Source organism: Bombina bombina, chromosome 6 (assembly GCF_027579735.1).
Source record: "Bombina bombina isolate aBomBom1 chromosome 6, aBomBom1.pri, whole genome shotgun sequence".
NCBI classification, from domain to species: domain Eukaryota; kingdom Metazoa; phylum Chordata; class Amphibia; order Anura; family Bombinatoridae; genus Bombina; species Bombina bombina.
In genome coordinates this window covers 445908899-445980987 of record NC_069504.1, presented here as the reverse complement: position 1 = coordinate 445980987, position 72089 = coordinate 445908899, and the positions used below count along the sequence as shown (strand labels likewise).

The window sequence follows — 72089 nt, the reverse complement described above, 5'->3', positions numbered from 1 at the left end:
TGTGCTATTATGTCCTGAAAAAACCCTTAACGACCAGTGACATACAGGGTACATTGTGGTCATTAAGGGGTTAAAATTAAAAAAATTGGATTCAGTGTCCCTTTAAGCATGGATGGTTAGCAACAGTAAGAGAAATAAAATGTGATGCTTATGTATACAAGCAAGCTGTTCTAAACCCTATAATTAAACTAAAACATATCTGTTCTCCCCTGACAGGCTTATATATACCCTAACTCCTCCTCCTGCCATTATCTACTAAAAATCTGTTCTCTGTTGTCACTAGTGACAAGGAAATCAAATATGTAATTATGCCAAGCTGTAATGATTCATTTCTCCTGCAATACAATTATACAATGCATGTAAAATAAATGTATTTGTTCTACTTGTACATAGTTTGTCTAAACAACTTTAATTTGTCTTAAGGGATGAAAGTCCAATGAAGACTACTTTCCTCCAGAACATGATAGAGGACCGGACAGAATCAGCCTTATCATATTATGAGTTCCTTCTCCACCTCCAACAGCAAGTGAACAAATAAAGCATTGCACAGAGCAGACGGCGAGAAGATTCCTCGAGCAGTATCTCATTGCTAAGCTGGTTAATCTCCTCATCTGCATTGTGTAGTTTGTGGGCCTCATAAGCTGTGCATACACTGTGATTTCATTGAACGTAATCTAATTGGACACTTGGGGACTGAATTGTGCAAGCACACTTGTCATTTTAAATGGGATTTAACTAAGGAACCATCCAGGCACCTCTTTCTGCAGTTTAGTGAAATACTAACAAGTGAATTGTTAGCCTTCACTGCCAGCTGGGTTTATAATGTACTGTTCTGAAATCCTCATTTTTCACCAAAAGGTCCTCGCAACATTCAGGAGGAGAAAGACATTTACTACAACAAAGCCAGAGATTGTGTTTTGTTTTTTTTTGGTTGTTTTTTCAGAATTTTATTTTCCACGTTAGTTGGTTTGCTTTTCATTTACTAAAATAATTTGGCTACTAGTTTTTAATGTCATCAATACTAGACTATGTTCAAGCTTCTAAAATAATTCTATTCAATGTCGCCCAAAATCATTGTTAAAAAATCAGGGAAAGATTTATTATTATTTTAATCTAACTGCATAAATGTGCTCCATGCTAAGGACCAAAGTGATACAATGGCATGCCGATATCAAGAATTCACTATCGATGCATCAGAGTGTTGCATGTCATGGTAGTATCATGCACCCGGTGCTCCGATCAAGGATAATTTGAATACATCATGACTATGAAGGGTCTACAGGAACTCTAGTGTCTTAAAATGAAGCATTTTGCATGCAATCTTTTAATATTATTTGCAGCAGTGGATGGCTACTTTAATTCTCATTTTTATGTTTTTAAGCACCAGGTCTCCAGTTGCTGACTTACTCAGTTTAAAAAAGTTCAATTTACTGAAGTCCTTAATGGCTTACACTAGTAACTTTAATGTAATGAAATATTCTTTTTTTTTTTTCAAATGCCAACTATCCACAGCAATGAAAATGATTGTCGGATACCTTTCTAAAGAAACCATTTATTTTCTTTAAAATAATCACTTTGGTTCTAGATGAGATGCACTTTTTATTTGTGTGCTGTATTGATCAGCTTAGTAAAAAATCGATGGATTAGATTCCCTTAAAAATGCAGTGTTTCTGCCGTCCCAGTGCATGTTAAACAGCTGGCACAACCCTCTTTATGACTCTAATTTATTGTGAAGTGGACAGAAAATGTATGTAATAACCTAATAGATTTTTTTTTTTTTTTTAATAAAAGGCACCTTTTATTCTGGGATTTCATGTTAATAAAGTTTTTAAAGAGTAACTTTTTTCCTTTTTTTTTTTTTTTTAGTGAATCTTGCAAGCTGTCAGAACACATTTTTTGTTTTGAACATTTGCCATTATGTATTACAGGTTCCTCCAGCCTGGAATGTAGCAATATGTTTATAATTTTATAATATATGAAGAAAAGTCAAGTTTAGCAGTTTTGTTTTTCCAATTACTCAATATTTAGGCTATTAGGCGTTCTCTAAAGTGCAACAAATATGATTAGCGGAGTTTGCATTCAGATTTTGTCTGCACAAGTAATCGTGGGTAAAGAGAAGCCGTGAGTAAAATCAAATCTGATCAAAGCTTTAAAAGAGAATACTATAGCTTCAATTATTGATTAATCTGTACTGGTGCACTTTTTAAATAAATAATACAGAAACCATGCCCTTCTAATACTGTATGGCCATTTTATATTAAGCGTGGCTTATGTTTAAAAAAAAATCACAGATTGCGTTTAAGATGTATTGCACACAGTGAAAATAAGCTGCCTTTACTTTGATCCCACCTGTGGAACACACATCAAACTACTTAACTGTTTGATTATTACAGAAACATTAATCACGGACACTGTAAACTTGTATGTGGATTTGTAACCATGTTTTTGCTGCAGTTTGACTTAGAGACATTAAAGGCTTTTTTTATGGAAATTGTCATTTGTCCTAGAGAGGGCAAAAAGCAAACCATTTTTTTTCCAAATACTGCATATTGCCTAAACCAGTGACTTGATTTGCAGGTTACAGACTCTGCTTTCTGTCCTATGTAGGTAATATTGGATAAGCATATTTCCTACATAGTAAAGGGGTTTAATATCATTGTATACCTACTATATAAGGTAGATATATGTTATTAATGACCAGAGTTTAATGTCTGTGTCTCCATCACTACTAAACCAGCAAGCACACATGTATGCAGTTTTCCATGCTATTGGTAGATATTTGCAGAAATTACCATTTTAATCCATATGATCTAGTTGTGCATGTGTTTTTGGGTTGTTTTTTTTGTTGTTGTTTTTTTTTTAATATTCCCACTACTTGAAAATATTAAACCGAAAAAGTCTGGCACAGGCAAAATAATGACAACCTTTATTTAAGTTAAATGAGTTTAATCAGTATTAATACTTTTTGAGTTAAAGGGATATTCCAGCCACATGGGTGCATTTGGGTATGAAACAGAAGCAATTTTGTAATATTCATGCATTATCAAAAATGCTTCTAATAAAAGCTATAGCTGTTTCAAAAATGTGTTTAAAGGGACATTATACACTCATTTTTTCTTTGCATAAATGTTTTGTAGATGATCTATTTATATAGCCCATAGTTTTTTTTTTTTGTTTTTTTTAAATGTATAGTTTTGCTTATTTTTAAATAACATTGCTCTGATTTTCAGACTCCTAACCAAGCCCCAAAGTTTTATGAGAATACCGTCAGCTACCTTCTCCAGCTTGCTTCTGTTTGTGTAAAGGGTCTTTTCATATGCAAAAGAAGGGAGAGGGGGGGGAGTGTCTTATTTCTCACTTGCAGTGGGCTTTCCAACTACCTTTTCAACAGAGCTAAACTGAGAGCTTCTAAGTAAGTTTTTAAACAGTTTTATACTAGATTTTTATATCAGTATCTGTGCATCTTATTCGTTATAGTAGTGTCTATTACATGCAGTTATATGAAAATGAGTGTATAATGTCCCTTTAAGTATGCACCGTGCATCAGCATTTCGAACACAGCACTTGCTCAGAGAGCCTAAGGTGCTTGTACCATCTGGTAATGACTCAATTTGTTTATTGTTGACATGATACAAGCCCCATTGATTATTTGAGCAGCTGCATTATTTAAAATGTGGGTATAGTGACAATATCTAGCTTCACATGCACGTGCAGAGAAAAAATGTTAACACTAAAACAGTGATAACTTTTACTAGAAGCATTTTTGCCAATACATTCATATTGCAAATATGTTTCTATTAAAATATGTAATAAATCTGTGAATTTAAATTTTGACTGGAATGTCCCTTTAACATTTTTGTAATTTATAGTCATCACCATTTTGTGCCTTGCTTTATACCTTTTAACATCACATTCGCTACAGAAGTGCTTCTTTATAGGGATGTCACAGACTTCATCTGAGGGTGCTGCGCAGAATTACTGATTAGCAGAAAAGATCCCAGATTGCTCATGGTATTTTTATTTTAGCATAAAGTTAATCTAAACCTTTTTAGTGATACAGGTACAATATGCATTGTTTTTCATTCCTCATTGTATTACTTTAATAGAATTAATAGAACAGTTACTCTGCAGACTATAAATAGCATTAAAGGTATAGTAAACAAAATATTTACTTACAAGTAATAAAAAAATGTTGCAAAATATTTTCATTATTGTGTTATGCACATGCACACTGCAGACTTCTCAAGCCTTTGCTTGCCAAATATCTCCCTAAATGGCTTCAGAAGATATACCAAACTGCACAACAGTTGGTATTTTGCTAACATAATGACAGTGGCAAGCATTACCTACTCCAGAAACAAGTCCAGATTGGTTCCTCTAAATTTTAGATATTATTTGGTTATTGAAAACAATTGCATCAAACAACATTTTTAATATATTAAAAAAATCCAATTTCACTTATGTTTTAAAGTAATGAACTGCAGAGACAGCTTGTAATTACAGATTGTTACTGCTTCTTAAAGCCTAACTTACAAGCGTAGAACCATTTATCAAGAACGATGCTGCATCTCTGTGTTTAACCCCAGCAAAGGGATTAAACCCATAGTTAAAGTGCCGCTTGGAAAACACAGAACACTGTTCGGGACCAAGTAGTGATAAAATGACATTCCCTAATGATTTCGATCATGCGATTTTATTACTATAATGACCCTGTGCATCTTTTTTTTGGTGTAAATTAAAGTACTATTGTTTAATTCTAATTTTTTTTTCCATCTGGAAAAAAACCCATTTCCTAATAAACATTAGTTTTAGGAACATTCATTTGTTTAATTAAAAAAAAAATTGTCAAACATTTTTAACATATGCTATTGTTACTTTTTCACATGCTTGACCAGATTTCTTTTTTAAAGTTGTGGAGAATATAAGAATCTAGTCAACAATTTAACTTTTCGTTGCATGAGAATTAACAGATTTTCTTTTCTATAAATAGTTTTTTATAAATTTAGCTTTTTTTTTTTTTTTTTTTTTTTTACAATCTGAAAAAAAAGTTTGAGAATTGAGGGGACATTTAGGTCTAATAATACTTTTTAAATTTGTTAGAGCATTTTATTATGAAATGAATGCTGCTTTCAAACCGCAGTCAAGTTAAAAACAGTTAAGGTCATGTTCAGGAGCCACAATGCATTGCTGATACCGGACAGAACACTGGTCATGAATCCAATAAGAAGTAGCATATGCACAGAGCAGTCTCATTAGTTTTCTCATGCTCAGGGATTAATCACATTTGCAACCAGCAATTATGTCATTAGAAACTAGAGCATTTGATTATTAAGCTACTTAAAGGGAAAGGAAACCCCAACATTTTCTTTCATGATTTGGATAGAACACACAATTTTAAACAACTTTCCAATTTATTTATATTATCAATTTTTTTTCGTTCTTTTGTTATCCTTTGCTGTAAGAACAGCATTTCACTACTTGCAGCTAGTTGAACACATCTAGTTAGTCAATCACAAGAGGCAAATGTGTGCAGGCACCAATCAACAGCTAGCTTCCACTAGTGTAGGATATGTGCATATTCTTTTTCAATAAGTGATACCAAGAGAATAAATCACATTTGAAAATAGAAGTGAATTTAAGTGTCTTAAAATTGCATGCTCTATCTGAATCATGCAACTTTAATTTTGACTTTCCTATCCCTTTAAAATGCATTAAACAATAAAGAATCCAAAAACTATTTTCCGACCTAAATCAAGAAAATGCAAATGTCCATCCAGTTTTATTTAGTCCACATAGGATAAGTTCCATGAGTCCAACACTATGTCCATTTTTATTCATAGAATATCAGTTACTAACAGCTTCTTCAATTAAATCATCTGTTCTTTAAAGGGACACTGAGCCCAAATTTTTTCTTTTGTGATTCAGATAGAGCATGCAATTTTAAGCAACTTTCTAATTTACTCCTATTATCAATTTTTCTTCGTTCTCTTGCTTTCTTTATTTGAAAAAAGAAGACATCTAAGCTAAGGAACCAGCCAATTTGGGGTTCAGAACCATGGACATCACTTGTTTATTGGTGCTGTCCAATCAGCAAGGACAACCCAGGTTGTTGACCAAAAAAGGGCCGGCATCTAAACTTAAATTCTTGTTTTTCCAATAAAGATACCAAGAGAATAAAGAAAATTTGACAATAGGAGTAAATTAGAAATATGCTTAAAATTGCATGCTCTATCTGAATCATGAAAGAAAAAATTTGGGTACAGTGTCCCTTTAAGCGGTCTAATTTCCTGTACTTGTTTTTAATGATTTAATTTATTTTTGCAGGAAATGTTTCAATTATTAACAGATAAAAAAAAAAATTTCTTTCAAACTAAAGATAACTAATCTAATGTTTAACCTTTTCTGTGACTTTTTCAAAATCATAGTAAATGCCTTTCAACAGATCAATATTCCTAAATGTAACCAGTTTAACTTTTTCCACAAAATTGTGATTTACAAGTTAAGGAAACTAATATTTTCTTGATTTTATGTTTACCAGGTGTAAAATTCATAGTTTGAACTTAATGCAGGGTAAAGGGACGTAATAAAATGCATTTTATTATACATATTCATGCCTCTAATTGTGGAGATAAAACACATGGTTAATGGCAGGCAAGCAGCTAAACTGGTCTGACATAGAACACATAATTGATTGTTGCATTCAAACTTTGTTCCTGATTGGCCGACCATCAGTGTCCTGCGTGCATTGTTGCTCCTAAGTGGACTTTAAACGTGCTTAACTTCTTCATAGGGGTTAAAGGGACACTGAACCCAATTTTTTTTCTTTCATGATTCAGATAGAGCATGCAATTTTAAGCAACTTTCTAATTTATTCCTATGATCAATCTTTCTTCGTTCTCTTGCTATCTTTATTTGAAAAAGAAGGCATCTAAGCTTTTTATTAGGTCAGACTCTGGACAGCACTTTTTGATTGGTGGATGAATTTATTCACCTCTCGGCAAGAACAACCCAGGTTGTTTACCAAAAATGGGCCGGCATCTAAACTTGCATTCTTGCATTTCAAATAAAGATACCAAGAGAATGAAGAAAATTTAATAGGAGTAAATTAGAAAGTTGCTTAAAGGGACACTGAACCCAAATTTTTTCTTTTGTAATTCAGAAAGAGCATGCAATTTTAAGCAACTTTCTAATTTACTCCTATTATCAATTTTTCTTCGTTCTCTTGCCATCATTATTTGAAAAAGAAGGCATTTAAGCTTTTTTTTTGGTTTCAGTACTCTGGACAGCACTTTTTTATTGGTGGATGAATTTATCCACCAATCAGCAAGGACAACCCAGGTTGTTCACCAAAAATGGGCCAACATCTAAACTTACATTATTGCATTTAAAATAAAGATACCAAGAGAATGAAGAAAATTTGATAATAGGAGTAAATTAGAAAGTTGCTTAAAATGTCATGCTCAATCTGAATCACGAAAGAAAATTTTTGGGTACAGTGTCCCTTTAACATTTCATGCTTTGAATCACGAAAGAAAAAATTTGGGTTCAGTGTCCCTTTAAACACACAGGTGCAAGTATTAATGCATTAGATCATTTTATGATTACACTAAGTTTCATTATTTATTAGGGTATGATTTGCTTGTTTACAAAGTTTTAATACTGTGTTGTCCAATATCCTAATGGTATCGAATTAAAGCTTAATCATTAAAATTTCTGCTGTTTTCGTGAGCTCATGTTTAGATGTACTTCCCCTTTCCATGCAAGACAAATTAAATGCTCGTTTCTGTTTGATAAATCCTAATGATGCACATAGAATGTATGTATGTATAAATGTGTGTGTGTATATGTGTGTGTGTGTGTGTATGTGTTTATATATATATATATATATATATATATGTGTATATATATATATATATATATATATATATATATATATATACACACACACACACACACACACACACACACACACACACACACACACACACTAATACAGGTTTCTTAAATGAAATATATGATAAAGCACCTTAAAGTTGAGCCATCTACCACTGTTTGCATTTAGCAAGTTATATTGCAGTAGAGAGCTTGCTTTTAATGGATAAACCGCAAATGATTATCATTGCCTTTTTCTATACCAACGCTGAAAAGTTCCAGAAAAGATAAAAAGGGTTATACTAGGAATTAATGTGAGACAATGCTACATTTACAGACAATATTGTTTGCTGATAAGCAATTGTTTTTGGCCTCCCTAGCAGCAAATGTTGTCTTGGTCATTGTAAATTTCATTCATATCAAGTTTATTTTTCATGAAGGCAAAACAGCTGTTCCATAAACAATTAATGAATGCAGTTTCACATTTCTATGTATTCTTAACACTTGTTATCCATTTATAGTGAGTCTGAATTTTGTAAAGTAGTGTATAATATTTGTAACATTGAAATTATGGGTGTAGGAGGAAGAGACCGCCTACATGTTAATTGTTCATTGCAAATACCTTACACCCTTTCTGAAATCATTGGGACAAGATTCCTTCCTTTTTACAGTTTTGTACTGTAATTTTCTGTTATATTTCTGTAAAAAAAAAGAAAGTCATTTGAAACACATGCAAATGCTTATTTTGTCTGTGCTAATTTATCAGATTTGGCTACTTAATAAAGTTAATTAAAATATGTTGTGATCACTGACTTCTCTTGATACGTATGCATTTTTTTTTATTTTGCATATTTGATGTTTATGGATAGTGTGTTGGTATATTCTAATACCACAGAAAACCACGTCTTGGTGCTGATGAAATTGTTAATCTATGCTTTTATTTAGATATATTTTGCTTCAGAGTATATCTCAGATAATAATGGGGCCGTGGTATTACTGCTTTTCATTTATCAAGGATATGGAAGCCAAACTTAAACCTTCATTATAAAGAGAAGTGTGTACAAATTTTAATTTAAAAAAAACAAAATCTTCCCTATTTAGTAAAAGCTTCTCTACAGGTTGCTTGTATAAGATTGTTTCAGACACATAACATACACTGCTCAAGACAAACGTACTTTTGTAGGCCTATTCTCATTATGCTTTTCTGGAAAAGAGACTGGTTTCAATAAAGAATACCAAGAGAGAAATAAAGTTGATTAAACAAGTAAATTGGAAAGGTTTTAAGATTGTATGCTTACTTGGGTTCAGATCTGTGATATTTGCAAAGGCAAATGTTTTGCAGAAATGATGCAGTGATACATTCTAAGGAAATCCCCAGATATAGAGGGACTTTTTTTTAAATTGATGGTCTTCTACTTTACAGTACTGAGAACATTAGTCATTCTTCTACTGATCTAACCATAAAAACTACACCAGGTAGCCCTTGTAGGAAGGATTAACACAGGTCTAAATATTTAGTGTCCCTGGTTATGCTGTTGTCTTAGAAAATGCACATTTAGAGTCCCTCAGTTTCTGATAGGGATTTAGATTCTGTTGCCACTAATAAATATTTAGCTTCCTCAAACAAATATGATCTCACAAAAATAAATACAAAATATTATTTTCTCAGTTCAGAAAGTAATGTTTTAAAATGTTATTATTTTGATGCTTTTATCTCCTTTTACGATAATTATTTTGTTTATTTCTTTTGTTCTGGATGTTACAATGGCTACAGTCAAGACTGAGGGTTTGATTTATCAAGTGTCGAATGGACATGATTCTTTATAGCGAATGATGTCTGCTGGACATCACTAAATGCGTATAGCATATGCTGTCTGCATTTATCATTGGACAAGCATTTCAGCCAAAAAGCATAAAATGTCAACAGCACCAATTTCACATAGGTTTCATGTTGTAGGTAACTATAAGAACATAATTATTTATAATAAATAATATAATATGAAAACCCTTTATATTCTAAAAGGGTCTGCACCATATTATTGATATATGTTAAATATTATGGGTTTATTGTAGCCTCCACAAATAGAAGTTTGTAACTATAAGCACAGCTGTGTGTCTGTATAATTTAATATATCTGTATTGTTAATAAACTAAATACAGGATTTACATTGCACCTTCTCATACCCCTGATGAAAGTATGAGGTGCTGTCATTTCATTGCCGTCTGCACTTCAGATTTTGGTGCCTACAGGCACCTGAGCTTTAAATACGACCATAAGGATGAGAGGTTTTATTCCAACTCCCAAAAAGTAATGTCAGTGTTATTTAGCTCTGGATTACAAGCCTGTAATCCTTTTAGCAATGCTTCCTCATGAATGCTTAATGCTTTGGAACCAGGTCAGTTCATGACATCAAAACAATAAATGAAGAAGTCAAAGGTAACAATCATATGTTCCCTGAAATCCTCTAGGAGGCGCTATAAGTGGTAAACGGCAAGGTATAAATATAAATACAGAGGAAAAAATTCTAAGTGGGTTAAGTGTATGTGAAGAGAAACAATACACAATGCAATAGGGCAATAAGATATGTGAGAACAATAGTCTCAAAAAACAAATATGTGGGATATTACCACCAAAACCTACATGCAGGCAAAAGTCCAAATATTATCAGCTTGATGGAGATTCCCTAAGGCAAGAGGGATTTATACGTGATGGGAAGAAAAGTTCGGGAGGCAGCTCTCTAACAGCATACAGTGGAAGGCAATCTGTTAGAAAAAACACAATAGATAGAGGCGCCTCTAACAGTTCATGACATCCATAGACTTGAAGGGAAATTAAACCCAAAAAATGTCTTTCATGATTCAGAGAGTTTACTTCTATTATCTAATTTGCTTCATTTCCTTAGTATCATTTGTTGACAAAGCAGCAATACACTACAGGGAGCTAGTTACGCACTGTGTGAGCTAATAACATGAAGCCTATATGTGCAGCAACCTAGGTATTCTTTTCTATAAAGAATACCAAGAGAACAAAAACAAATTAGATAATCGAATGAAATTGCAAAGTTGTTTAAAATCGCAATCTCTATCTAAATCATGAAAGAAAATGTGGGTTTCATGTCTCTTTAAATTATGCATGTCTTTATATTCCCATCCATCTATAGTCCTGGCCAAAAGTTTTGAGAATGACACAAATATTTATTTTCACAAAGTCTGCTGCTTCAGTGTTTTTTAGATCTTTTTGTCAGATGTTACTATGGTATAATGAAGTATAATTACAAGCATTTCTTAAGTGTCAAAGGCTTTTATTGACAATTATATTAAGTTTATATAAAGAGTCAATATTTGCAGTGTTGACCCTTCTTTTTCAAGACCTCTGCAAGTCGTCCTGGCATGCTTTCAATCAACTTCTGGGCCACATCTTGACTGATGGCAGCCCATTCTTTCATAATCAATGCTTGGAGTTTGTCAGAATTATGCTCACCCGCCTCTTGAGGATTTACCACAAGTTCTCAATGGGATTAATATCTGGGGAGTTTCCTGGCCATGGACCCAAAATTTCATGTTTTGTTCCCCAAACCACTTAGTTATCACTTTTGCCTTATGGCAAGGTGCTCCATCATGCTGGAAAGGGCATTGTTCCTCACCAAACTGTTCTTGGATGGTTGGGAGAAGTTGCTCTTGGAGGATGTTTTTGTACCATTCTTTATTCATGGCTGTGTTCTTAGGGGAAATTGTGAGTGAGCCCACTCCCTTGGCTAAGAAGCAACCCAACACATGAATGGTCTCAGGATGCTTTATTGTAGGCATGACACAGGACTGATGGTAGCGCTTACCTTTTTTTCCTATGGCATGGAGAGTCAACGATTTAATTCAAATTACCAGTGGGATATTCAACTCCTGGCCAGCAGGAGGAGGCATAGAGCACCCCAGCAGAGCTGTTAAAAGGACAGTCTACACCAGAGCTGTTATTGTTTAAAAAGATAGATAATCCCTTTATTACCCATTCCCCAGTTTTGCATAACCAACACGTTTATATTAATATACGTTTCTTTCATGTAAGTGGCAAGAGTCCATGAGCTAGTGACATATGGGATATACATTCCTACCAGGATGGGGGCAAAGTTTTCCAAACCTCAAAATGCCTATAATGACACCTCCCACCTCACTCATACCTCAGTTTTACAAACTTTGCCTCATGTGGAGGTGGTGTAGCAAGATGTGCTTGATTTTCTTCTGTGAAAGGCGCTTCTAGGCATTTTGAAGCCCAAATTCCTCTCAAAGTACAGTGTTTGTCTGAGGAATGTGAAGGGAGTATTGCCTGATGACACCATGTTTTCGCCTATAAAAAATCTATTCTAAGGCTCTCTGTAAATCGGTCGCAGGGATTCATCTGCTGCCTCCCTTTACAGATCGACATTATACTCCTCTACCATTACCTCTGCAAATATGTTTCAGTACTGATTTGGCTGTCTGCTATATGTGAATGGGTGTCTTCTGGTAAGTATTTATCATTTTTTAAGACACTCTCAGCTATGTTTGACACTTTATATTATAAAGTTTTTAATGTATATTGCACATATTTGCCATGAGTCAGGTCTGTGCAGTCTAACAGTTTCAGCATGGAAATTATGTTTATGGGAGATTTTAGGTATTTTTTTCTTACCTGGGGTTCCAGTTAGTTGCAACTTGGAGTCTGTTTTTCAAAATTTTCGTTGGCTAACTAGGCTCGCGATGACGCAAAATGCTACTTTTTATTGCGTCTTTATTGACGCAAATTTTTGTTATGCCGCAAATTGTGTCATTTAATTTTGTTAGCTTTGGCGCCAAAAGTTTTTTCCTCTGCATTTGCGTCATCTTTGTCTCATTCTTGGTGCTAAAATTTGTTAAGTCTCTCCCTCTTTTGCTCACTGCTCTCATTTGTTTAAAGAGGGCTATGATGTTTGCTTTTGATTTTACTTTTGTATAAAAAATTTATCATAAGCATTTTTTCCCATTCCTGAAACTGCTATTTTGAGGAAATTGGATATTTTGTTTAACCCCTTAAGGACCAAGGACGTATACAGTACATCCTCCAAAAAATGTCTGTTAGTGACCAAGGACGTACCCTGTACGTCCTCAGTGGTTTCAAGCGGTGGAAGCAATATTAATTGCTTCCAACTGCTTTCAAGGTGTAACATTGATGCCTCGGTATTGAGGCATCACTGTAATACCTTATTTTTGACACTGATGCAGAGAGAGCCACTATGTAGTCCTCTCTGCATCGGGCATTGATGGCACCAATCGTTGGTGGGAGCAGCAGCTGGGAGGCGGGTGGGCGGCCCATCAATGCAACAACTTCCTGATCCATTATTCCGAAGTTGCGCCGCAGTCGGTGGAAGCAGCCGGGGGGATGGGGGGTGCGCGTGCATGCGTTTGCACAAGCGCCAAATCTCGTTTTTTTTAGTTCCAAAAAATATCTGCTTACAACTACGGTGGGGATTTCAGGGCCATTGTGCAATAGATCTGGGAGGGAGGTAGGATTTGGAGGGGGGCAGCTACACTACAGAAAATGTTATTGGGAAAAAAAATTACACATTTCTTTCATGTAATTGGCAAAAGTCCATGAGCTAGTGACGTATGGGATATACAATCCTACCAGGAGAGGCAAAGTTTCCCAAACCTCAAAATGCCTATAAATACACCCCTCACCACACCCACAATTCAGTTTTACAAACGATGCCTCCCTATGGAGGTGGTGAAGTAAGTTTGTGGTTGATTTTCTTCTGTGATATGCGCTTCTCAGCATTTTGATGCCCGATTCCTCTCAGAGTACAGTGTTTGTCAGAGGGATGTGAAGAGAGTATTACATATTGATTCTATGGTTTTCCTCACGGGAAATCTTCTCAAAGGTTTTCTGTTATCAGTTGTAGAGATTCATCTACTACCTCCCTTTTCAGATCGACGATATACTCTCATATTCCATTATCTCTACTGATACTTTTTCAGTACTGGTTTGGCTATCTGCTATATGTGGATGGATGTCTTTCGGTAAGTATGTTTTCATTACTTAAGACACTCTCAGCTATGGTTTGGCACTTAATGTATTAATATAAAGTTTTAAATATATGTATTGTACTTATATTTGCCATGAGTCAGGTTTATGTATATTTCCTTTTGCAGACTATCAGTTTTAAAATTGGGAAACATATTTAGGAAGTAATTTTTTATTACCTGGGGTATAGTCTTTTCTTCAAATTGACTGCTTTTTCATTAATTTTCGCGGGCAAAATTAGGCTTGCGAGGTCGCAAAATGCTGATATTTATTGTCATTCTTGGCGCAAGAAATTTTTTGGCGCGAAGGTACGTTTGGTGATGCAAGTTTGTCATTTCCGGCGTCTTGGTTGACGCAAGGTTTCCTTGCACAACGTTGCGTCTGCCATGATGCAAGTTGCGTCATTTCTGGATGTGGTTAGCACCAAAAAATTTCATTTTGCGTTGTGCGTCATACTTGGTGCCAAATAAATGAATTATTTAAACCCCACTTCCTATATGCCTCTTGCCTTTTTTATGCTCAGAGAGCTATGCTGTTTGCATTTTCTTTCATGTAATTGGCAAGAGTCCATGAGCTAGTGACGTATGGGATATACATTCCTACCAGGAGGGGCAAAGTTTCCCAAACGTCAAAATGCCTATAAATACACCCCCCCCCCACCACACCCACAATTCAGTTTTACAAACTTTGCCTCCTATGGAGGTGGTGAAGTAAGTTTGTGCTAGATTTCTACGTTGATATGCGCTTCTCAGCATGCTGAAGCCCGGTTCCTCTCAGAGTGCGGTGAATGACAGAGGTATGTGAAGGGAGTATTACCTATTGAATACAATGGTCATCCTAACAGGGATCTATTTCATAGGTTCTCTGTTATCGGTTGTAGAGATTCATCTCCTACCTCCCTTTTCAGATCGACGATATACTCTTATATACCATTACCTCTACTGATTCTCGTTTCAGTACTGATTTGGCTATCTACTTTATGTAGATGAGTATCTTTTGGTAAGTATGTTTTCTTTTATTTATGACACTCTCAGCTATGGTTTGGCACTTTATATGTAAAGTTATAAATATATGTTTTATACTTATATATGCCATGATTCAGGTTAATCAGTATATTTCCTTCTTACAGACTGTCATTTTCATTTTGGGAAATGCATATGAAGAAAAAATAAATAAATTATTTCTTACCTGAAAATTTTTCAAATTGAATTTCTTTTCTAAATTGCGGGCTGTTAGGCTCGCGGGAGCGCAAAATGCTATAATTTCTTGCGCCATTTTTGGTGCGATACTTTTTTGCCGCGAGAATTACGTTTGTTGACGTAATGTCATTTCCGGCGTCTTAGTTGGCGCCGAGAGTTTTCACGTAGTTGCATCATCTATGACGCTCGTGTTTGTTGCAGACTATCTTGGACTATCTTGGCGCCACAAAATATTTTGTCAGTTGTGGGCATCATACTTGGTGCCAGATTTTTGACATTATTTAAGTCCTTATTTCATTTTGCTTCTGGTTTCCAGAGGCTTATTCTGTTTGCATTTTTTCCCATTCCTGAAACTGTCATATAAGGAAATTGATAATTTTGCTTTATATGTTCTTTTTTCTATTACATATTGCAAGATGTCTCAATCTGACCCTGTCTCAGAATCTACTTCTGGAATGCTGCTGCCTGATGTCGGTTCTACCAAAGCTAAGTGCATTTGTTGTAAACTTGTGGTAACTGTTCCTCCGGCTGTAGTTTGTGTTAGTTCTCATGATAAACTTTCAAACGCAGACAATATTTCCATTAGTAGTAATCCATTACCTGTTGTTGTTCCTTCAACATCTAATGTTCAGGATATTCCTGTTAATGTGAGAGAATTTGTTTCTAATGCTATTCAGAAGGCCCTGTCTGTTATACCACCTTCTAATAAACATAAAAGGTCTTTTAAAACTTCTCATAAATTCGATGAATTTTTAAATGACCGACAGCATTCTGATTAATCTATATCTGATGAGGATCTATCTGGTACAGAAGTTTCTACCTCAGATATTGACACTGATAAATCTTCATATTTATTTAAAATGGAGTATATTCGTTCTTTATTAAAAGAGGTGTTGATTGCATTAGATATGGAGGAGACTAGTCCTCTTGATATTAAAACCAGTAAACGCTTAAATTCGTTTTTTAAACCTCATGTAGTTATTCCAGAGGTTTTTCCAGTTCCTGATGCTATTTCAGATGTAATTTCTAGGGAATGGAAAAGTCTGGGTACTTCATTTACTTCTTCAAGGTTTAAGAAACTGTACCCTTTGCCGACTGATAGATTGGAGTTTTGGGAAAAGATCCCCAAAGTTGATGGGGCTAACTCTACTCTTGCAAAGCGTACTACTATTCCTACGGCAGATAGTACTTCTTTTAAAGATCCTTTAGATAGGAAGCTTGAATCTTATCTAAGGAAGGCTTATTTATGTTCAGGTCATCTTCTTAGGCCTGCTATTTCTTTGGCTGATGTTTCTGCGGCTTCAACTTTTTGGTTGGAAACTTTAGCGCAATAAGTACCAGATCCTAATGTGTATAGCATTAAGCTAATTCAACATGCTCATAATTTCATTTGTGATGCCATTTTTTATATCATTAGAATTGATGTCAGGTATATGTCTTTAGCTAGAAGAGCTTTATGGCTTAAATCTTGGAATGCGGATATGACTTCTAAGTCAACGTTGCTATCTCTTTCTTTCCAAGGTAATAAATTATTTTGTTCTCAGTTGGATTCTATTATTTCAACTGCCACTGGGGGGAAGGGAGCCTTTTTGCCTCAGGATAAAAAATCTAAGGGTAAATTTAGGGCTGCTAACCGTTTTCGTTCCTTTCGTCAGAATAAGGAACAGAAACCTGACCCTTCCCCTAAAGGAACAATTTCCAGTCTGGAATAAATCCAAGCCTTTTAGAAAATCAAAATCAGTCCCCAAGTCCGCATGATGGTGCGGCCCTCATTCCAGCGCAGCTGGTAGGGGGCAGACTAAGATTTTACAAAGATGTTTGAATCAATTCAATCCAAAATCATTGGATCCAGAACATTGTTTCTCAAGGGTACAGAATAGGTTTCAAGTTAAGACCGCCTGTGAGAAGTTTCTTTCTCTCTCGCATTCCAGTGAACCCAGAAAAGGCTCAGGCTTTCCTGAAGTGTGTTTAAGACCTGGAGTTATCCGGGGTAATTGTGCTAGTTCCCTTTCCGGAACAGGGTCTGGGGTTTTATTCAAATCTGTTCATTGTTCCACAGAAAGAGAATTCTTTCAGACCAGTTCTGGATCTAAAAAAATTTGAATCGTTATGTAAGAATACCAACATTCAAGATGGTGACTATAAGGACTATTCTGCCTTTTGTTCAGCAAGGGCATTATATGTCCACAATAGACTTACAGGATGCATATCTTCATATTCCGATTCATCCAGATCACTATCAGTTTCTGAGATTCTCTTTTCTAGACAAGCATAACCAATTTGTTGCTCTTCCTTTTGGCCTAGCAACAGCTCCAAGGATCTTTTCAAAGGTTCTCGGTGCCCTACTCTCTGTAATCAGAGAGCAGGGTATTGCGGTGTTTCCTTATTTGCACGATATCTTGGTACTTGCTCAGTCTTTACATTCTGCAGAATCTCACATGAATCAACTAGTGTTGTTTCTTCAAAGACATGGTTGGAGGATCAATTTACCAAAAAGTTCCTTGATTCCTCAGACAAGGGTAACCTTTTTAGGATTCCAAATAGATTCAGTATCCAAGACTTTGTCTCTGACAAAAGACATCTGAAATTGGTTTCAGCTTGTCGGAACCTTCAGTCTCAGTCATTCCCTTCAGTAGCTATGTGCATGGAGGTTTTAGGTCTCATGCAGCATCGGACACGATCGACTGTGCTCGTTTTCACATGAGACCTCTTCAGCTTTGTATGCTGAGCCAATGGTGCAGGGATTATACAAAGATATCACAATTAATATCCTTAAATCCCAATATTCGACTATCTCTGACTTGGTGGTTAGATCACCATCTTTTAGTTCAGGGGGCCTCTTTTGTTTGTCCAACCTGGACTGTGATTACAACAGATGCAAGTCTTTCAGGTTGGGGAGCTGTCTGGGGATCTCTGACAGCGCAGGGGGTTTGGAAATCTCAAGAGGCGAGATTACCAATCAATATTTTGGAACTCTGTGCGATTCTCAGAGCTCTTCAGTTTTGGCCTCTTCTGAAGAGAGAACCGTTTATTTATTTTCAGACAGACAATGTCACAACAGTGGCGTATGTCAATCATCAAGGTGGGACTCACAGTCCTCAAGCTATGAAAGAAGTATCTTGGATACTTGCATGAGCGGAATCCAGCTCCTGTCTAATCTCTGCAGTCCATATCCCAGGTATAGACAATTGGGAAGCGGATTATCTTAGTCGCCAGACTTTACATCCGGTTGAATGGTCTCTTAACCCAGATGTGTTTCTTCAGATTGTTCAGATGTAGGGGCTTCCAAAAATAGATCTGATGGTTTCTCATGTAAACAGGACATTTCCCAGGTATCTGTCCAGGTCCAGGGATCCTCAGGCAGAATTAGTGGATGCGTTGTCACTTCCTTGGAATTATCAACCTGCTTATGTCTTTCCGCCTCTAGTTCTTCTTCCAAGAGTGATTTCCAAAATCATAATGGAGCTTTCATTTGTACTGCTGGTGGCTCCAGCATGGCCACACAGGTTTTGGTATGCGGATCTTGTTCGGATGTCCAGTTGCCAACCTTGGCCACTTCCGTTAAGGCCAGACCTTCTATCTCAAGGCCCATTTTTCCATCAGGATCTCAGGAGATTGAACGCCTAGTGCTTAGTCATTGAGGTTTCTCTGACTCGGTGATTAATACTATGTTGCAGGCTCGCAAATCTGTGTCTAGAAAGATTTATTACCGAGTTTGAAAGACTTACATTTCATGGTGTTCTTCTCATAAATTCTCTTGGCATTCTTTTAGAATTCCTAGAATTTTACAGCTTCTTCAGGATGGTTTGGATAAGGGTTTGTCTGCAAGTTCCTTGAAAGGACAAATCTCTGATCTTTCTGTGCTGTTTCACAGAAAAATTGCTAATCTTCCTGATATTCATTGTTTTGTACAGGCTTTGGTTCGTATAAAGCCTGTCATTAAGCCAATCTCTCCTCCTTGGAGTCTTAATTTAGTTTTGAGGGCTTTACAGGCTCCTCCGTTTGAGCCTATGCATTCTCTGGACATTAAATTACTTTCTTGGAAAGTATTGTTCCTTTTGGCCATCTCTTCTGCTAGAAGAGTTTCTGAATTATCTGCTCTTTCTTGGGAGTCTCCTTTTCTGATTTTTCATCAGGATAAGGCGGTTTTGCGGACTTCATTTAAATTTTTACCTAAAGTTGTGAATTCCAACAACATTAGTAGAGAAATTGTTGTCCCTTCGTTGTGTCCTAATCCTAAGAATTCTTTGGAGAGATCTTTACATTCTTTGGATGTGGTAAGAGCTTTGAAATATTATGTTGAAGCTACTAAAGATTTCAGAAAGACTTCTAGTCTATTTGTTATCTTTTCCGGTTATAGGAAAGGTCAGAAGGCTTCTGCCATTTCTTTGGCATCTTGGTTAAAGCTTTTGATTCATTATGCTTATTTGGAGTCGGGTAAATCCCCGCCTCAGAGGATTACGGCTCATTCTACTAGGTCAGTTTCTACTTCCTGGGCTTTTAAGAATGAAGCTTCTGTTGATCAGATTTGCAAAGCAGCAACTTGGTCTTCTTTGCATACTTTTACTAAATTCTACCATTTTGATGTTTTCTCTTCTTCAGAAGCAGTTTTTGGTAGAAAACTACTTCAGGCAGCTGTTTCAGTTTGATTCTTCTGCTTATAATTTCAGTTTTTTCATTATAAAGATTAAAACGTTTGATTTGGGTTGTGGATTATTTTTTCAGTGGAATTGTCTGTCTTTATTTTTATCCCTTCCTCTCTAGTGACTCTTGCAGGGAGTTCCACATCTTGGGTATTTGCTATCCCATATGTCACTAGCTCATGGACTCTTGCCAATTACATGAAAGGTAAATTCTTACATAAATTATATTTCTTTCATATTGGCAAGAGTCCATGAGGCCCACCCTTTTTATGGTGGTTATGATTTTTTTGTATAAAGCACAATTATTCCAATTCCTTGTTGATGCTTTCGCTCCTTTCTTATCACCCCACTTCTTGGCTATTCGTTAAACTGAATTGTGGGTGTGGTGGGGGCTGTATTTATAGGCATTTTGAGGTTTGGGAAACTTTGCCCCTCCTGGTAGGAATGTATATCCCATACACTAGCTCATGGACTCTTGCCAATATGAAAGAAATTAATTTATCAGGTAAATTCTTACATAAATTATGTTTTTTTCCCATTCCTGAAACTGCCATATAAGGAAATTGATCATTTTGCTTTATATGTTTTTTTTTCCCTCTTACGTTTGCAAGATGTCTCAATCTGATCCCGTCTCAGAAACCACTGTTGGAACCCTGCTGCATGATAACAGTTCTACCAAAGCTAAGTGTATCTGTTGTAAGTTAGCGGAGATTATATCTCCAGCTGTAGTATGTAACAGTTGTCTTGATAAGCTTTTACATGCAGAGAATAAATCTATCAGTACTAGTACAATGCCTGTTGTTCCTTCAACATCTAATGTGCATGATATCCCTGTGAATATAAAAGATTTTATTGCTAATGCGATTCAGAAGGCGTTGTCTGCTATTCCTCCTTCTAATAAACGAAAAGAGACAAAGAAAATAGAAAGCAGCGCTTCACATAAAACAAATATAACAGATAACAATATTACCACTGGTCTTATATACAGACTTATCCTCTATGGAACAAAGAGGGATACAGGTGTTTCCACCAACAGGTAATGTTCTTTGCAACTCGATCTTAGTGCAGCCGCTCTCGTCCTGTGTCTCTCTCCCCACACCGGATGATGACGTAATGCAAAGAAGCTGTGAAATAAGAACAGCGCAGAAGGACCGAGATTCAAGGTAGTAGTTTTATTGGCACATAAAAAAGACACTGTACAATTCCTACTTACAAACGGTAGGTTTTAAAAGGGCCTTTCACAATCTATGATGTGAACAATTCTTTAATCCAAGAGCAACGAAGACCACAGCTGACTCGTATGACCCACTTTTCATCTGAGCATATACACACAGCTTCGGTCACAACGGGCGGCTTTCTCCAAACCCTTCTTAAAACATGTAGGTAGCTCGACGCGTTTCCCCCGGTGTACGCCCGGGCTTTATCAAGAGCAAGATAGTATGCTGTGTAAAGTGTTCATATTTAAGGCCGGTGCTTCCACCTGATTGGATGCTGATACACACCAATCCGGATAGGTTCTGTATACACACCCTTATGAACAGTGGATTAACTATTTCTAACATAGAGGCAATTATTACATGTTGAATATTAAATCACAGGATAACAATTACTTCTTCTCAGCGATACAATTGAACGCAAACTACATATATTTACAGAGGCCATTAGGGTACAAAATTGATATTGAAACACACCATTAAAAATATATACATACTAAAAGATTACATAAAACGGTTGCATAGAAAACAAAAATATATGATAGTAGTTTAAAAACAATCCAAAATATTCCAAAATATTATTAAATACAAAAAAATGATGTACAAACATAAAAAAATAGTAATACTAATAATACATCAACATTTGAATACATCACAAATAAATTTGAATTTAAATTTAAAAATATTCACAGTATACTGAATATTGATGTGAATCCTGTAACGATAAAAAATGCACATAAGTAAATTCATGTTATACAAACAGTATTGCACATTTATTAAAACTTAAAAACCCCAATTATTCAGATAAAGGCCTGTACATCTAAATCAATGTTAAGACCTAAAGGATTCAAACTCTTTAACTTATAAATCCATTCAGTTTCACGTTGTCTTAGGGTTCTCAATCTATTGGGATAACTGGGTGGTATCCAGTCTATTATTTGTACTTCCAGACCTCTCGGGTTACTGCCATGGACCAATAGAAAATGGTTAGGTACACTGTGTTTTTCAAACCCATTTTTAATCTTGTAAAGATGTTCATTGAACCTTGTTCTAGTCTTTCTTTTGGTACGTCCAATGTAAATCAAATCACAACTGCATCTTAACAGATAGACAGTGTATGTTGATTCACAATTGCATCTGTGTTTGATTTCAAATTGTTCTGTACCATCAGAATTACTGAACTTATTACCTTTTCTGACAAAGGAGCACATGTTACACTTGCTCTTATTACATTTGTAAGTACCAGCTGGAATAGATAACCAGTTACTGAGGGTATTTTTATTTTCATTAGTTATTGGACCACTATTTTCCCCTTTTCTCAATTTACTGGGAGCTAGATGATTTTTCAGGTTTCGATTTTTTCTAAAGGTAATGCAAGGTTTATCTGTTATAATTTGACTTAAGATTGGATCCGACTTAAGTATTCCCCAATGTTTATTCATTACCTTCTTTATTATATTCGCACCCTCATTAAAGGTGGTTATAAACCTTGTTTGGTTATTCATCTCCTCATTATTGGTTTTATTTTTATTATTATTAGTATTATTGAGGAGTCTGTTCCTATCTAAATTCCTAGCCCTTGACTTCGCTGATTTTAATAGCTCATTTTCATAGCCCTTCTCTAAGAATTTTTTATCTAATATTTCAGCTTCACTGTCAAAATCTGTTATTTTCGAGCAGTTTCTTCTCACTCGAGTATATTGACTAAAAGGGATGTTGTTCTTCCAATTTTTAAGATGTCCACACCTGGCATCAACAAAACTATTCCTATCTACTGTCTTTTTATGATTTTTCACTATGACTTTATTATCTGTAGGGTCCTTCATAAGATTAATATCTAAAAATATAATATTATCCTTAGAACTTGTACCACAAAATTCTAAATCAAAAGAATTATCATTTATATATTTAGAAAATTCTGTCAGAGAAAGTGGTTATTCTTCCAAATATACTCTCTCTCAAAATCATCCATGAAAATATTCGCATAAGATGGGGCAAATGTTGTCCCCATCGCTGTTCCTTTGAGCTGCAAATAAAAAGAATCCTCAAATTCAAAATAATTATGAGAGAGAATAAATGAAATGGAATCCAAAATAAATTGCAGATGGACATCCGGAATATCATAATATAAAAAAGCTCTTTCAATAGCTCTAATACCTTTTTCATGTTTTATATTAGTATATAATGAGGTCACATCATAAGTGGCCCACCAAAAGTCTTCTTCCCATTCTATTCCCTCGAAAATTTTGATGACCTCAGTAGTGTCCTTTAAAAAGGCCCTAGTATTCCTGACTATAGGTTGAAGGTAGTAGTCTACGTATTTCGAGAGATTATGGCACAAGGAATCAATCCCAGAAATTATGGGCCTTCCAGGGGGTTTGGATAGACACTTATGTACCTTGGGAAGGTGATAAAATAAAGGTATTTTAGGATTTTGTTGAATAATGAAGTTAACCTCATCTCGTGACAGGATATAATCCTCTTTTGCTTTCGAAACTAGAATATTTAAATCTTTTTGAAAAGTGGTAGTAGGATTATACTCCAATGTTTTATATACCACTGTGTCACCCAATAGTCTGTTAGCTTCAGCTAGATAGTCAATTCTGTTTTGGACTACCAGTCCCCCTCCCTTATCGGCCGCTCTTAGAACAATATCCTTGTTATTCTTCAATAGCTCCAATGCATGCCTTTCATTAGGGCTTAAGTTATCATTATGTTTATTTATTGTACATTTGGATAATTTTTTATTTAGTTCTTCACAGACTAACTTATTAAATACAGGCAATTGATCTCCTTGCATATTTACAGGGTAGAAGAGAGATTTGCCTTTTAGATTGGAGTGGCGAATTGGTCTCACTTCTCCATATTCTGAAAGCTCTGAAAGATTTAGATCAGAGGGGTCTGTTGATTCAGTCTCTCTAACCAAATCTATATCTAAAGAATACGAGTTAGCTTCTAAATCTTTTAAGATTTTCAAAGTCTCTAGATCTGTGCTTTCTAGATATGTTTTATTGCATAGCTCTCTATTAGTCTGATCCTTTAAAAAGTAACGTTTCAACGTCAGCTTCCGTATAAATTTTTGTACGTCCATGTAAACCTCAAATTTATTTGGTTTACTTTTAGGAGCAAAATTCAACCCCTTGCCAAGGAGTCTGACATCATCATCACTTAATTCAGCATCAGACAAGTTAATTATTTCTTTCTTTAGACATCTAATTCTAACCACCATAATAAACCTACTGGTGGATGGAAAAACGAGCATTAGAAGTAGAAGAGGGACAAGGGGAGGACATAGAATACAGTCAATCAAACAGAAAAAGGACGAATTAACACGTCTAAAGAAAGAAATAATTAACTTGTCTGATGCTGAATTAAGTGATGATGACGTCAGACTCCTTGGCAAGGGGTTGAATTTTGCTCCTAAAAGTAAACCAAATAAATTTGAGGTTTACATGGACGTACAAAAATTTATACGGAAGCTGACGTTGAAACGTTACTTTTTAAAGGATCAGACTAATAGAGAGCTATGCAATAAAACATATCTAGAAAGCACAGATCTAGAGACTTTGAAAATCTTAAAAGATTTAGAAGCTAACTCGTATTCTTTAGATATAGATTTGGTTAGAGAGACTGAATCAACAGACCCCTCTGATCTAAATCTTTCAGAGCTTTCAGAATATGGAGAAGTGAGACCAATTCGCCACTCCAATCTAAAAGGCAAATCTCTCTTCTACCCTGTAAATATGCAAGGAGATCAATTGCCTGTATTTAAAAAGTTAGTCTGTGAAGAACTAAATAAAAAATTATCCAAATGTACAATAAATAAACATAATGATAACTTAAGCCCTAATGAAAGGCATGCATTGGAGCTATTGAAGAATAACAAGGATATTGTTCTAAGAGCGGCCGATAAGGGAGGGGGACTGGTAGTCCAAAACAGAATTGACTATCTAGCTGAAGCTAACAGACTATTGGGTGACACAGTGGTATATAAAAAATTGGAGTATAATCCTACTACCACTTTTCAAAAAGATTTAAATATTCTAGTTTCGAAAGCAAAAGAGGATGATATCCTGTCACGAGATGAGGTTAACTTCATTATTCAACAAAATCCTAAAATACCTTTATTTTATCACCTTCCCAAGGTACATAAGTGTCTATCCAAACCCCCTGGAAGGTCCATAATTTCTGGGATTGATTCCTTGTGCCATAATCTCTCGAAATACGTAGACTATTACCTTCAACCTATAGTCAGGAATACTAGGGCCTTTTTAAAGGACACTACTGAGGTCATCAAAATTTTCGAGGGAATAGAATGGGAAGAAGACTTTTGGTGGGCCACTTATGATGTGACCTCATTATATACTAATATAAAACATGAAAAAGGTATTAGAGCTATTGAAAGAGCTTTTTTATATTATGATATTCCGGATGTCCATCTGCAATTTATTTTGGATTCCATTTCATTTATTCTCTCTCATAATTATTTTGAATTTGAGGATTCTTTTTATTTGCAGCTCAAAGGAACAGCGATGGGGACAACATTTGCCCCATCTTATGCGAATATTTTCATGGATGATTTTGAGATAGAGTATATTTGGAAGAATAACCCCTTTGAAGGTAATATTGTGAAGTACGCTAGATATATTGACGACGTGATTATACTATGGAGAGGGTCGTCACTTTCTCTGACAGAATTTTCTAAATATATAAATGATAATTCTTTTGATTTAGAATTTTGTGGTACAAGTTCTAAGGATAATATTATATTTTTAGATATTAATCTTATGAAGGACCCTACAGATAATAAAGTCATAGTGAAAAATCATAAAAAGACAGTAGATAGGAATAGTTTTGTTGATGCCAGGAGTGGACATCTTAAAAATTGGAAGAACAACATCCCTTTTAGTCAATATACTCGAGTGAGAAGAAACTGCTCGAAAATAACAGATTTTGACAGTGAAGCTGAAATATTAGATAAAAAATTCTTAGAGAAGGGCTATGAAAATGAGCTATTAAAATCAGCGAAGTCAAGGGATAGGAATTTAGACAGGAAGTACAAATAATAGGAATTTAGTCTGGAAGTACAAATAATAGACTGGATACCACCCAGTTATCCCAATAGATTGAGAACCCTAAGACAACGTGAAACTGAATGGATTTATAAGTTAAAGAGTTTGAATCCTTCAGGTCTTAACATTGATTTAGATGTACAGGCCTTTATCTGAATAATTGGGGTTTTTAAGTTTTAATAAATGTGCAATATTGTTTGTATAACATGAATTTACTTATGTGCATTTTTTATCGTTACAGGATTCACATCAATATTCAGTATACTGTGAATATTTTTAAATTTAAATTCAAATTTATTTGTGATGTATTCAAATGTTGATGTATTATTAGTATTACTATTTTTTTATGTTTGTACATCATTTTTTTGTATTTAATAATATTTTGGAATATTTTGGATTGTTTTTAAACTACTATCATATATTTTTGTTTTCTATGCAACCGTTTTATGTAATCTTTTAGCATGTATATATTTTTAATGGTGTGTTTCAATATCAATTTTGTACCCTAATGGCCTCTGTAAATATATGTAGTTTGCGTTCAATTGTATCGCTGAGTAGAAGTAATTGTTATCCTGTGATTTAATATTCAACATGTAATAATTGCCTCTATGTTAGAAATAATTAATCCGCTGTTCATAAGGGTGTGTATACAGAACCTATCCGGATTGGTGTGTATCAGCATCCAATCAGGTGGAAGCACCGGCCTTAAATATGAACACTTTACACAGCATACTATCTTGCTCTTGATAAAGCCCGGGCGTACACTGGGGGAAACGCGTCAAGCTACCTACATGTTTTAAGAAGGGTTTGGAGAAAGCCGCCCGTTGTGACCGAAGCTGTGTGTATATGCTCAGATGAAAAGTGGGTCATACGAGTCAGCTGTGGTCTTCGTTGCTCTTGGATTAAAGAATTGTTCACATCATAGATTTTGAAAGGCCCTTTTAAAACCTACCGTTTGTAAGTAGGAATTGTACAGTGTCTTTTTTATGTGCCAATAAAACTACTACCTTGAATCTCGGTCCTTCTGCGCTGTTCTTATTTCACAGCTTCTTTGTAATAAACGAAAAGGTCTTTTAAAACTTCTCATAAAGTTGATGACATTTTAAATGACCGACATACTGAATTATCCTCCTCTGATGAGGATCTATCTGGTTCAGAAGATTCTACCTCAGATATTGACACTGACAAATCTACTTATTTCTTTAAGATGGAGTATATTCGTTCCTTGTTAAAAGAGGTGTTGATTACTTTGGATATTGAGGAAACTAGTCCTCTTGATACTAAAACTAGTAAACGTTTAAATTCTGTTTATAAACCTCCTATGGTTACTCCAGAGGTTTTTCCAGTTCCTGATGCTATTTCTGATATGATTTCAAAGGAATGAAATAGACCTGGTACTTCTTTTATTCCTTCTTCTAGGTTTAAAAAGTTGTATCCTTTGCCAGCAGCTGGAGTTTTGGGAAAAAATCCCCAAAGTTTATGGGACTATTTCTACTCTTGCCAAATGTACTACTATTCCTATGGAGGATAGTACTTCTTTTAAGGATCCTTTAGATAGGAAGCTTGAATCTTATCTAAGGAAAGCGTATTTATTTTCTGGCTATATTATTAGGCCTGCTATATCTATGGCTGATGTTGCAGCTGCATCAACTTTTTGGTTGGAAAGCTTAGCGCAACAGGAAACAGATTCTGATTTGTCTAGCATTGTTCACTTGCTTCAACATGCTAATCATTTTATCTGTGATGCTATATTTGATATAATCAATATTGATGTTAAATCTATGTCTTTAGCTATTTTAGCTAGAAGAGCTTTGTGGCTTAAATATTGGAATGCTGACATGGTATCCAAGTCTAGATTACTATCTCTGTCTTTCCAAGGTAACAATTTATTTGGTTCTCAGTTGGATTCAATTATTTCAACTGTCACTGGGGGGGGGGGGAGGGAGTTTTTTTTTACCTCGGGATAAAAGATCGCCAATCCTTCCCCCAAAGAATCTGGTTCCAATTGGAAACCTTTAAGTTGGAATAAATCCAAGCCTTTTAAGAAACCAAAGCTAGCCCCCAAGTCCGCATGAAGGTGCAGCCCTCATTCCAGCTCAGCTGGTGGGGGGCAAATTAAAATCTTTCCAAAATATTTGGGCAGATTCTGTCCAAAATCAATGGATTCAGAGTATTATCTCTCAAGGGTATCAAATAGGATTCAGAGTAAGACATCCTGTGAGAAGATTTTTTCTCGTTCCAGCAAATCCAGTGAAGGCTCAGGCTTTTCTGAAGTATGTTTCAGATCTAGAGCTTTCAGGGGTAATCATACCAGTTCCGTTTCAGGAACAGGGTCTGGGGTTTTATTCAAATCTATTCATTGTCCCAAAGAAAGAAAATTCATTCAGGCCAGTTCTGGATCTGAAAATTTTGAATCGTTTTGTAAGAGTGCCAACTTTCAAAATGGTGACTATAAGGACTATTCTGCCTTTTGTTCAGCAAGGTCATTATATGTCCACGATAGACTTACAGGATGCATATCTTCATATTCCGATTCATCCAGATCACTATCGGTTTCTGAGATTCTCTTTTCTAGACAAGCATTACCAATTTGTCGCTTTTCCTTTTGGCCTAGTGACAGCTCCAAGAATTTTTTAAAAGGTTCTCGGTGCCCTACTCTCTGTAATCAAAGAATAGGGTATTGTGGTGTTTCCTTTTTTGGACGATATCTTGGTACTAGCTCAGTCTTTACATTCTGCCAAATCTCACACAAATCAACTGTTGTTGTTTCTTCAAAGACATGGTTGGAGGATCAATTTACAAAAAAGTTTCTTGATTCCTCAGACAAGGGTCACCTTTTTAGGTTACAGATAGATTCAGTGTCCATGACTCTTTATCTGACAGACAAGAGATGAATGAAGTTGGTTTTAGCTTGTCTAAACCTTTAGTCTCTATCATTCCCTTCAGTGACTATGTGCATGGATGTTTAATGTCTCATGACTGCAGCATCGGACGCAATCCGCTTTGCTCATTTTCATGAGGCCTCTACAGCTTTGCATGTTGCACCAATGGTGCAGGGATTATACTCCGATGTCACAACTGATATACTTAAATCCCAACACTCAACTCTCTCTGACTTGGTGGTTAGACCATCACCTTATTGTTAAAGGGGCCTCCTTTGTTCGTCCTACTCAACAGATGCAAGTCTTACAGGTTGGGGAGCTGTCTGGGGGTCTCTGATAGCACAAGGGGTTTGGAGTCCTCAAGAGGCGAGGTTACCAATCAATATTTTAGAACTCTGTGCTATTTTCAAAGCTCTTCAGGCATGGCCTCTATTGAAGATAGAACTTTGCATTAGTTTTCAGGCAGACAATATCACAACAGTGGCATATATCAATCATCAAGGAGGGACTCGCAGTCCTTCAGAAATAAAAGAAGTATCTCGGATATTTTATTGGGCGAAATCCAACTATTGTCAATTTCTGCAATTCATATCCCAGGTGTAGATGATTGGGAAGCGGATTATCTCAGTTGTCAGACTTTACATCCGGGGGAGTGGTCCAGATGTGTTTGTTTTTTAGTGATGTCGCGAACATAAAATTTTCGGTTCACGAACGGCGAACGCGAACTTCCGCAAATGTTAGCGAACGGGCGAACCGCCATAGACTTAAATTGGCAGGCAAATTTTAAAACCCACAGGGACTCTTTCTGGCCACAATAGTGATGGAAAAGTTGTTTCAAGGGGACTAACACCTGGACTGTGGCATGCCGGAGGGGGATCCATGGCAAAACTCCCATGGAAAATTACATAGTTGATGCAGAGTCTGGTTTTAATCCATAAAGGGCATAAATCACCGAACATTCCTAAATTGTTTGGAATAACGTGCTTTAAAACTTCAGGTATGATGTTGTATCGATCAGTTAGTGTAAGGGTTACACCCGCTTCACAGTGACAGACCAAACTCCTGCAGTGGGTACAACATCTAAATAGTTTCTAAATTTTGTCCTGAGTTTAGAAATACCCAATGTTAACATGTTATTTGCTTTTTTTGCAAGTTATAGGGAAATAAATACAAGAAGCACTTTGCTATTTCAAAACCACTTTTTTTTCAAAATGAGCGCTAGTTACATTGGAACCCTGATATCTGTCAGGAATACCTGAATATCCCTTGACATGTATATATTTTTTTTTAGAAGACATCCCAAAGTATTGATCTAGGCCCATTTTGGTATATTTCATGCCACCATTTCACCGCCAAATGCGATCAAATAAAAAAAAAATTGTTCACTTTTTCACAAACTTTAGGTTTCTTATAGAAATTATTTACAAACAACTTATGCAATTACGGCATAAATGGTTGTAAATGCTTCTCTGGGATCCCCTTTGTTCAGAAATAGCAGACTTATATGGCTTTGGCGTTGCTTTTTGGTAATTAGAAGGCTGCTAAATGCCACTGCGCACCACACGTGTATTATGGCTAGCAGTGAAGGGGTTAATTAGGTAGTTTGTAGGGAGCTTGCAGGGTTAATTTTAGCTTTAGTGTAGAGATCAGCCTCCCACCTGACACATCAGACCCCCTGATCCCTCCCAAACAGCTCCCTTCCCTCCCCCACCCCACAATTGTCCCCGCCATCTTAAGTACTGGCAGAAAGTCTGCCAGTACTAAAATAAAAGGTTTTTAAATTATTAATTTTTTTAGCATATTTACATATGCTGTGGTGTAGCATCCCCCCTTAGCCCCCAACCTCCCTGATCCCCCCCAAAACAGCTCTCTAACCCTCCTCATCTGCCTTATTGGCGGCCATCTTGGGTGCTGGAGCTGTCTGCCAGTACCCGGTTTGCAAAAAAAGTAGTTTTTCGGGGGGGGGGGTTTCTCTGTAGTGTAGCTTCCCCCCCCCCCACAGACCAACCCCCACCACCTGCCACACCAGATATTAGTGGTGGCACTGGGCAAGTGGGCATAGTATACGCTGTGAGCTTGACACACACGCTGGCAGGCAGGCAGGCAGGCAGGCAACTGCAATTAGATTACACAGGGAAAAAAAATAAAAGCAGACTGATTTTCTAGCCCTAAAAAGGGCTTTTTGGGGTGCTGTCCTTACAGCAGAGATCAGATGAGTCCTTCAGGACTGTAGTGGACACTGAATACACTAGCCTAGCTATCGATTTCCCTATTAAATCAGCAGCAGCTACACTGTCCCTCCTCTCACTAAGAATGCAGCTTCTGAATTAATCTAAAATGGATGCTGTCCAGGAGGTGGGAGGGTCTTGGAGGGAGGGTCTGCTGCTGATTGGCTGGAATGTGTCTGCTGACTGTGAGGTACAGGGTCAAAGTTTACTCAATGATGACGAATAGGGGCGGATCGAACATCGCATATGTTCGCCCGCCGCGGCGAACGCGAACAAGCTATGTTCACCGGGAACTATTGGCCAGCAAACTATTCGCGACATAACTATTGTTTTTTCATCTTGTAATGATGTGGAGTCTTCCAGAAACAGATCTGATGGCCTCTCTTCTAAACAAGATGCTTCCCAGATACCTTTCCAGTTCCAAGGATCCTCAGGCAGAGATGGTGGATGCTTTAGCAGTTCCTTGGTTTTACCAACTTTCTTACATTTTCAGCCTCTGGTTCTTCTTCCAAGGGTGATCTCCAAGATCATAATGGAACAATCTTATGTGTTTCTGATAGCTCCAGCATTGTCTCACAGGTTTTGATATGCGGATCTTGTCCAGATGTCCAGTTGCCAGCCTTGGCCACTTCCTTTAATGCCAGACCTTCTGTCTCAAGGGCCGTTTTTCCATCAGGATCTCAAATCTCTAAATTTAAAGACATGAAAATTTAACGCTTAGTGCTTAGTCATAGAGGTTTCTCTGACTCAGTGATAAGCACTATGATACAGGCTCGTAAGTCTGTTTCAAGGAAGATTAATCATCGGGTTTGTAAAACCTATATTTCATGGTGTTCCACTCATGATTATTCCTGGCATTCTTTCAGAATTCCTAGGATTTTACAGATTCTTCAAAATGGTTTGGATAAAGGGTTGTCTGCAAATACTTTGAAAGGACACATTTCTGCTCTTTCTATCTTATTTCATAGGAAGATTGCTAAGCTTCCTGATATTCACTGTTTTGTTCAGGCTTTGACTCGTATCAAACCTGTTATTAAATCTATTTCTCCTCATTGGAGTCTCAATTTGGTATTGGAGATTTTACAAGCTTCTCCTTTTGAGCCTATGCATTCTTTGGATATTAAATTACTTTCTTGGAAAGTGTTATTTTTTTGGCTATTTGTTCTTCTAGAAGAGATTCTGAATTGTCTGCTCTCTCTTGTGAGTCTCCTCTGACTTTCCATCAAGATAAAGCTTTTTTGTGGACTTCGTTTAAATTTTTGCCTAAAGTTGTGAATTCTAACAACATTAATAGGGAAATTTTTGTTCCTTCCTTGTGTCCTAATCCTAAGAATACTCTTGAAAGGTCTTTACATTCTTTGGATGTGGTAAGAGCTTTGAAATATTATGTTGAGGCTACTAAAGATTTCAGAAAGACTTCTAGTCTATGTGTTATTTTTTTCTGGTTCCAGGAAAGGTCAGAAAGCCTTTGCCATTTCTCTGGCATCTTGGTTGAAACTTTTGATTCACAAAGCTTATTTGGAGGCGGGGCAGTCTCCCTATCAGAGAATTACAGCTCATTCTACTAGATCAGTTGCCACTTATTCAAGAATGAAGCTTCAGTTGATCAAAATTGCAAACTGCGTATAGGACCTATTCTCCCTGGGAGTGATTGTTCTAGTTCCATTAGAGGAACAGGGTCAAGGATTCTACTCTCTCTCTGTAGTTCCCAAAAGAGAGGGAACTTTACGTCCCATCTTAGATTTAAAATGCCTCAGCAAATTCCTCAAGGTTCCGTCCTTCAGATGGAAACTATTCGGTCCATTCTACCCTTGGTACAGGAGGGTCAGTTCATGACGACCATAGATCTGAAGGACACGTATCTCCATGTCCCCATTCACAGGGAACATATCCAAATTCCTGTGGTTGGCCTTTATGGACAATCATTTCAGTTTGTTGCCCTTCCCTTTAACTTGGCTATGGCTCCTCAAATCTTTACAAGGTTCTAGGGGTAGTGATGTCGCGAACAGTTCGCCGGAGAACAGTTCCCGGCGATCTTAGCTTGTTCGCGTTCGCCACGGCGGGCGAACATATGCGATGTTCGATCTGCCCCCTATTCGTCATCATTGAGGAAACTTTGACCCTGTATCTCACAGTCTGCACACACATTTGAGCCAATCAGTAGCAGACACTCCCTCCCAGCTCCTGGGCAGCAGCCATTTTAGAGTCATTACGATCCTGCATTCTTAGTGAGAGGAGGGTTAGTGCTGCTGCTGGTGATTTTATAAGGAAAATTGATAGCTAGGCTAGTGTATTCAGTGTCCACTACAGTCCTGAAGGACTCATCTGATCTCTGCTAGAACTTCAGCCCAAAAAGCCCTTTTTAGGGCTAGAACTTCATTCTTTTTTTTAAATCTAATTGCATTTGCCTGCCTGTCAGCCTGTGTGTGAGGCTCACAGCATATACTGTGATTAATTGCTCTGTGCCACCACTCATATCTGGTGTAACATTAGTGTAAATTTAAAAAAAAAATTTTTTTACATCAGTTAGCTAATGTAATCTAATTTCATTTTCTTTCATGTAATTAGCAAGAGTCCATGAGCTAGTGACGTATGGGGATATACATTCCTACCAGGAGGGGCAAAGTTTCCCAAACCTTAAAATGCCTATAAATACACCCCTCACCACACCCACAATTCAGTTTTACAAACTTTGCCTCCCGTGGAGGTGGTGAAGTAAGTTTGTACTAGATTCTACTTTGATATGCGCTTCGCAGCAGGCTGGAGCCCGGTTTTCCTCTCAGTGTGCAGTGAATGTCAGAGGGATGTGAAGAGAGTATTGCCTATTTGAATTCAATGGTCTCCTTCTACGGGATCTGTTACAGAAGCATTAGTTATTCTGTTGTGAAGAGCTTATTTCCCAGCAGCAATGCCTGAACCAGCAAGCCAGCGCCTAAGAAGGGCTCCAAGAAAACTGTAACAAGTTTCATTTCATAAAGAGTTAACTCTTTTTTTTCAGCTTTTAGAAACTATTGTCTAATCACCTCTGGAGCCAGACTGCTAATTGATAAGATGAACTTGTAAACTTGTTATCTTAAGTACTGTAATCCTATTGTGGCCTGTCAAAGGACAGTGCTCTCTATCTAAATGTGTGATGGGGGATTTTGTGCTTCCCCCCCTCTCCCCCTGGGAGTGCCCTGTGTGCATGTAACCTTAATAAAAAGCAGGCTGGGCATCCCAGTCCTGAGTTCTTGTTTGACCCTCAATCGCAGCGTTGACTCGTTTTTGTGGGCAGAAGGGTATCCTAGCTGTACTGCAGCTAAGGGAGATTATTCTATATTTGCGAGACTCATATAGAATACTATGGAAAGCAGCTTCTCCCCTCTTTAGCAATAGGGATCCAGGCTACTAAGCGGTCCATCTCTCAGCAAGACTAAGGGTAACCGTAACATTTGGCGGCAGCGGCGGGATTTTCCTGGATTTCCTAGGAGAGGTACAGAACGGATGGAGAGCGCTTACGAAAAATTGAAGCGTACAACCCTAAAGGATTTACTTGAAAGCAGAGGGGGGTACGCCAGCAACCGGCCGAGGAGAGAGCTGATCGCAGAATTGACCGTACTGGATCAGAGCTTCACAATGGTGGAAACACCGACCACGATTAGTGACGAAAAAACCAGGATTGTTCGGGAAAGGCTCTCATTATACGGGCCGAACCCCTCCATGGAATTGGTACAGCAGTTGATGGCGGAGGCGGACGAGGATATACGAGAGACTCGAGCCCACGAACTCAACCTAGCGAACGCACACCGCAATGCTGAAGCCCCGCAGGTAATCATCCCTGTCGAAAATGCTGGGAGGCCCAAGATACCCTATGCGGCATTTCGACCCTTCCTAGAGAGCAAGACAGGGATTGATGAATATTTGGCGGACTTCGAAAGGCAATGTGCCCTGCACCAGATTCCCAACAGAGAGTGGCCCACGATATTGTCTGGGAAACTATCCGGGCGAGCCCTGGAAGCCTTTCGTACTCTGGGTGCTGAGGAAGTGACACAGTATGAGCTAGTTAAGGAGACACTGTTGCGACGGTACGCTGTAACTCCGGACACGTATCGCCGACAGTTTCGGGGCACGGAAAAGAAGCCTAACGATACCCATATGGAATGGGCGCACCGAATGCGGAGAGCGGCAAATCACTGGCTGAGCGGAAGTAAAGCGGTGACTGGGGAGGAAATTTTACAATTGTTTCTCTTAGAACATTTTTATAATGGCATGGAACAGCAAGGGAAGGAATGGCTGCGAGACAGGCGGCCTTCTACCTTAGAAGAAGCAGCCAAATTGGCCGATGAACATTATGACTCCCGTCTTCACGAACCCATGAACTACCGAGCTCCAGCACGGGTCGAACCCAGAGAGGTTTACCGTGCACCCCCTCGTGCTGAATTCCGAGCCCCGGTGCCCACAGGGCCCGTCCGACACTCAGGACCACCCAATAACAGCTCTGAGCGTCCCAGACCGACTTGCCACCGATGCAAGCAACCAGGGCATTTCATGGCTAGCTGCCCCCTTAATACGCACCAGACACCCAGGAATTACAATTACCCCTCTGGGTCCTATCGTCCGGCCCGGGCCCTCTGTGTTAACCAAGAGGCCCCTATGGAGGGATATGTGGGGCCGCTTCACGAGGCAGACCCTGTATATGCTGCCTCAGATAACCGCCAGCACCATCGGCAGAGGGTATGGCTCGAGGGGCGATCTACCGAGGGATTGCGAGACACAGGGGCTACTATCACGCTGGTACAGAGTCATTTGGTGCCAGAGCACAAGCGATCCGGACAGACTGTGGCCGTTAGAGTGGCGGGGGGGGATGTGTACAAAATTCCAACAGCTAAAGTGCATCTTGATTGGGGAGCGGGAAAGGGGGCTGTGAACGTGGGCCTAATGGATAATTTACCTGCCGAAGTACTACTGGGCAACGATTTGGGCCCCATGACTTCTGCCTATGCTCCAGTATGCAACAACGAGGCGGACCCAGTGACTACACGGGCCCAAGCCCGGACGGAGCGAGAGCTCTCACCAGTGCGGGAGACACATGCCTTCGAGGCAGAGTCTAAGACTGACCCGACCTTACAAAAGTACCGGGAACGAGCAGAGACCGGAGGGGGCGGGGCAGATAACGAAACATTCTTATGGGAAAAAGGGAAACTATACCGCTGGACAGAGAAAAGGGGACAGCGTAGGCGACAGCTGGTAGTGCCCCACAAATACCGTCAAGAAATCCTCAAAATAGGCCACGACATCCCCTTAGCAGGCCACCTAGCCGTTACCCGTACCCTACACCGCATTACTCACACGTTCTTTTGGCCAGGGGTGCACGCTGACGTTAGAACTTACTGTAACACCTGCGATGTGTGTCAACGAGTAGGAAGGCGAGGCGATCACCCTAAAGCCCAGCTAGTAAATATGCCCATTGTAGAGGAACCCTTCAGCCGGGTTGCTATTGACCTAGTGGGACCACTGGCTACCCCTAGTCCCTCCGGTAAGCGATACATTCTTACCGTAGTGGACTACGCTACCAGGTACCCAGAGGCTGTCGCCCTATCCAACATACAAGCGGATACGGTAGCGAATGCACTAGTACAGGTGTTCTCCCGGGTAGGATTTCCAAAAGAAATCCTATCCGACCGAGGCACCCAATTTACGGCTGAATTGACCCAACAACTCTGGCAGGTTTGCAAAATTAAGTCCCTCCTAAGCTCCCCATACCACCCCCAGACGAACGGGCTGTGTGAGAGGTTCAATGGGACCCTCAAGCAAATGCTCAAGACGTTCACTCAGGAATACCGAGACTGGGAACGCTTCCTGCCGCACCTCCTATTTGCTTATCGGGAGGTGCCCCAGGAAACGACAGGGTTCTCTCCCTTCGAGTTGCTCTACGGAAGAAAGGTACGGGGACCCCTAAACCTGATCCGGGAGCACTGGGAGGGAGAGATGGAGGCTGACGGTGTCCCAATTGTGCCATACGTGCTGGAACTCAGGGACCGAATGGAGCAATTAGCCAAATCCGTGCGGGCTAATCTCCAGTTGGCCCAGAGAAGACAGAAAGTATGGTACGATCGGGGGGCCCGAAAGAGAATCTTCACCATAGGACAAAAGGTGTTAGTACTTAAGCCGGTGAAGACAGACAAATTGCAGGCGTCCTGGCAGGGTCCCTACCAGATCGTAGAGAAAAGGGGAGACACCACTTATGTGATAGCTAGCTGCCACGACAACAATCTTAGAAAGACATTCCATGTAAACATGCTCAAGGAATATTTTGAGCGACCAGAGAACGTGACGGCCGTATGTTGTTCCCCTCAGGAAGACCCCGACAGTTTACCCATTCCAGACCTATTAGAAAAGAGCCTCCCCACAGGTATAGTGGCGCAGGTTCAGATAGGGGACCGACTTAGCCCCACTGAAAGGGAGCAGCTCAACCAACTCCTCCAGTCCAAACACCTCACCTTCTCCCCGAAGCCAGGGTACACTACTTTAACCACCCACCAGGTAGATACTCCGGGACAAGCTCCCTTGCGCCAGGCTCCGTACCGAATCCCCGAAGCAGTTAGGACAGGAATGAAGAAGGAGATCGATGAGATGCTCCAGCTCAGGGTAATTGAGCCCTCCGATAGTCCCTGGGCCTCCCCAGTTGTCTTGGTGCCCAAGAAAGATGGGACCACCCGGTTCTGCGTAGACTATCGGAGGCTCAATGAAAATACCGTGACGGACGCTTACCCTATGCCCAGGGTAGACGAGCTACTCGATCGTATAGCCAGGGGAAATTACCTGACCACTATTGACCTCTGCAAAGGTTACTGGCAGATTCCCCTGGCCCCGGAGGCTATCCCCAAGTCGGCATTCGTCACCCCATTCGGCTTATATCAGTTTAGGGTAATGCCGTTTGGGATGAAGAATGCCCCAGCTACATTCCAGCGCTTGGTGGATAGGCTCCTGGATGGCTTCCAGAGTTTTGCTTGCGCCTACCTGGACGACATAGCGATCCACAGTGAGTCCTGGGAGGACCACTTAGCTCATGTGGGAATGGTTCTGGATCAGATCCGGGCTGCTGGCCTGACTCTGAAGCCAGAAAAATGCCACTTTGGGATGGCCGAGGTACAGTACCTGGGTCACCGGGTGGGGTGTGGAAAGCAGCGACCAGAGCCGGCCAAAATAGAAGCTGTCGCCAATTGGCCCACCCCCATCACTAAGACTCAGGTCCTAGCCTTCCTGGGCACGGCAGGGTACTATAGACGGTTCGTACCAGACTACAGCACACTTGCCAAACCCCTGACTGACTTGACCAAGAAGAACTTACCTCGACAGGTCCTGTGGTCTCCCCACTGTGAAACGGCTTTCCAGGCTCTCAAAAATGCTCTAATTAACGCTCCTGTCTTGGCGGCCCCAGCCCTTAACAAACGTTTTATCGTCCATACAGATGCTTCCATGTTCGGGCTGGGAGCTGTCCTCAGCCAAGTAGGCGAAGATGGAGGGGAGCATCCAGTTGCCTACATCAGCCGGAAGCTCCTGCCCCGCGAAGTCAGCTATGCAGCGGTCGAAAAGGAGTGTTTGGCTTTGGTGTGGGCATTAAAGAAATTGACTCCCTATTTATATGGTCAGGAGTTCACTCTGGTCACCGACCATAACCCGTTGGTGTGGCTGAACCGGGTCTCTGGAGATAACGGCAGGCTATTACGTTGGAGCTTATCGTTGCAAACCTTCAATTTCACCATTACTTACAGACCTGGGAAACAGAATGGCAACGCCGACGGGTTGTCCAGACAAACCGACCTCAGCCCCGCATAACCAGCGGTCTGGACAGCCTTAGTCTGCCCCGAAAAGGGGTCAGACCGTGTCTGCCAGAGTGTTCCACAGAAAGGGAGCAATGTTACAGAAGCATTAGTTATTCTGTTGTGAAGAGCTTATTTCCCAGCAGCAATGCCTGAACCAGCAAGCCAGCGCCTAAGAAGGGCTCCAAGAAAACTGTAACAAGTTTCATTTCATAAAGAGTTAACTCTTTTTTTTCAGCTTTTAGAAACTATTGTCTAATCACCTCTGGAGCCAGACTGCTAATTGATAAGATGAACTTGTAAACTTGTTATCTTAAGTACTGTAATCCTATTGTGGCCTGTCAAAGGACAGTGCTCTCTATCTAAATGTGTGATGGGGGATTTTGTGCTTCCCCCCCTCTCCCCCTGGGAGTGCCCTGTGTGCATGTAACCTTAATAAAAAGCAGGCTGGGCATCCCAGTCCTGAGTTCTTGTTTGACCCTCAATCGCAGCGTTGACTCGTTTTTGTGGGCAGAAGGGTATCCTAGCTGTACTGCAGCTAAGGGAGATTATTCTATATTTGCGAGACTCATATAGAATACTATGGAAAGCAGCTTCTCCCCTCTTTAGCAATAGGGATCCAGGCTACTAAGCGGTCCATCTCTCAGCAAGACTAAGGGTAACCGTAACAGGATCTATTTCATAGGTTCTCTGTTATCGGTCGTAGAGATTCATCTCTTACCTCCCTTTTCAGATCGACGATATACTCTTATATATACCATTACCTCTACTAATTCTCGTTTCAGTACTGGTTTGGCTTTCTACTACATGTAGATGAGTGTCCTGGGGTAAGGAAGTCTTATTTTTTGTGACACTCTAAGCTATGGTTGGGCACTTTTATATAAAGTTCTAAATAGATGTGTTTAAACATTTATTTGCCTTGATTCAGGAAGATCAATATTCCTTATTTCAGACAGTCAGTTTCATTATTTGGGATAATGCATATGAATAATTAATTTTTTTCTTATCTTAAAAATTGACTTTTTTTCCTGTGGGCTGTTAGGCTCGCGGGGGCTGAAAATGCTTCATTTTATTGCGTCATTCTTGGCGCGGATTTTTTTGGCGCAAAACATTTTCTTTGTCATTTCCGGCGTCGTACTTGTCGCTGGAAGTTGTTTGTGATTGCGTAATTTTTTTGACGTTTTGCGCCAAAAATGTCGGCGTCGCCGGATGTGGCGTCATTCTTGGCACCAAAAGCATTTAGGCGCCTAATAATGTGGGCATCTTTTTTTGGCGCTAAAAAATACGGGCGTCATTATTGTCTCCACATTATTTAAGTCTCATTGTTTATTTGCTTCTGGTTGCTAGAAGCTTGTTCATTGGCATTTTTTCCCATTCCTGAAACTGTCATTTAAGGAATTTGATCGATTTTGCTTTATATGTTGTTTTTTCTATTACATATTGCAAGATGTCTCAGATTGACCCTGGATCAGAAGCTACTTCTGGAAAAACGCTTGATTGAGTTCAGTCCTACCAAAGCTAAGTTCATTTATTTTAAATGTTATGAATATTTATTTTTAGCTATGGTTTGTAATAGTTATCATGATAAACTTTTACATGCAGAATCCATTAGTATTTATGCTTTATATATTGCCATTCTTTTTACATCTTATGTACAAGAAATATTTAGAAGATTTTTAAGAAATATTTAGAAGATTCTATTTTAAAGGCTTTGTCTGACTTTGTGCCTTCTAATAAAATTTTTAGGTCTTTTTCAAACTTCTTTTTTAATTATTGAAGTTTCAAATGACCAACAACATACTGATTTATCCTTCTCTGATGATGTTTTTTCTCATTCAGAATTTTCTTCATCAGATATTGACACTAACAAATCTACTTTTTTATTAAAGTACATTTGTTCTTTGTTGAAAAGGTGTTGATTATTTTGGACATTAAGGTAACTAGTTCTTTTTCAAGACTAGCTAACATTATTTCTGCTTATTTATTCTTCTGTGTTTTCAGAGGTTTTTTTTCCAATTCCTTATACTAGGGAATGGAATAGGCTGAGAATTTTCTTTTATTCCTTCTTCAAAGGTTTTAAACTATACTCTTTGCCGGCAGTTTAATTCAATTTGGAGGCTTCTCCAATTTATTGGGGCTATCTCTTCTCCTACTAATTATGCTATTGTTTCTATAGCAAAATAGTATTTATTTTCCTTTTAGATGGTTGTATCTTATTTATGGAAAATTATTTAGTTTCATGTACTTTTCTTGGACCTGTGATTTATTTGGATGTTGCAATTGCTTCATTTTTTCTGTTTACTTTAAGATCAAGTATCAGATTATGATTTATTTTAGCATTGTTAAAGGGACAAAATTTACTAGACTAGGTGCTGTTGCATTTGTCTTGTTGTTTTGCATTTATTGGTTATGCAAGTCCACTGTATTGTCTGGTCCTTTAACTGGACTATCATGCTAATAATTTCATAAATGAGGTTTAATCTATGTTTTTAGCTGTTTGAGCTAGAAGAATTTTGTGATTTCTAAAAATCCATATTTATTTTGTTCTAAGATAATCAATTATTTGTTTTATAATTGGATTCAATTCTTAACTGTTACTCTGGGCTTCAAGATTGAGTTCTAAGACTAAAACGTTAAGCTTATACTAGTTTGGTTGTTCTTATTAAGGAATGAATTCCTGAATTCTTTCCCAAGTAACATGTTTTTAATTGGAAATTTTTTTCAGTTCGAAATCAGCTCCCTTAAATTGCGATATATGTGCCGTATTCCAGCTTGGCTGGCAAGGGGCAGGTTAAGACTTTTTTTAAATTTATTTGGTTCTATTCAATCCAAATTTCTTTGATTTTATTCCAGTAAGGCTAACACTTTCTTTAAGTGTGTTTCGGTCCTATTTATTTTGGGTACTGTTGAAGCATGGCTGGTCACCCGTGGGGTTCAAGCGCTGCTCAGACCTGGAATCTTCTGGGGTATTTCTTCCAGTTCCATTTTTAGGAACTGGTTTTCGGAGTTTTTATTCAAACTATTCTGCCTTTTTTTGGTCAGTGATAGCATTATTTGTTTTCATTAGATACAATAAATGCATATTTTTTCTGTATTCATTTAGATTATTTTCTGAGGATGCGGAATCTCATATGATTCACTTTGTTCTTCAGGACATAGTTGGAGGATCTTTTTTTCAAAAGCTCTTGATTCCTCTCACAAGGGTCACCTTTTTTAGGTTTCCAGATAGTTTGTGTCACTGTCTTTGTCTCTATCAGACAAGGGACAATTTTATTGGGTTCCGTCTGTCGGTACCTTTAGTCTCTATTATTTCCTTCAGTTGCTATATATGCATAGAAGTTTTAGGTCTTATGGCCACAGCATTGGATTCAATTCCCTTTGCTCATTTTCTATAGAAATAACCTTTCCAGTCTTTTATGCTGAATTATGGTGCAGGGATTCCAGGATTTCGCATTTTAAATCTTCAAATCCTAATATTTATCTCTCTTGATTTGGTGGTTAAGATCACCATCATTTAGTTCTACAGGTCTCTTCGTTTCTTTCAACCTGGACCATGATCTCTACAGATGTGAGTCTTTTTGGTTGGGAGGCTGTCTGAGGATCTCTGTCAGCACAAGGGGTTTGGAAATCTCAGGAGGCGAGATTACCATTTGATATTTTAGAACTCCGTGTTTTCTCAGAATTTTTCAGTTAGTTTCTTTTTGAGGAAGAGACGTTTATTGTTTTTCAGACAATATCACAACTATGGTGTATGTCAATCATCAGGGTAGGACCATCAGTCCTTAGGCTGTGACAGAAGTGTCTCGGATATTAGCTTAGGCTAAATCCAGCTCCTATCTAAATTCTGTGTTTTTTGCCCCCAGGTATAGATATTTGGGAAGCGGATTATCTCTGTTAATCAAGCTTTACATCCGGGAGAATGGTCTCTCATACCCAGATATGTTTTTCAATTTTTCAGATGTGAGCATTTCTAGAAATAGATCTGTTGTCATCTCATCTGAATAAAGAACTTCCCAGGGGCCTATTCAGGTCCGGGGATCCTCAGGCGGAAGTAGTGTATGCATTGACATTTCTTTGGAAATTATCTTTTTGCCTATTTCTTTCCGCCTCTAGTTCTTCTTCCAAAGTGATTTCCAAAATTCTTATGGAGTATTTGATTGTTATGCTGGTGGCTCCAGCATGGCCTCTCAGATTTTGGTATGCGGATTTCATTCGGATGGCCAGTTGCCAACCTTGGACACTTCCGTTTAAACCAGACCTTCTTTCTCAAAGCCCATTTTTTCCATCAAGATCTCAAATCATTAAATTTGAAGGGATGGAGATTGAACGCTTGGTTTCAGGCTCGTAAATCTGTCTCTAGAAAGATTTATTATTGAGTCTGGAAGACCTACTTTTCTTGGCATTCTTTTAAAATTCATAGAATTTTATTATTTTTTTCAGGTTGGTTTGGATAAGGATTTGTCTGCAGTTCTTGTTAGGACAAATCTCTACTCTTTCTGTTCTTTTTTCACAGAAAGATTGCTAATCATCCTGATATTCATTGTTTTGTTCAGGCTTTGGTCCGTATCAAGCCTGTCATTAATTCAATCTCTCCTCTTTGGAGTCTCAATTTGGTGCTGAGGGCTTTACAGGCTCCTCCGTTTGAAACTATGCATTTTCTGAACATTAAATTACTTTCTTGGAAAAGTATTGTTCCTTTTGGTTATTTCTTCTTCTAGAAGAATTTTTGAGTTATCTGCTCTTTTTTATGAATATCTTTTTCGGATTTTTCATCAGGATAAGGCAGTGTTACTTCCTGATATTCATCATTTTTTTCAGGTTTTGATTCGTATCAAACCTGTCATTAAGCCAATTTCTCCTCTTTGGAGTCTTATTTGGGTTCTGAAGGTTTTTCAGGCTCTTCTATTTGAGCATATGCTCGCTCTGGACATTAATTACTTTCATGGAAAGTATTGTTCTTTTTGGACATCTCTTCTGCTAGAACAGCTTTTGAATTATCTGTTCTTTCTTTTGAATCTCTTTTTCTGATTTTTTTCATCAGGAAAAGGTGGTTTTTGCTGTCCTCATTTCAATTCTTACCTAAAGTTGTAAATTCTAACAAACATTTGGGAGGAATTATTGTTTTCCTAAGACTTCTATGTTGAAGCTATTCAGATTTCAGATAGACTTCTAGTCTATTTTTTATCTTTTCTGGTTTTAGGAAGGTCAAAATGCTTCTGCCATTTATTTGGCATCTTGCTTAAACTTTTGATTCATCATGCTTATTTGGAGTCGGGTGGATTCCCGCCTCGGAGGATTACGGCTCATTCTACTAGGTAAGTTTCTGCTTCCTGGGTTTTTTAAAGAATGAAGCTTCTGTTGATCAGATTTGCAAAGCAATGACTTGGTCTTCTTTGCATACTTTTACTATGTTCTAACATTTTGAGGTTTTCTCTTCTATAGAAGCAGTTTTGGTAGAATGGTACTTCAGGCAGCTGTCTCAGTTTGATTCTTCTGCTTATAATTTCAGTTTTTTTCATTATAAAAATTGAAACTTTTTTGATTTGGGTAGTGGATTCATTTTTCAGCGGAATTGGCTGTCTTTATTTTATCCCTCCCTCTCTAGTGACTCTTTCGTGGAAGTTCCACATCTTGGGTATTTATTATCCCATACGTCACTAGCTCATGGACTCTTGCTAATTACATGAAAGAAAACATAATTTATGTAAGAACTTACCTGATAAATTAATTTCTTTCATATTAGCAAGAGTCCATGAGGCCCACCCTTTTTTGTGGTGGTTATAATTTTTTTGTATAAAGCACAATTATTCCAATTCCTTATTTTTTTTATGCTTTCGATCCTTTCTTATCACCCCACTTCTTGGCTATTCGTTAAACTGAATTGTGGGTGTGGTGAGGGGTGTATTTATAGGCATTTTAAGGTTTGGGAAACTTTGCCCCTCCTGGTAGGAATGTATATCCCCATACGTCACTAGCTCATGGACTCTTGCTAATATGAAAGAAATGAATTTATCAGGTAAGTTCTTACATAAATTATGTTTTCCATCAGGCCTGTGTGTCAGGCCCACAGCATATACTGTGATTAATTGCTCTGTGCCACCACTGATATCTGGTGTAACATTAGTGTAAATTTAAAAAAAAAAACTTTTACATCAGTTTGCTAGTGTAATCTAATTTCATTTTCCATCAGGTCTGTGTGTCAGGCTTACAGCATATACTGTGATTAATTGCTCTGTGCCACCACTCCTATCTGGTGTAACATTAGTGTAAATTTAAAAAAAACAAAACTTTTACATCAGTTTGCTAGTGTAATCTAATTTCATTTTCCATCAGGTCTGTGTGTCAGGCCCACAGCATATACTGTGATTAATTGCTCTGTGCCACCACTGATATCTGTTGTAACATTAGTGTAAATTTAAAAAAAAAAAAAAAACCTTTACATCAGTTTGCTAGTGTAATCTAATTTCATTTTCCATCAGGCCTGTGTGCTAGGCCCACAGCATATACTGTGATTAATTGCTCTGTGCCACCACTGATATCTGGTGTAACATTAGTGTAAATTTAAAAAAAAAAACTTTTACATCAGTTTGCTAGTGTAATCTAATTTCATTTTCCCTCAGGCCTGTGTGTCAGGCCCACAGCATATACTGTGATTAATTGCTCTGTGCCACCACTCCTATCTGGTGTAAGATTAGTGTAAATTAAAAAAAACAAAAAAACTTTTACATCAGTTTGCTAGTGTAATCTAATTTCATTTTCCATCAGGCCTGTGTATCAGGCCCACAGCATATACTGTGATTAATTGCTCTGTGCCACCACTCATATCTGGTGTAACATTAGTGTAAATTTAAAAAAAAAAAACTTTTACATCAGTTTTCTAGTGTAATCTAATTAATTTTCCATCAGGCCCACAGCATATACTGTGATTAATTGCTCTGTGCCACCACTGATATCTGGTGTAACATTAGTGTAAATTTAAAAAAAAAAAAACTTTTACATCAGTTTGCTATTGTAATCTAATTTCATTTTCCATCAGTCCTGTGTGCCAGGCCCACAGCATATACTGTGATTAATTGCTCTGTGCCACCACTCATATCTGGTGTAACATTAGTGTAACTTTTGTAAAAAAAAAACTTTTACATCAGTCTGCTAGTGTTATTTAATTTTAGTTGCCAGGCCAGCCTGCCACTAGTGCCAGCCTGTATGTCAGGCTCCCAGCATATACTGTGCCTACTTCCATCCTCAGTGCCACCACTCATATCTGGTGTAACATAAGTGTAAATTAAAAAAAAATTTTTTACATCAGTTAGCTAGTGTAATCTAATTTCATTTTCCATCAGGCCTGTGTGTCAGGCCCACAGCATATACTGTGATTAATTGCTCTGTGCCACCACTGATATCTGGTGTAACATTAGTGTAAATTTTAAAAAAAAACTTTTACATCAGTTTGCTAGTGTAATCTAATTTCATTTTCCATCCGGCCTGTGTGTCGGGCTCACAGCATATACTGTGATTAATTGCTCTGTGCCACCACTGATATCTGGTGTAACATTAGTGTAAATTTAAAAAAAAAAACTTTTACATCAGTTTGCTAGTGTAATCTAATTTAATTTTCCATCAGGTCTGTGTGTCAGGCTTACAGCATATACTGTGATTAATTGCTCTGTGCCACCACTCCTATCTGGTGTAACATTAGTGTAAATAAAAAAAACAAAAAACTTTTACATCAGTTTGCTAGTGTAATCTAATTTCATTTTCCATCAGGCCTGTGTGCTAGGCCCACAGCATATACTGTGATTAATTGCTCTGTGCCACCACTGATATCTGGTGTAACATTAGTGTAAATTTAAAAAAAAAAACTTTTACATCAGTTTGCTAGTGTAATCTAATTTCATTTTCCCTCAGGCCTGTGTGTCAGGCCCACAGCATATACTGTGATTAATTGCTCTGTGCCACCACTCCTATCTGGTGTAAGATTAGTGTAAATTAAAAAAAACAAAAAAACTTTTACATCAGTTTGCTAGTGTAATCTAATTTCATTTTCCATCAGGCCTGTGTGTCAGGCCCACAGCATATACTGTGATTAATTGCTCTGTGCCACCACTCATATCTGGTGTAACATTAGTGTAAATTTAAAAAAAAAAAAAACTTTTACATCAGTTTGCTAGTGTAATCTAATTAATTTTCCATCAGGCCCACAGCATATACTGTGATTAATTGCTCTGTGCCACCACTGATATCTGGTGTAACATTAGTGTAAATTTAAAAAAAAAAAACTTTTACATCAGTTTGCTATTGTAATCTAATTTCATTTTCCATCAGTCCTGTGTGCCAGGCCCACAGCATATACTGTGATTAATTGCTCTGTGCCACCACTCATATCTGGTGTAACATTAGTGTAACTTTTGTAAAAAAAAAACTTTTACATCAGTCTGCTAGTGTTATTTAATTTTAGTTGCCAGGCCAGCCTGCCACTAGTGCCAGCCTGTATGTCAGGCTCCCAGCATATACTGTGCCTACTTCCATCCTCAGTGCCACCACTCATATCTGGTGTAACATAAGTGTAAATTAAAAAAAAATTTTTTACATCAGTTAGCTAGTGTAATCTAATTTCATTTTCCATCAGGCCTGTGTGTCAGGCCCACAGCATATACTGTGATTAATTGCTCTGTGCCACCACTGATATCTGGTGTAACATTAGTGTAAATTTAAAAAAAAAAACTTTTACATCAGTTTGCTAGTGTAATCTAATTTCATTTTCCCTCAGGCCTGTGTGTCAGGCCCACAGCATATACTGTGATTAATTGCTCTGTGCCACCACTCCTATCTGGTGTAAGATTAGTGTAAATTAAAAAAAACAAAAAAACTTTTACATCAGTTTGCTAGTGTAATCTAATTTCATTTTCCATCAGGCCTGTGTGTCAGGCCCACAGCATATACTGTGATTAATTGCTCTGTGCCACCACTCATATCTGGTGTAACATTAGTGTAAATTTAAAAAAAAAAAAAACTTTTACATCAGTTTGCTAGTGTAATCTAATTAATTTTCCATCAGGCCCACAGCATATACTGTGATTAATTGCTCTGTGCCACCACTGATATCTGGTGTAACATTAGTGTAAATTTAAAAAAAAAAAACTTTTACATCAGTTTGCTATTGTAATCTAATTTCATTTTCCATCAGTCCTGTGTGCCAGGCCCACAGCATATACTGTGATTAATTGCTCTGTGCCACCACTCATATCTGGTGTAACATTAGTGTAACTTTTGTAAAAAAAAAACTTTTACATCAGTCTGCTAGTGTTATTTAATTTTAGTTGCCAGGCCAGCCTGCCACTAGTGCCAGCCTGTATGTCAGGCTCCCAGCATATACTGTGCCTACTTCCATCCTCAGTGCCACCACTCATATCTGGTGTAACATAAGTGTAAATTAAAAAAAAATTTTTTACATCAGTTAGCTAGTGTAATCTAATTTCATTTTCCATCAGGCCTGTGTGTCAGGCCCACAGCATATACTGTGATTAATTGCTCTGTGCCACCACTGATATCTGGTGTAACATTAGTGTAAATTTAAAAAAAAAACTTTTACATCAGTTTGCTAGTGTAATCTAATTTCATTTTCCATCCGGCCTGTGTGTCGGGCTCACAGCATATACTGTGATTAATTGCTCTGTGCCACCACTGATATCTGGTGTAACATTAGTGTAAATTTTAAAAAAAAACTTTTACATCAGTTTGCTAGTGTAATCTAATTTAATTTTCCATCAGGTCTGTGTGTCAGGCTTACAGCATATACTGTGATTAATTGCTCTGTGCCACCACTCCTATCTGGTGTAACATTAGTGTAAATAAAAAAAACAAAAAACTTTTACATCAGTTTGCTAGTGTAATCTAATTTCATTTTCCATCAGGCCTGTGTGTCAGGCCCACAGCATATACTGTGATTAATTGCTCTGTGCCACCACTGATATCTGGTGTAACATTAGTGTAAATTTAAAAAAAAAAACTTTTACATCAGTTTGCTAGTGTAATCTAATTTCATTTTCCCTCAGGCCTGTGTGTCAGGCCCACAGCATATACTGTGATTAATTGCTCTGTGCCACCACTCATATCTGGTGTAACATTAGTGTAAATTTTAAAAAAAAAAACTTTTACATCAGTTTGCTAGTGTAATCTAATTCATTTTCCATCAGGCCCACAGCATATACTGTGATTAATTGCTCTGTGCCACCACTGATATCTGGTGTAACATTAGTGTAAATTTAAAAAAAAAACCTTTTACATCAGTTTGCTATTGTAATCTAATTTCATTTTCCATCAGTCCTGTGTGCCAGGCCCACAGCATATACTGTGATTAATTGCTATGTGCCACCACTCATATCTGGTGTAACATTAGTGTAAATTTAAAAAAAAAAAACTTTTACATCAGTTTGCTAGTGTAATCTAATTTCATTTTCCATCAGGCCTGTGTGTCAGGCCCACAGCATATACTGTGCCTAATTGCCCTGTTTTCCACCACTGATATCTGGTGTAACATTAGTGTAATTTTTTTTATAAAAAACTTTTACATCAGTCTGCTAATGTAATCTAATTGCAGTTGCCAGGCCAGCCTGCCACTGCCAGCCTCAGTGCCACCACTCATATCTAGTGTAACATTAGTGTAAACATTTTTTTTTTTTTTTTTACATCAGTCTGCTAGTGTTATTTAATTGTAGTTGCCAGGCCAGTCTGCCACTAGTGCCAGCCTGTGTGTCAGGCTCCCAGCATATACTGTGCCTACTTCCATCCTCAGTGCCACCACTCATATCTGTTGTAACATTAGTGTAACTTTTGTAAAAAAAAACTTTTACATCAGTCTGCTAGTGTTATTTAATTTTAGTTGCCAGGCCAGCCTGCCACTAGTGCCAGCCTGTGTGTCAGGCTCCCAGCATATACTGTGCCTACTTCCATCCTCAGTGCCACCACTCATATCTGGTGTAACATTAGTGTAAATTTAATAAAAAAAAAACTTTTACATCAGTTAGCTAGTGTAATCTAATTTCATTTTCCATCAGGCCTGTGTGTCAGGCCCACAGCATATACTGTGATTAATTGCTTTGTGCCACCACTGATATCTGGTGTAACATTAGTGTAAATTTAAAAAAAAAAACTTTTACATCAGTTTGCTAGTGTAATCTAATTTCATTTTCCATCCGGCCTGTGTGTCAGGCTCACAGCATATACTGTGATTAATTGCTCTGTGCCACCACTCCTATCTGGTGTAACATTAGTGTTAATTAAAAAAAAAAAAAAACTTTTACATCAGTTTGCTAGTGTAATCTAATTTCATTTTCCATCAGGCCTGTGTGTCAGGCCCACAGCATATACTGTGATTAATTGCTCTGTGCCACCACTGATATCTGTTGTAACATTAGTGTAAATTTAAAAAAAAAAAAACCTTTACATCAGTTTGCTAGTGTAATCTAATTTCATTTTCCATTAGGCCTGTGTGCCAGGTCCATAGCATATACTGCGATTAATTGCTCTGTGCCACCACTGATATCTGGTGTAACATTAGTGTAAATTTAAAAAAAAAAACTTTTACATTAGTTTGCTAGTGTAATCTAATTTAATTTTCCATCAGTCCTGTGTGCCAGGCCCACAGCATATACTGTGATTAATTGCTCTGTGCCACCACTCATTTCTGGTGTAACATTAGTGTAAATTTAAAAAAAAAAAACTTTTACATCAGTTTGCTAGTGTAATCTAATTTCATTTTCCATCAGGACTGTGTGTCAGGCCCACAGCATATACTGTGCCTAATTGCCCTGTTTTCCACCACTCATATCTGGTGTAACATTAGTGTAAATGTTTTTATAAAAAACTTTTACATCAGTCTGCTAGTGTAATCTAATTGCAGTTGCCAGGCCAGCCTGCCACTGCCAGCCTCAGTGCCACCACTCATATCTGGTGTAACATTAGTGTAAAAATGTTTTAATTTTTTTTTACATCAGTCTGCTAGTGTTATTTAATTGTAGTTGCCAGGCCAGCCTGCCACTAGTGCCAGCCTGTGTGTCAGGCTCCCAGCATATACTGTGCCTACGTCCATCCTCAGTGCCACCACTCATTTCTGTTGTAACATTAGTGTAACTTTTGTAAAAAAAAACTTTTACATCAGTCTGCTAGTGTTATTTAATTTTAGTTGCCAGGCCAGCCTGCCACTAGTGCCAGCCTGTGTGTCAGGCTCCCAGCATATACTGTGCCTACTTCCATCCTCAGTGCCACCACTCGTATCTGTTGTAACATTAGTGTAAATTTTTTTTAAAAAAACTTTTACATCAGTCTGCTAGTGTTATTTAATTTTATTTGCCAGGCCAGCGTGCCACTAGTGCCAGTTTGTGTGTCAGGCTCCCAGCATATACTGTGCCTACTTCCATCCTCAGTGCCACCACTCCTATCTGTTGTAACATTAGTGTAAATTTTGTAAAAAAAAAACGTTTACATCAGTCTGCTAGTGTTATTTAATTTTAGTTGCCAGGCCAGCCTGCCACTAGTGCCAGCCTGTGTGTCAGACTCCCAGCATATACTGTGCCTACTTCCATCCTCAGTACCACCACTCCTATCTGTTGTAACATTAGTGTAAATTTTTTTAATTTTTTTTTTACTTCAGTCTGCTAGTGTTATTTAATTGCAGTTGTCTGCCTGCCAGCGTGTGTGCCAGGCCCACTTTCCAACTAGTGCCACCAATCATATTTGTTATAACAGTAGTGTAAATATTTGAAAAAAAAACTTTTTGACTGTGAAACATCAGTCTGTTAGTGTAATGTAATTGTAGTTGCCTGCCTGCCAGCGTGTGTGCCAGGCCCACTTGCCAACTAGTGCCACCACTCATATTTGTTATAACAGTAGTGTAAATATTTAAAAAAAAAAAAACTTGAGCTGACGTGTGTGTGTGTGTGTGAACTAAGGATATCACATCTGTGTTGGTTGCAGAGATGTCGGCAGACTGGGAAGAGATTCGGCAGCTGGCTGCAGACTTTCAGCGAGCCCAGCTCAGCGATGCAGTGCAAAGGTTGTCCGAGCGTAACTGCATAGAAATTGTTGCTAAGTTGATTGCTGAAAAACAGCTTGATGTAGTGCATACTCTTGATGGGAAGGAATATATTACACCTTCACAGATAACAAAGGAGATAAAGGATGAGCTTCAGTATCGAGGAGGTTGAGTAAATATAGTTGACCTTCAACAGGTGGTAAATGTTGATCTTACCCACATTGAAAGCAGAGCCAATAATTTGGCCAAGTTAGATAAGGGGATTCATCTGGTGCTTGGACAGCTTATGGATGAAACCTATCTGGATCTTATTGCAGAAGAAGTTAATTACAAGCTTCAGGAAGCTGGCCAAGTGACGATATCAGAACTCTGCAAGGCATATGACCTCCCAGGAGACTTTATAACAGAGTCTTTGGCACTTCGGATCGATACGATCATTCAAGGAAAAATTGATCAAAGCGACAGAGGTGTAATTTACACAGAAGCATTTGTGGCACGTCATAGGGCTCGTATCCGTGGGCTTTTCACAGCCATTACAAAACCAATACCCATAAGTACTCTGATTTCTCATCATGGCTTTCAGGAGCATCTTCTTTACTCACTGTTAGAAGAACTTTTCAACTGTGGACGTTTAAAGGGCACTGTGGTTGGTGGGAGACAGGATAAGGCTGTGTTTATCCCTGACATCTATGCAAGAACACAAAACAATTGGATAGATGCATTTTTCAAACAAAATGGTTACCTAGAATTTGATTCATTGTCCAGACTCGGCATCCCAGACCCAGTTAGTTACATAAAAAAAAGATATAAATCTGCACAGTTACTATATTTAAAATCAGTGAGTGTTGGCACTGGAATTGTGGACCAGGTGGAGGCTTCAGTAGAAGAAGCGATAAACTCAGGATCATGGATAGATATAATGTCCTTAATGCTAAGTTGTTTGTCTATGGAAGATGCTAGGATGCTGCTTCAGCAGGTGATGAGAACTTTGAACAAACCCTCTACTCGGGTCTTTGGAGACACTATTGTTGTGAGCGAGAAATTTGTAAATGAATGCTTTGAGTTGTTTGGCCCTCTCATGCACTGCAAGGCTGAAAAGGAAATGAAAAATGGTCCTGTGTTCCTGGTAACAGAAGAAGACCTTAAGCAAACATCCATTCTAGAAAGTGCTATGGGCAAAAAAGACAAAAAGGAAGATAGACGGAAAAAAACAAAAGAGGGCAGTGGAAGCACTAGAGGAGGTGGTTTGGGAAACGCTAGAGAAATAAAAATAAAGAAGACAAAAAAGAAATCAAGAAAGGACGAAGACAGTGATGATGAGTCTCAGGCAACCATCTCAAATAAACAAAAAGACAGTGAGATCCCGTTTATGTCTCTGGAATAAATTCAGGATGTTTTAAGGAAACATGACCAAGACTGCCCAGAGGACCTCATCTTTGAGCTTTCTGAAAGCCTAATAAGGCCTTTAACTAGAAGTTACCAGGATGTGGTTAGATCAGTTTTCATGGCCTCCGCTTCATCAGCTTCAGGCACCAGCAGAAAACAGACCATGAAGGATTTTCAAGAAGAGGTTTCCAACTTATATAGTAATATTCGATTGTTTGAAAAAGGAATCAAACTTTTTACTGATGAAACACAAAGTAACCTTGCTAAACACTTGTTGAAGACAGTGTGCACAGATATAACTAATCTTATCTTTAATTTCCTGGCATCTGATTTTATGATGGCAGTGGAAGATACCATTATTACTAATGAGGTTCGAAAAAACATTCTAGGCAAAATGCAAGAGGAAGCAAAAGCCCCTTTATCAAAGCTTCATAGTTCAGGAAAAAGTATAGAAGAATACATCTCAAGCTTGGAATCAGCAGCTGACGTGTGTGGTATTTTAGTGAAAAAAGGAGATAAGAAGAAAGAAAGACAGATTTTGTTCCAGCATCGTCAAGCTCTTATAGAGCAAGTGAAAACCACGGAAGACCCAGCACTTGTATTACATCTGACATCAGTTTTGCTGTTTCAGTTGAATACACACTGTATGCTTCATGCTCCAGGAAGATGTGTCCCACAGATTATTACTTTCCTCAGCACAAAGATCCCTGAGGAACAGCATAGACTTCTTGTCCAGTACCAGAGCCTTGTAGTAAAACAGTTAGTAGGGCAGATAAAACAAAAAGCTGATGAAGATAGAGACACAATGGCAGACTCAGCAGTAGAAACCGAAAAGGATCCTGATATTATTCGAAAGGAGCTTCACGAGCTATCAGCGACTATCAAAGATCTTGTACTCCGACCTAGAAAATCCTCAGTCACAGAAGAGTAAAGTTTTTATACTAGGGACTCTCTTGCTCTTTGTTTAATTCTTTTTTTTAACTGAAAACTCAATTTTCTTAAAATAAAATACGTTTTTGTTAATTTCTTTTAACAGAAGCTGTTGTATAATTAAAAACTGCACATTTATACACCAATTACAGAAAAACAATTTATAATAAAAAATACATTCAATAATAGCTTTCATTTATGTAGTTCTGATAAGCATAAATTGACTATACCATTATTTCCATAATTCTATTATGTATGTTAAAATAAAGAGCAAGTGTAAGCCTCCTCAAAAAAAAAAAAAAAAACTTTTTTGACTGTGAAACATCAGTCTGCTATTGTAATCTAATTGAAGTTGCCTGTCTGCCAGCGTGTGTGCCAGGCCCACTTGCCAAGTTAGTGGCACCACTCATATTTGTTGTAACAGTAGTGTAAATATTTAAAAAAAAAACTTTTTTGACTGTGAAACATCAGTCTGCTAGTGCAATCGAATTGCAGTTGCCTGCCTGCCAGCGTGTGTGCCTTGCCCACTTGCCAACTAGTGCCACCAATCATATTTGTTATAACAGTAGTGTAAATATTTTAAAAAAATAATAATTTTGGACTGTGAAACATCAGTCTGCTAGTGTAATCTAATTGAAGTTGCCTGGCTGCCAGCGTGTGTTCCAGGCCCACTTGCCAGCTACTGCCACCAATCATAGTTGTTGTAGCAGTAGTGTAAATATTTAAAAAAAAAAAACTTTTTGGACTGTGAAACATCAGTCTGCTATTGTAATCTTATTGCATTTGCCTGCCTGCCAGCGTGTGTGCCAGGCTCACTTGCCACGTTAGTGGCACCACTCATATTTGTTGTAACAGTAGTTTAAATATTTAAAAAATAAACATTTTTGACTGTGAAACATCAGTCTGCTTTTTTGTGTCAGGCTCACAGCGTATACTGTGCCCACTTGCCCAGTGCCACCACTCATATGTTGTTTAATAGTAGTGTAAGTGTACACTTAAAAAAAATAAACTTTTTGGATTGTGAAACATCAGTCTGCTTTTTTGTGTCAGGCTCACAGCGTATACTGTGCCCACTTGCCCAGTGGCACCACTCATATTTTGTTTAATAGTAGTGTAAGTCTACATTTTAAAAAAAAAATGACAGGCAGAGGCAGGCCACCCCGCAGGTGCCGTTGTGGTCGTGGTGCAGTGATTCCCTTTGACCCTACAATAATGCACAGTGTTCAGAGGCCACGTGCCATGAACGCGAAAAGTTCTGAGGAGGACCTAGTTGAATGGCTAACACAGGACACCCAATCTTCTACAGCTTCCGCTCCTAACCTTGACACACCATCTACCTCTAGCTTAGCTGCGGGCACCTCTCAAGTGACCAGTGCCATTCGCCCGCCTGCCACCACAACCAACACTAGCACCACAGCCGCTTCACTTGATCTGTCAGAGGAGTTATTGACACATCAGTTGGAAGAAATGAGTGATGCGCAACCATCATTGACAGAGGATGTAGATAACAGTGATATGTCTCAGTCAGACAGCATTACAGACATGGACGTACGGTGTGATGATGATGGTGATGTTGTACCCGCTGCTGCTTCCTTTGTTGATTTGTCAGATACAAGTGAAGCGGTTAATGATGATGCGTCCGTGGATGTCACGTGGGTGTCCGCTAGAAGAGAAGAAGAAGAGGGAGAAAGTTCAGATGGGGAGACAGAGAGGAGGAGGAGACGAGTTGGAAGCAGGGGTAGGTCATCGCAAGGAGCTAGTGGCACAGTCAGACAGCATGCATCGGCACTCAGGGTCAGCCAGACATCACGCCAATCAACGCATGCTGTTGCCACCACCAGAATGCCATCATCGCAGAGCTCAGCAGTGTGGCATTTTTTGTGTGTGTCTGCCTCTGACAACAGCGATGCCATTTGCAACCTGTGCCAAAAGAAACTGAGTCGTGGGAAGTCCAACACCCACCTAGGTACAACTGCTTTGCGAAGGCACATGGTCTCACATCACAAACACCGATAGGATGAACACATGAGTAGAAGCAGCACACAAACTCAAAGCCGCCATCCTCCTCCTGGTCGAGCATCTTCAGCCACGTCAACCACTGCTGTCCTCCTTGCCCCCTCTCAACCATCCGCCACTCAGTCTCTCTTACGTAGCAGTTCCTGGTCATCTGGCCACAGTCAGGTGTCTGTCAAGGACATGTTTGAGTGTAAGAAGCCAATTTCCCAAAGTCACCCCCTTGCCCGGCGTCTGACAGCTGGCTTGTCTGAACTCTTAGCCCGCCAGCTTTTACCATACAAGCTGGTGGAGTCAAAAAATTTGTATCTATTGGGACACCGCAGTGGAAGGTACCCCGCCGAAATTTCTTTTCACAAAAGGCAATCCCCAACCTGTACTCGATTGTGCGAAAGGAAGTAATGGCATGTCTGGCACACAGCGTTGGGGCAAGGGTCCATCTGACCACTGATAGCTGGTCTGCAAAGCATGGTCAGGGCAGGTATATTGCCTACACTGCGCATTGGGTAAACCTGCTGACGGCTGACAAGCATGGAATGCGTGGCTCTGCAGAGGAGTTGGTGACACCGCCACGACTTGCAGGCAGGCCTGCTGCTACCTCCTCTACTCCTCCTACTCCATCCTCTTCCATAACCTCTTCCTCGGCTGAGTCCTCTTCTGCTGCTGCGTCTTGTTCCACATCAACGGCACCCCCCCCAGCTCCCCAGGTACTATTCAACATCCCGGATACGGCAGTGTCACGCCGTCTTGGGGTTGACTTGCCTGAAAGCCTAGAGTCACACCGCACCAGCACTCCTGTCCGCCCTGAGCGCACAGGTGGATCAGTGGCTGACTCCGCACCAACTGGAGATTGGCAAGGTTGTTTCTGACAATGGAAGTAATTTGGTGGCGGCATTGAAATTGGGCAAGTTGACACATGTGCCGTGCATGGCACATGTGTGTAATCTGATTGTACAACGCTTTGTGCATAAGTACCCAGGCTTACAGGACATCCTGAAGCAGGCCAGGAAGGTGTGTTGCCATTTCAGGCGTTCCTACACGGCCATGGGGCACTTGTCAGATATCCAGGGGCGAAACAACCTGCCAGTGAGGCGCTTGATTTGCGACAGCCCGACACGTTGGAATTCAACACTCCTAATGTTCGACCACCTGCTACAACAAGAAAAAGCTGTTAACGAGTATTTGTATGACCGGGGTGCTAGGACAGCCTCTGGGGAGCTGGGGATTTTTTTGCCACGTTACTGGACGCTCATGCGCAATGCCTGTAGGCTTATGCGTCCTTTTGAGGAGGTGACAAACCTAGTCAGTCGCACCGAAGGCACCATCAGCGACATCATACCATTTGTTTTCTTCCTGGAGCATGCCCTGCGAAGAGTGCTGGATCAGGCCGTAAATGAGCGTGAAGAGGAAGAGTTGTGGTCTCCATCACCACCAGAAACAGCCTTATCAGCATCGCTTGCTGGTCCAGCGGCAACGCAGGAAGAGGATTGTGAGGAAGAGGAGTCAGAGGAGGAATGTGGCTTTGAGGAGGAGGAGGAGGAAGACCAAGCACAACAGGCATCCCAGGGTGGATGTTGTTGTCAACTATCTGGTACCCGTGGTGTTGTACGTGGCTGGGGGGAAGAAGATACCTTCAGTGAGATCAGTGAGGACGAGGAACTGGACATGATTAGCTCGGCATCTAACCTTGTGCAAATGGGGTCTTTCATGCTGTCGTGCCTGTTGAGGGACCCTCATATAAAAAAGCTGAAGGAGAACGACCAGTACTGGGTGTCCACGATACTATACCCCCGGTATAAGCATAAAGTGACTGAAATGTTACCGAATTCCCACAAGTCGGAAAGGATGGAGCAGTTTAAAAATAAATTAAAAAGTATGCTTTACACAGCGTATAAGGGTGATATCACAGCACAACGGGAATCTAACAGGGGAAGAGATTAAATTAATCCTCCTCCTCCTCCCACGACCACGCCGGCAAGGACAGGACGCTTTCCAGACGTGTTGTTGATGGAGGACATACGGACCTTTTTAACTCCTATGCATCACCACAGCCCTTCGGGATCCAGCCTCAGAGAAAGACTCAACCGACAGATAGCAGACTACCTAGCATTAACTGCGGATCTCGACACTCTGAGGAGCGATGGACCCCTTGACTACTGGGTGTGCAGGCTTGACCTGTGGCCTGAGCTATCCCAATTTGCAATCGAACTTCTGGCCTGCCCCGCTTCAAGTGTCTTGTCAGAAAGGACCTTCAGTGCAGCAGGAGGTATTGTCACTGAGAAGAGAAGTTGCCTAGGTCAAAAAAGTCTTGATTATCTCACCTTTATTAAAATTAATGAGGGATGGATCCCGAAGGGACTGACATTGTGCGATACATTAGAGTAAAAAAGGCCAGATGAGATGAGCTGCCTTGGGCTACAAATGGTACACACGCTGCTGTATTTTATCTTCGAATGCCGGATGACTTGCGTGACTTATCCGCCACCAACTAGGGTTCAAGCCGCAATGTTTTAGGGCACTTTCTAACTGTCAAACAAACATCAATTTTCTCTGTCCGCTGCTACAATACCTAAGTTTTCAGGCATTTGTACATGCCTAATTTTTCTGGCCTCTTGTGCTGCACTGTGGCTACAAAACCCAAACCAAAAAAAGGCACATAACAGTGATTAAACTGTTAAGAATAGTACTACTTAACACACCACTCATATCTGGTGGCACAGTAGATTGCACACGCAGTGCCCCAAATTTGAAGTAGGAGGACCGACCAAGCATCTTTTTCCATCTCCCGGTTCCTAAAAATTATCTCCGGGTTCCTAAAAACGATGCCATACCTGTACTCGATTGTGAAAAAGTAAGTCATGGCAGATGGGGTCTTTCATGCTGTCGTGCCTGTTTGTGGTCGGGGACCCTCGTATAAAAAGGCTGAAGGAGAACGACCTGTACTGGGTGTCCAAACATCTTTTTCCATCTCCCGGATGTAGCGGTACTCCACTAGGGGGTCTCCCTTCCTCTGTCCAAACCCAGGGGTGTCCACCGGATAGTGGGACCAGAGATATAGTTGCTGAGACCGGGGACAAGCCAGCGGGTGTATCTCCCACAGCTGGGCTGGTCTCAGTGGACTCCCAGTCAGGTAGCGTCCTCTCTGCCCTGCAGCTCTTTCTTGGCAGGTATCGTCCCCTCTGCCTGTCTGCTTCTAGGCAGGAATAAATCCCCCTGTCAGGCTGCTTCTTGGCAGGAATAGATCCCTCTGCCTCCAAATAGTGGGACCAGGGCTATCGTGGCTGAGACCGGGGTCAAGCCAGCGGCTGTATCTCCCCCAGCTGGGCTGGTCTCGTCTCAGTAGGTTCCCAGGCAGGTAGCGTCCCCTCTGCCTGTCTGCTTCTAGGCAGGAATAGATCCCTCTGCCTCACTGCACACTTCCAGCAGGTAGCGTGCCCTCTGGTTTCTTATAGGCAGGAATCGATCCCTCTGCCTTGCTGCTCCTTTCAGGCAGGCCAGCTCTTTGCATACAGGCCCACAGACACTGTAACAGAATGCAGGGTCAGAACCTCTGCAACTGGTATACCTGAAAGAATCAGACAGCACAAAAAGGCAATCCCGGACCCCAACCTGTACTCGATTGTGCAAAAGGAAGAAACCTTACCATGGGTCCCAGACCGAACGTCTTTGTAATTCTCTGCCTGGGAAATTATATATCTTTCAAATTATCTATTTATCTATCAAATCTATCTAACTATCAATCGTATCTATCAAATGTATATTGCATCTATTGATCTATGCAATTCGTATCTATCAAATGTATATTGCATCTATTGATCTATGCAATTTGTATCTATCAAATGTATATTGCATCTATTGATTTATGGAATTTGTATCTATCAAATGTATATTGCATCTATTGATCTATGTAATTCGTATCTATCAAATGTATATTGCATCTTTTGATCTATGTAAATCGTATCTATCAAATGTATATTGCATCTATTGATCTATGCAATTCATATCTATCAAATGTATATTGCATCTATTGATCTATGTAATTCGTATCTATCAAATGTATATTGCATCTATTGATCGATGTAATTCGTATCTATCAAATGTATATTGCATCTTTAGATCTATGTAATTTGTATCTATCAAATGTATATTGCATCTTTTGATCTATGTAATTCGTATCTATCAAATGTATATTGCATCTTTTGATCTATGTAATTCGTATCTATCAAATGTATATTGCATCTTTTGATCTATGTAATTCGTATGTATCAAATGTATATTGCATCATTTGATCTATGTAATTCGTATCTATCAAATGTATATTGCATCTTTTGATCTATGTAATTCGTATGTATCAAATGTATATTGCATCTTTTGATCTATGTAATTTGTATCTATCAAATGTATATTGCATCTTCTGCCTTGCTGCTCCTTTCCGGCAGGTCAGCTCTTTGCATACAGGCCCACAGACTCTGTAACAGATCTCTCTTGCAGGGAGAGGTGCAGCCACAATGCAGGGTCAGAACCTCTGCAACTGGTATACTCGATTGTGCAAAAGGAAGTAACCTTACCATGGGTCCCAGACCGCACGTCTTTGTAATTCTCTGCCTGGGAAATTATATATCTTTCAAATTAGCTATTTATCTATCAAATATATCTAACTATCAATCGTATCTATCAAATGTATATTGCATCTATTGATCTATGCAATTCGTATCTATCAAATGTATATTGCATCTATTGATCTATGGAATTCGTATCTATCAAATGTATATTGCATCTTTTGATCTATGTGATTCGTATCTATCAAATGTAAATTGCATCTTTTGATCAATTTAATTCATATCTATCAAATGTATATTGCATCTTTTGATCTATGTAATTGGTATCTATCAAATGTATATTGCATCTATTGATCTATGCAATTCGTATCTATCAAATGTATATTGCATCTATTGATCTATGGAATTTGTATCTATCAAATGTATGTTGCATCTATTGATCTATGTAATTCATATCTATCAAATGTATATTGCATCTTTTGATCTATGTAATTCGTATCTATCAAATGTATATTGCATCTATTGATGTAATTCGTATCTATCAAATGTATATTGCATCTTTTGAACCATGTAATTTGTATCTATCAAATGTAAATTGCATCTTTTGATCCATGTAATTCGTATCTATCAAATGTATGTTGCATCTTTTGATCTATGTAATTCGTATCTATCAAATGTATATTGCATCTATTGATCTATGTAATTGGTATCTATCAAATGTATATTGCATCTATTGATCTATATAATCTATGTATCTATCTATCAAATCTATCGATCTCGTGGTTGTGCAAATGGACTGTTTGCGGTTGTTTGCGGTGCGTTAAACGGGGAGTTAGGTCTGTCACTGAGAAGCGGGCGTAACCCTTACACTACCTGATCGATACAACATCATACCTGATGTTTTAAAGCACGTTATTCCAAACAATTTAGGAATGTTAGGTGATTTATGCCCTTTATGGTTTAGGTCAATTTGACACACCCATATTTATAAATTTGTCAGTAACCATAAAGCGACGTGGATTATTAATATAACATATATAGGATTAATGAAACATGCATTTGCAACAATGGGTTAAGCTGCTGGGAACTGCCTCTAGAGGGGGATGATTCCCAGGTGTGAATTTGTCAATGTGCTAATTTGTTTGTATCTTGATTGGTAAGGCTTGTATGTATATTTAAAGGCTATTCACAGCTTGGATTGTATGCCTGATGAAACATCATTTTGAAGCGCTGAGAAATGCGTTGCAATTTGTAAGGAGGGCTGCAGGCATTCCCTACCTTTTGGTTCCATTGTTCCATTTTTATTTATACTTTGATTTTTAATAAATTTGCTTTTAATAATTTTATTATACATTGGAACCTTGCCTTACTTGCCTACCAATTATCTACAACTCCCTTAGGGAGTCTCTGGCTGCACTAATTGCAGCACTACTACACTGAATTTTTTTGCACCTTCAAGCTACTGGGACACCATTATCCCAGGGATCCTGGGTCCCAGTGTTTCTGTCACCAGTCTGTTCAGTGAGCTTGGGTTACTGTTAAATATCCAGCCTGCGTTTGATAGCACTGTCTGAGTGCTCTTCACAAATGTGAGTACCTTGATTAGGGTTTTTATACTGACAACACACGGTTATATTACTGGTACACACAGGCGTCTTGTCTGTCTTATTTTCCCCAGATTTTATGTCACCTTGTTCCTGTATTCCAGCTAATCAGTGAGCTGGGTTGCTGTCAAATATCCATACTGATATATTTATTGTTGAATATACCATTGTTACAGTTTAATATTTATTGTATGAGATCATATATAGAGCCCCCTATCAAGTTAGTTATTACTATCTTTTTTTATTACTCAATTTTACAGGACGTTTATCCTCATATTTTATTTCATTCAGACCACTTTTGGTTTCTGAGATTCTATTTTTTAGGTAAGCTTTACCAATTTGTCACTTTTCCGTTTGGTCTAGCGACAGCTTTATGAATCTTTTCTAAGGTTCTTGGTGCTCTTCTTTCTGTAATCAGACAGTAGGGTATTGTGGTGTTTCTTTATTTGGATGGTATCTTGGTATTATCAATCTTAATCTTTTCTTTTATTAGAATCTCTCATGAATCAACTAGTTTTGTTTATTCAAGACATGGTTAGAAGATTTAATTTCTACAAAAACTGTTTAAAAGTCTATGTGCTGGATCTAGATCAAGCTCCACATAAAAAAAAAAACAGGTAATCCAAAAACCTGAAAAATTACAGTACAATACACAATGGTTGGTATATGTGTGTGCCTGTGTAAAAAAACACTGGCTTAAGATCTAATAGAATGGCATCTCTTATCAACCTTATTTTATAAAAACAATATAACATCGAATTTTGTATTAGATAAAAATATAAAAAATATATAAAATATATATATATACAAAATATATAAAAAATATAACTACACCAATGTATGCTGTACAAAACAAACAATTATTTTATTCACATAAAAAACAGGTTCCATCAATTTGCTATATATTCATAAAATATGTTATGTGTCTAACTGTATTGGTACCAATATTTCTAAACTATAATCATGTGTTATTTCTTGGGCATTTACCTTAATTGTCCAATGCAGTCATAAAATCTGTATAAAGTCTTAGAGTGTTTAAAAATAGTTATACCTAGTCTGAAAGTTATTTGAAATATTGAAATAGGCTCTGCATTTCAAATAAGCATAAAACAAATACATAGCATTAATACTAGCGTTATCAATGCTATAATAACCAGAGTTTCTAAATGCAGGTATATGTCAGTTGATACAATGTTGAAGATTTTCTAGGTATATTATATTGTATATTTATACCATATTGTTGCGTTGATTATGCGAGTTTTAAAGTTAAGCAATTGCTTTTTTATCAGTCTTTGTTAGTAGTTTCCAAGATATTTGAAGCACATTCAGTTTGCAATTAACCCCAGGAATTAACGGTATTTAGCAATGTGGATACAAACGTGTATAACATATGCCTCAGTTTATAGTTTTGCAACTTCCATAAAAGTGCCTGGTTATTTGTTCCCATTGTTAGTTGACTTTACTTTTGTTACAATAGTAGAGTAATTTCCTGAGGTCCTGTTTGTATTTCCAAGATGCCAAACTGGTCCGTGTTCTGTTCCGGACACACCCCTTATGCAGGGATAACGTGTGGATTTCCGGTGATTCCAATGTGAGCAGTCTGTTAGCTGCAACGCGTTTCAGCTCAGAAGAGCCTTTGTAAAGCCATAACAGTTCTGCTTCTAAAGTCTCCTTAAATACCTTCTTGATGATTATGATTACTGATGTAAATAGATAATTTGTGAAACCGATTGTATCCGGTTTTTGTTATAACATGTTTGTACCACAGAGAACAATCTGCATCATAAATAATATGTATTAACAACACTTTAAAAGTTGCTAACTCCTCTATTTGCGGCTTATTTTGGCTAAATGCTTCCAACTATATAGAGCACAATAAATAAGTTTAAAAAATAATCAAAATTGAACAAAAAAAATTATTCTTGAAAGCATAGATTTCATACTAAGCCACAACTATTTTCTTTTTGAAGATGTCTTTTTTTTTTCCTTTTTTTTTTCTTTTCTTTTAAATTAATTTTTATTCAGTTTTAGAATGTAAGGTAACACTTGGGGACACGCAGGACCCCTGTTCAAACATAAACAGACAAAAAGGAACGGACACGAAGGTCCGGGTGCAATAGCTGTCAAAACATTGATACATCATAAGTAAATTGCAGGGATTTGTGGTGAACATAATTCACCAAGATTGAACCCTAGTGTGGGCTCAGAATATGGGGGGGGGGAGGTGATGCTTATAAATTAAATTTAATGTTACAAAGAGCAAGTCCGGAAAAAATTGTTGTACTATATAGTAATGGGTATGTCCATATAGATTGAGAGCAGGTTCTGCCAACATCTAGAGATGTGGGTAACAAGAAAAAATTCCAGAGACAAGTGAGATGCAAATTGTACCCAGTACACACTGTACGTAGCACCCACTGTACCTAGCACTCATTGTGCCTAGCCCACACTGAACCTAGCACTCATTGCACTCAGCACTCATTGTACCTTGCACACGCCATACCAAGCCCTCACCGTACCTAGCACACGCTGTACTTGGCACACGCCGTACCCAGCACACATCGTACCTAGCACACACTGTAGTTAACACTCATTGTACCCAACATACTTTGTACCCAGCACACACTGCACCCAGCACACACAATGCCCAGCACACACTGCACCCAGCACTCATTGTACCTAGCATTCATTGTACCTAGCACACACTGTACCTAGCACTCATTGTACCTAGCACTCATTGTACCTAGCACACACTGTACCTAGCACTCATTATACCTAGCACACACTGTACCTAGCACTCATTGTACTAGCACACAATGTACCCGGCACACATTGCACCTAGCACACATTGTACCCAGCACACATTGTACCTAGCACACGCTGTACTGTGGACACGCTGTATCCAGCACATGCTGTGCCTAGCGCACATTGTACCTAGCACACGATACCTAGCACTCACTGTACCTAGCTCACACTGTACCTAGCACACGCCGTACCCAGCACCCGCCTTGCCTAGCACACATTGGACCTAGCACATATTGGACCTAACACACATTGAATACAATGAACAAAAGTCCCACACTGAGGAAGAACTCTGTGTGCTAGTAAAAGAACAGTTCACTTCCCACTGATCTTTTACTTACTCACCTATTTAACTCAATGTAACTCATTGCATTTCATTGCTATCTTGCTTATTCAATAATAGTCCCAAAATTGAACCTATTCATACATAGGATTCAGATAGAGTAGAGCCAATAGTTTGACATTTTATTAAGCTGGAGTGAATATACTCAAAACTATTGCAATTATGTCAATATCTATCCAAAATTTTTGTAGGAAGTGACAGGGAGGTAGCTGTTTATTGGTTAGCCCTTTTCTTTGTGTACTAAGAATGATAAAATGTTTAGATGTAAACATGAAATTATGTATCCTGTGAAGTTCCCCACTGTCAGATATGAGATAAGATAACAATTCATTTTTCTATTTTTTATTATCATTTTTTATTATCATTTTTTATTTTATTTTGTTTATCTAATAGTGTTTCATTATGAGCTTTGTTTATCAATTCTGAAATATGATGTTTAAGTTATACAGATATTTGCTAAGCAGCACCAACAGTCTAGTATAAGGTGCGTTAGGGGGTTAAATGTACATGCAGTTGTTAATAGTTGTAGATTGGCCCAACAGATTGTCCAATAGGAGGAAGGCTAGCCCTAGATAAAGGGCGCTTGTTTTTAATTTTTAACCAGCTAAGACTACGGCGCTACAGCCGAAACGCATCAGCTGTTTTTCTACCTTCCTATCCTAACTGAAAAATCAGCTGCCGCCAGTATCATCAGAGCACTATTGTCTATAACAAGTTGACTTTTTTGTTTGTTTTTGAGTGCTTTTAATGCAGCGTTATTGTGGAAATAAACGCTGATTTGACTAACACACATTGTACCTAGCACACATTGTACCTAGCACACATTGTACTCAGCACACGCCGTACTTAACACACACCATACCTAGCCCACGCTGTACCTAGCTCTCACTGTACCTAGCACACGCTGTACTGTGGACGCACTGTATCCAGCACATGCTGTGCCTAGCACACATTATACCTAGAACTCATTGTACCTAGCTCACCCAGTACCTAGCAAACGCTGTACCCAGCACCCGCCTTGCCTAGCACACGCGGTACCTAGCACACATTGAACCTAGCACACATTGTACCTAACAAACATTGTACCTAGCACACATTATGCCCAGCACACACTGCACCCAGCACACACTGCACCCAGCACACACTGCACCCAGCACACACTGCACCCAGCACACACTATACCCAGCACACACTGAACCTGGCACTCATTGTACCTAGCACACATTGTACCTAGCTCTCATTGTACCTAGCACACGCTGTACTTAAAGGGGCATTAAACCCAAAAATTTTCTTTCATGATTTAGAAAGATTGTGCAATTTTAAACAACTTTCTAATTTACTTCTATTATCTAATTTGCTTCATTCTTTTGATTTCCTTTGCTTAAAAGCATATCTAGATAGGCTCAGAAGCTGCTGATTGGTGGCTGCACATAGATTCCTCGTGTGATTGGCTCAGTCGTGTGCACTGCTGTTTCTTTAACAAAGGATATCTAAAAAATGAGGCAAATTAGATGATAGAAGTAAATTGGAATAATGTTTAAAATTGTATTCTCTATCTGAATCATGAAAGAAAAAATGTGGGTTTAATTTCCCTTTAACACCCACTGAACCTAGCTTACGCTGTACCTAGCACACACCGTACCCGGCACCCACCTTGCCGAGCACACGCAGTACCTAGTACGCATTGAACCTAGCACACATTGTACAGCACACAAAGTACCTAGCAAACAAAGTGCCTAGCACACACAGCACCTAGCACATACAGAACCTAGCACACACAGAACCTAGCACCCACAGCACCTAGCTCACACAGCACCTAGCACACACAGCACCTAGCACACACAGCACCTAGCACACACAGCACCTAGCGCACACAGCACCTAGCGCACACAGCACCTAGCACACACAGCACCTAGCACACACAGAACCCAGCACACACAGTACCCAGCACACACAGTACCCAGCACACACAGTACCTAGCATACACAACACCAAGCAAAAACAATGCCCAGCATATGCAGTACCAAACAGACACAGTCCCCAGCTCAAACAGTAACTATCACACACAGTACAAAGCACATACAGTACCTAGCACACCTAGGAACCCACGCTGTATTAGAGTATACAAATAACAAAATATAATTGTGCTACACTTTAACCCTATGGAAGATGGATGCCTTAAAGCTATGTACAGTGACATACTGGGAGTAAACTTACAATGGAGGTTACATGAATATTAAGGAGGGTAGTACCATAATCTACAGTAATATAGTAAACGTAAATGTTCATAGATAACTAGCATAACTAAACCTTAACTAGAGTATAGCAGTAAACTAAATGGAAGGATGCCCCTAAACATGATATCAAAGGTTGCTATATGCATGCTTGAAACTGTATAATGAGCACATCAAGCCCTGATTTTTTAAGTGAGGTCATAATCGTAACCTGTGAGTGAAACAAGAGTACTAAATGAACAGAAAATTCCCACAATGTATATGCATATCAGTCTCCCTCTTGAAAACAGTCGGAGCGATAAATACAATTTTGCGTGTCTCATTCTGATAGCTCAGATCATCCTGAACAACCTTTCCCCAGCCTGTGATGTTTTAACTAACGCCGGATTTTTGCGAGATATGGAGGCCATCTAGATCAGTTTCAGTGGCCCTTTGAACAACATGCACGGGTGAAGTCATCTCAGTATTTGTGAAAGGGCTTGTGTCACGGTATTTCTTTCATGTAATTAGCAAGAGTCCATGAGCTAGTGACGTATGGGATATACATTCCTACCAGGAGGGGCAAAGTTTCCCAAACCTCAAAATGCCTATAAATACACCCCTCACCACACCCACAATTCAGTTTTACAAACTTTGCCTCCGATGGAGGTGGTGAAGTAAGTTTGTGCTAGATTCTACGTTGATATGTGCTCCGCAGCAAGTTGGAGCCCGGTTTTCCTCTCAGCGTGCAGTGAATGTCAGAGGGATGTGAGGAGAGTATTGCCTATTTGAATGCAGTGATCTCCTTCTACGGGGTCTATTTCATAGGTTCTCTGTTATCGGTCGTAGAGATTCATCTCTTACCTCCCTTTTCAGATCGACGATATACTCTCATATATACCATTACCTCTACTGATTCTCGTTTCAGTACTGGTTTGGCTTTCTACAAACATGTAGATGAGTGTCCTGGGGTAAGTAAATCTTATTTTCTGTGACACTCTAAGCTATGGTTGGGCACTTTGTTTATAAAGTTCTAAATATATGTATTCAAACATTTATTTGCCTTGACTCAGAATGTTCAACTTTCCTTATTTTTCAGACAGTCAGTTTCATATTTGGGATTATGCATTTGAATTATTCATTTTTTCTTACCTTCAAAGATTTGACTCTTTTTTCCCTGTGGGCTGTTAGGCTCGCGGGGGCTGAAATTGCTTCATTTTATTGCATCATTCTTGGCGCGGACTTTTTTGGCGCAAAAATTCTTTTCCGTTTCCGGCGTCATACGTGTCGCCGGAAGTTGCGTCTTTTTTTGACGTTATTTTGCGCCAAAAATGTCGGCGTTCCGGATGTGGCGTCATTTTTGGCGCCAAAAGCATTTAGGCGCCAAATAATGTGGGCGTCTTATTTGGCGCTAAAAAATATGGGCGACGCTTTTGTTTCCACATTATTTAAGTCTCATTTTTCATTGCTTCTGGTTGCTAGAAGCTTGTTCTTTGGCATTTTTTCCCATTCCTGAAACTGTCATATAAGGAATTTGATCTATTTTGCTTTATATGTTGTTTTTTCTCTTACATATTGCAAGATGTCTCACGTTGCATCTGAGTCAGAAGATACTACAGGAAAATCGCTGTCTAGTGCTGGATCTACCAAAGCTAAGTGTATCTGCTGTAAACTTTTGGTAGCTATTCCTCCGGCTGTTGTTTGTATTAATTGTCATGACAAACTTGTTAATGCAGATAATATTTCCTTTAGTAATGTACCATTGTCTGTTGCAGTTCCTTCAACATCTAAGGTGCAGAATGTTCCTGATAACATAAGAGATTTTGTTTCTGAATCCATCAAGAAGGCTATGTCTGTTATTTCTCCTTCTAGTAAACGTAAAAAATCTTTTAAAACTTCTCTCCCTACAGATGAATTTTTAAATGAACATCATCATTCTGATTCTGATGACTCTTCTGGTTCAGAGGATTCTGTTTCAGAGATTGATGCTGATAAATCTTCATATTTATTTAAAATGGAATTTATTCGTTCTTTACTTAAAGAAGTATTAATTGCTTTAGAAATAGAGGATTCTGGTCCTCTTGATACTAATTCTAAACGTTTAGATAAGGTGTTTAAATCTCCTGTGGTTATTCCAGAAGTTTTTCCTGTTCCTAATGCTATTTCTGCAGTAATTTCCAAAGAATGGGATAAATTGGGTAATTCATTTACTCCTTCTAAACGTTTTAAGCAATTATATCCTGTACCGTCTGACAGGTTAGAATTTTGGGACAAAATCCCTAAAGTTGATGGGGCTATTTCTACCCTTGCTAAACGTACTACCATTCCTACGTCAGATGGTACTTCGTTTAAAGATTCTTTAGATAGGAAAATTGAATCCTTTCTAAGAAAAGCTTATCTGTGTTCAGGTAATCTTCTTAGACCTGCTATATCATTAGCTGATGTTGCTGCAGCTTCAACTTTTTGGTTGGAAACTTTAGCGCAACAAGTAGCAAATCATGATTCTCATGATATTATTATTCTTCTTCAGCATGCTAATAATTTTATTTGTGATGCCATTTTTGATATTATTAGAGTTGATGTCAGGTTTATGTCTCTAGCTATTTTAGCTAGAAGAGCTTTATGGCTTAAGACTTGGAATGCTGATATGGCTTCTAAATCAACTCTACTTTCCATTTCTTTCCAGGGTAACAAATTATTTGGTTCTCAGTTGGATTCTATTATCTCAACTGTTACTGGTGGGAAAGGAACTTTTTTACCACAGGATAAAAAATCTAAAGGTAAAAACAGGGCTAATAATCGTTTTCGTTCCTTTCGTTTCAACAAAGAACAAAAGCCTGATCCTTCGTCCTCAGGAGCAGTTTCAGTTTGGAAACCATCTCCAGTCTGGAATAAATCCAAGCCTGCTAGAAAGGCAAAGCCTGCTTCTAAGTCCACATGAAGGTGCGGCCCTCATTCCAGCTCAGCTGGTAGGGGGCAGGTTACGTTTTTTCAAAGAAATTTGGATCAATTCTGTTCACAATCTATGGATTCAGAACATTGTTTCAGAAGGGTACAGAATTGGTTTCAAGATGAGACCTCCTGCAAAGAGATTTTTTCTTTCCCGTGTCCCAGTAAATCCAGTGAAAGCTCAAGCATTTCTGAATTGTGTTTCAGATCTAGAGTTGGCTGGAGTAATTATGCCAGTTCCATTTCCGGAACAGGGGATGGGGTTTTATTAAAATCTCTTCATTGTACCAAAGAAGGAGAATTCCTTCAGACCAGTTCTGGATCTAAAAATATTGAATCGTTATTTAAGGATACCAACGTTCAAGATGGTAACTGTAAGGACTATCTTGCCTTTTGTTCAGCAAGGGAATTATATGTCCACAATAGATTTACAGGATGCATATCTGCATATTCCGATTCATCCAGATCACTATCAGTTCCTGAGATTCTCTTTTCTGGACAAGCATTACCAGTTTGTGGCTCTACCGTTTGGCCTAGCTACAGCTCCAAGAATTTTTTCAAAGGTTCTCGGTGCCCTTCTGTCTGTAATCAGAGAACAGGGTATTGTGGTATTTCCTTATTTGGACGATATCTTGGTACTTGCTCAGTCTTTACATTTAGCAGAATCTCATACGAATCGACTTGTGTTGTTTCTTCAAGATCATGGTTGGAGGATCAATTTACCAAAAAGTTCTTTGATTCCTCAGACAAGGGTAACCTTTCTGGGTTTCCAGATAGATTCAGTGTCCATGACTCTGTCTTTAACAGACAAGAGACGTCTAAAATTGTTTGCAGCTTGTCGAAACCTTCAGTCACAATCATTCCCTTCGGTAGCCTTATGCATGGAAATTCTAGGTCTTATGACTGCTGCATCGGACGCGATCCCCTTTGCTCGTTTTCACATGCGACCTCTTCAGCTCTGTATGCTGAATCAATGGTGCAAGGATTACATAAAGATATCTCAATTAATATCTTTAAACCCGATTGTTCGACACTCTCTAACGTGGTGGACAGATCACCATCGTTTAATTCAGGGGGCTTCTTTTGTGCTTCCGACCTGGACTGTAATTTCAACAGATGCAAGTCTCACAGGTTGGGGAGCTGTGTGGGGATCTCTGACGGCACAAGGAGTTTGGGAATCTCAGGAGGTGAGATTACCGATCAATATTTTGGAACTCCGTGCAATTTTCAGAGCTCTTCAGTTTTGGCCTCTTCTGAAGAGAGAATCGTTCATTTGTTTTCAGACAGACAATGTCACAACTGTGGCATACATCAATC

The 72089-nt window shown here is 38.8% G+C and overlaps 2 protein-coding genes across 2 annotated transcripts in view; both read left to right on the top strand.

Moving 5' to 3' along the window:
- Positions 1 to 1839, top strand: part of SEC24A (SEC24 homolog A, COPII coat complex component) — a 182062-nt gene extending 180223 nt beyond the window's left edge. Inside the window, 1 exon segment of the mRNA XM_053717212.1 lies at positions 424 to 1839. Coding sequence (XP_053573187.1) covers positions 424 to 538 — 115 coding nt within the window. The 3' untranslated portion in view covers positions 539 to 1839.
- A 50047-nt stretch (positions 1840 to 51886) lies between these two features.
- On the top strand, positions 51887 to 54477 carry LOC128665112 (E3 UFM1-protein ligase 1-like). Its single transcript, XM_053719857.1, is given in 1 exon segment — positions 51887 to 54477. A coding segment is annotated over 1 exon segment (2373 nt). The 5' UTR covers positions 51887 to 51917; the 3' UTR covers positions 54291 to 54477.
- The last annotated feature ends 17612 nt before the right edge of the window (positions 54478 to 72089 follow it).